Genomic DNA, 72,089 nt, shown 5'->3' on the forward strand with positions numbered 1-72,089 from the left:
TGAAGGAACTTCGGAGGAACACAAACATTCAGCCCATACTACATCTGCTGAAAAGTACATTTTCCCTGAATTTTTTCTGTAGCAACTGCTGGGCAGCAGTAGAGTGAAATAAACAAGCTAAAGAGTTGTTCATCATTTTCTTAAGCTAAGCATGAGGAGTTTACGCAAATGAAATAAAGGTAGATGTGGAGACAAAAAGCAACGCTGAAAAAGGGAGAGGGGAAAAAAACACAGCTAGGAGAGAGACTTTTTGTACATTAAGAAACACAATAGGCTTCAATATGACTTGCTAGGTAAAAGCTCAGACTTAAAAGAGTCTTTTTGGGCTTCCCTGGTGGCGCAGTGGTTGAGAGTCCGCCTGCTGATGTAGGGGACGCAGGTTCATGCCCCGATCCAGGAAAATCCCACATGCTGCGGAGCGGCTGGGCCCATGAGCCATGGCCGCTGAGCCTGTGCATCTGGAGCCTATGCTCCGCAACAGGAGAGGCCACAACAGTGAGAGGCCCCCGTACCGCAAAAAAAATAAAAAGGAGTCCTTTCAGGCAGACACCTCACAGAGTGGGGTGGATAAAATTTGATTTATCCATCGAATAGAGTATCTGAATCCTTTGTTCATTACCTTAGTATCAGATAATCATATTTGGATATCTGTAAAGATACATTTATAACAATTTATAACATTTATAACAATCAAATTAAATACAACGTATCCAAGTCTGACAGATTCCAGAAAGGTTTGCCTTTCCCTTTTCATCAAATCTGATCTGCCTGAAATTCTCTCACATCAGAACTGTTCTACTTAGACAAAGGCTTTAAGCACTGTTAAAGGCACCTTAAGAAATATACTCAAACTCAAGAACCTACTGTATAGCACAGGGAACTCTACTCAATACTCTGTAATGACCTATATGGGAACAGAATCTAAAAAAGAGTGGATATATCTATATGTATAACTGATTCACTTTGCTGTACAGCAAAAACTAACACAACATTGTAAATCAACTACACTCCAATAAAAATTAATTGAAAAAAGAAATATACTCAAACCCAGGTTCTGCCACCTGTTGGCTCTGTGACTGGGGACAGTGCACTGAATTGTTTATGCTATGGTGAACTCACCTGCATAATGAGGTTGTGAATACCTACTTCAAAGGGCTGTGAGAATTTCTCAAAATCCACGCATAGAAGACAATTTGCAAACTCTGAAGGGGCACTGGGTTAAGCACAAATGCCTGTGGAATAGCTGATACTTTTAAACTGTTGCCATTCTCTTATGCAGAGGTGATGCTGTACATGGCAGATTCTTCCATCAGAGCAGTTTTCAATTGAATTTGCCAACTTGAGAGGAGAGCAGGAAGCATTAAAAAGCAGGAGGTTAACAAGGGGGAAACAGGGACAAAAGGTCCCATCATGAAAACAAATTTCACTAGTTCAAGGTTGTGAGCTGGTAGAGTATGCTTTGCTCTCACATGTAAACCTGAAACAAACAAGTTGGTGAATAGAGATAATTTCATATACATTCTCTACATTATGGCTTTGTTTTTTTATTACAGTTTCTAAGGCAAGTTCTCAGTGGGATAGATTAGATTTGAGGATATTTTCCTCTGGGGCTGGATCCTTGTGATAGGTAGAGAAGAAGAAAGAGTGCAGAGAAAAATTAGACTTGGATGAAGTCGAGAGGGGACAAGATGCCATCGAATTTGGAAGGGCACAGAGCTCCTATTAGGGTAATATTTTCAAAATGAATGGCCACCTATTTTTTTTTGTTGTTGTTGTTGTTTCTTTGCTGTACGCGGGCCTCTCACTGTCGTGGCCTCTCCCATTGCAGAGCACAGGCTCCGGACGCGCAGGCTCAGCAGCCATGGCTCACGGGCCCAGCCGCTCCGCGGCACGTGGGATCTTCCTAGACCGGGGCACGAACCCGTGTCCCCTGCATTGGCAGGCGGACTCTCAACCACTGTGCCACCAGGGAAGCCCGGCCACCTATTTTTAACTAACTAAATACATCAGGGGAAATCCATGAGTTGTTTCCATTTTTACTTATCACGAACTCAATCCAGATCTAGTTCAAGCTTTATCTTTTGGAAACCTTAAAAAAAATAATGTGGCCCAGTGTGAATTTTTATGTTATCTTCTCCCAGAACCATAAAACATGATTGATATATTGAAATTCATATGAAGTTTATCAGCCTTGGATTGACTTTGAGTGATTTAATTTTATTATTTTTAATGTATTAATTGAAATTATTATTTTTAAAAATATACTCACAGAAATAATAATAAGTAGAAGGCTCCTGTAGTCTGGGACACAATTATTAAAGTCACTTTGGATCATGATAAAAGTTGTGCGTCTCTCACTACTCCTGGAGTTATTCTTTATTTTCTGTATGTTTTGGAAAATTTAAGCTGCAGAACTAAGTTATTCTTGCATACCATCCTGGACCAGAGAGCATTAGGTCTCCTGCTTACACATTTTCATCAGCTGAGAGGCTTGATTGGAGTAACTGAGATTCAAAAAGCTACGAAATTACATAAAGAATCTGTAGCCCATATGATATATACCACGAAAAGAGGTAAGAGGAGGAACGTGGGGATATAATGGAGATGATGGAATAAAGTCAGGAATTTTAGGCATTTCCAGAAGAATTATCCATGATAGTGGGCAGGCGATATAAAGTACCATTCCCATCCACCAAAGGAACTTGGTAATACAGAAGTTCCTATACATAGTAGCATTCCACTTAAGATTTCAATGTATTATCACAAGCATTTACTAAGAATCTTTCTGGCACAATCCAGGGCACTTCAAGAGAGTGGAACACAGCTTCTCAAAATAGGCATGTTGCTAGTTGAAAATACATACCAATGGAAAGTGTTCATGATCAACCACATCATAGATGTATAGGTAATATAGAGTTAAATTAAAGGACATAATTTTTTTAATTAGCCAAAACTTTCTTTGAACGAACTTGCACTAAGATTTAATGGTAAGAAGAATCTGAGTGTTCTTCTTAGGAAGCTGAATACATAGAGGAATTCCCAGCCATAAAATTGCAGCATATATAGGGAATGTTGTTCTTTGGAAGTGCCTGACAGTTATTCCAACCAAAGCAAAGATATCAGGATAGAATGAGCAGTTATCTCTCTTCTGATGTTAAGTATTTAAGACTATAGCAAGGAATTGAAAAGAAGAATTTAAGGAGAAGAAAGTTTCTATCACTTGGAACACAGAATATTAAGGAACTTAATATTAGTGATGATCAACATATTCATGGAAGAGATTTTTAAAGCCTGGCAAGATGAGTAGAGTCAGACGTTGCATCTCACTGCACAGTTACAGAGAACAGAAGAGGCTGGAGCCTGTGGGAGCCCAAGGCAAAGTGACCATGGCCTCTGTACGAAGGTGCCTTACCTCTTCAGTGGTAGGAGTGGTCAAGAAGCTAAGGGAGCAATGCTATATGGAAGAGGGTGGCTTTTGAGGTGACTAATTCAACTTGGTAGGTGGAGAGTTGCCAGGGATGTATTAATAGAAACAGACTTGGTGCATGGACTTGGAAATGTGTTAGATTGTTACCACTGATTTAATACCTTAAGGTAAAATTATATATTTGATAGTCTTACAAAAAGGGGGAACTTCATTGCACATGATTATATGTTATATAGTGCACTTATCTCTTTGATTTTTAAGATTCTCCATGAGACAGCATGACTGCAAGCATATGATGAAAATGTTTTCTGTGGGATGATACAGTTGTAATATTTCTTGGTCAATTTGGAACAAACATACAAGAAATACTCAACAGCAACTACCTCAAGAAAATAGAGGGTGGAGTGAGAGATGAATTTTACTTTTAATCTTTTAATAGAATTGAGTGTTATTTATCATAAGTATAATTTTATTAAAAATTACTTAATTAGGAAACAATTATTTATACGATATCCTTTCAGTTTTGATGCAATATACAAGCACAAGCAATATTCTAAGACAAAATATTTATGTAAATTGCTGTATTTTCCAAATTCTTTGAAATGAACCTTTACTAATTTTATAATCAGAAAAAAAAAGTTAATTTTAAGTTATAAAAGAAAGTTCTTTTTTTAAAACCACCTTATTGAGGTATGCTTGATATACAAAAAGCTGCACATATTAAATGTATATAATTTCATGAGTTTAGAAATAAGCATACACCTGTGAAACCATTACCACAATGTACGCCATAAATATATCCATCACCTCCAAAAGTTTTCTCTCATCCTTAAAAGAAAGTTATTGTATCATTTATTCTAATTAGCAGCTATTTAAATTTTTTCCATTAATCATTAAAACATACTCCATCTTTGACTTTATTCTGATGTCATACCAATGGAAAGAGTATTTTGATTTTAGATCAATGGCAGAATATTCTATGAAATAAAAGATGGATTTAAACAACCTATCTTATTATCCTAATAGAGTTGAAAGTTATTGGAAATAGGCCTTTGATTCTGTGTTTTAAGTATTCCACACCCACTCTCTTTTTAGACATTAAATCCTATTCAAGTTATTCTGCATAAACACAGCTAGAATCTATATGCCAGATTTCATTACAGCTTCCAAGATAGCAGTGTGGGCATAGTGTAAATTCAAGGAACCAGAGAAAATTTCTCCACTGGTTATATAAATAAGCATTAAGGGACATTATTTGGTTTCATTCTCTAATGGATTTAGTACCTTTACATACATTTTTCATATAAATAAATGCATGCATAATTTAAATAAAGTTAACCTCATCATACACAAAAAGCCAAAACAGTATTTGATATCATATTAATAAATATAATTTGATCCTCCCTGATCTTAACCAAGCCCCTTGCTTTCTTTCCTAACTTTACCCAATCTTGCTGATATGTTCCGCCAAGAAGAAGGAATCATCAGGGTTAAGGACTTTTTCCAAATGTGTTTCTAATGGCTCTGATTACCAACAGAGAACTGGCTAAAATCTTGAGAATGTTTCCAGGAGCCCAAATTCATCCTCTAAGGTGTGGTTCAATTCTTCTTTGCTTTATCACTGCATACCTAGGGAGGATTTAATCCCTTGCTGATGACATAATAACAGCTCCCTGAGCACTATTCTATATACTCTGCTGGGTCAGTAAAATCTCTAAGACTTCACTCCACGGGTCAACATCTGGTTTGTTTGCTGTCACATCTGCACACTGTCCTGAAGTGTAGGACAGCTTACACCCTTCTGAGAAAAACAAAAATTCAAATGTAAACAAAGGTACATCAGTTATACTGTTCTTGGGATCTATGGCCAAGTCCACCTTGCCTTCCCCTTATAAAATGAAATAGGGTCTAGATTAGTCAAGGTCCTCTGAGAAACAGAACCAATAGGAGATAAGTGTATATATATATATATATATATATATATATATATATATATATATATATATATATCCTATTGAAGAGCCAGACGCTTGGCTGAGTAACTAATTGCCTTTTTACTTTTCAACTAAAAGGCTGGATAAGAGTTATATCCACCTACTTGTTTTGTTTCTGAAAGTTAGAGAGACTTGCAAATCTCAAGAAAGGAAAATACCTTGTCAACTGCCTTGTCTTAGAGCATAGTGCCTAACAATATTACCTGGGATTTTGGAGTCTCCCATTATAAAGTTAATTGAATGACTGTCAGTCTTACTCTATAACAGGGCTCTTCATTGCTACTACATCACAATATCCACAAATTAGACTTGGATTCTATAACTGGCATTCTTGTTAGAAAGGTATTTCCATAACGTGCTATAATGGATGTACAAACTGTTCAAATTTAAGATTAGGAAACACAGCAGAAGGAAGTCTCTTTTAATATGGTTATAGTCTAATTTTTAATATGGAAAAACACAATAACCAGAATTCTTTAATAATTGTGGAATTTCCACAAACAATTGCTCAGTTTAAAATTTGGGGGAAAGAGTGATACAGAACTGCCTTTTTTATTTGAAATAACTCAAGTTGCCAAAGATGTTATCAAAGGACTGCATTTGTTGACTGTTCATTTCTCAGATTATAACACTTGCTGTAGGCATAATTAAAATATATTGAATAAGCTACTTTAAATATAGAAAAAATATTAAATATTGCATTCAACAATGTGCTAGATAAATTTTAAAATATTTATCAGTTAGGCCAATCAACCTCCTTCTCTTAAAAAGACCTGTGACTTACAATTTATTGTATTATGTCAAATGGTATACTTTATAGATAGATCCTGATAAAGTAATAATTCTCAGATTAAAATCTGGATTTGCTTGTACAGTGTGAAACTCATTTACTTTTAAAGGTATAATCAGATCTCAGTGGTACTATCCAGATCAAAGAGAAGACAATTTAATCTTAGCCTCAAATATATCCTGTAAATTTCATATCAAATTCTGTCATTACTGTCAAAATTTAGCACAACTGCAGAAAAATTCAGCTTTGTGACTCCCCAGATAAGCACTATATACCTAATACATTACTCTGGCTCTGCAGAACTAAGTGTCAAAGGACATGTGCAGCTGTTATTTCACTAATAAGTCAATAGCCTCAAGATGATGACATTTAAAACACAGTTGAATTATCAAGATGGAGACTTATCCAGAACGAATGAGATGAACCAAAATGGTTATGGGCTTTGGAGTCAGAAAGACTATGGTTCTCATGCTGGTATCACCACCTTTTTAGCTGCAAGACCTCAAAGGAGTTAATAACATTTTCTGACCACAGTTTACCTCTTTAGAAAATGAGGAAGCTAACTCTTCCTTTGTAGGATGTTGGGAGAGTTAAGTGAAACAAGGCAGGTAATTCACCCCGCACAGAAGCTGGAATTTAGAAGTTCTCAATAGATGGTGACTCTTCTATGTGGAAGAGGATGGAGTGGCTGGCGTTAGTGAGCGAGCAGGCAGCTGGCCAGGTGCAGAATTGGGGCTAGCTCTCCTGCCTCCATGCGGGGCTCTGTCCACCACAGTGGGTACTCCACCCACAGTGCAGGTCAGAGCTGCAGAGCAGCAACTTTGTGTTAAGGTCAGGCAGCCCTGCAACCTGGCCCAGCACCAAGCATTGGAGATCTTTTGGATCATGCCACACCAGCCTTGGGGCGTTTCCGTACTGACATGTGCTCTCAGCCATCTGTGGTCAGCCAGGGCATGCCTGTGGAATTCCTATTCCTGTAATAGTTGACTAATGGCAAAGCAGGCTCCATTTGTCAAGCTACAGTGAAAAAAAACGCCAATCATGCTCCAGCTTGTAGGGTAGCCTCAGACTCCGGAGGTGAGCTGCCCCTCAGGGCACAATGGCTTCCATCTCTTCTCCCTTCCAGCCACCTGGCAAATTCTTACCCATCTTCCATAGGTAACACAAATGCTACCTTCTCTCTACAGCCTTCCCTGACCTCTGCGTCAGGGACACTTGTGATAACTCCACCTGTGCGCTCATATGATACTGCAAGCAGCTCTATTATATGGCAATTTTAATGTAGTCTTCTAATTATCTGCTTACATAACTGTCAGCCTCTGCAATCGTTATTAACTTTTTTTTTTTTTTTTTTACATCAACCTCTTTAAGGATTGTTTTAAATCTTGGCTTTTTCTCACCAGTTAAAGTGTACACACACACACACACACACACAACCCCTAGGAGGATTAACAGGCATCTTAAGAGAGTCATTCATTCTTAGGAATCTGTGGAGCCAGTGTTAGGAACCCCCATTCAAGTTCTTGTGCATCTTTGTTTATGTTCTCCTTGTAAATCACAGTGACTAGCACATTGTAGGCACTTGATAAATGAATGAATAAATGAGTGAACAAATAACAGTCTACCTAAGAGAATGGCAAGATTTTTTCCTAAAAATAGATGCAGAGAATCCACAATTATCTCAGAGAAAAACAAATGTTAGAGAGTCTCTGAAGAAGTTTTGATCAACTCTTGCAAGGCTTTCTAGACCCATTGACCTAATCCTGTTTTGATTCTCTTTCTAATGCTGCTGTATGGTAAAGACCATGGGTAGAGAGCAAAATTAGTTACACTCAGATTCTGAAATATAAGCTACAGCAATTTTTCACAGGGGCACAGGTTAAATGAAGGGAGATTACTTCCCCCTTTGGTCCTCTGTTTCTATTACATACCATTCAAAGGCAAATGGAGATTAATGTGTTTTGCCTTTTTGGAAAAATGGTGAAACTTCATCTGCTAGTCTCTCCTTACAGATGTGTCCCATCTGTTGCTGTTACATGGGATTATAGCTACAGACTCCCATTGAAGGTGGCAAGAACCCAGGAGAAGCCTACCCAGGGGTTGCAGTAAAAGGTTGGGGCATGCGGGGATATGGAAGGCATTTAGTTCAGCTTCATAATAACATCCAGTAGCTCACTACCTGTGAACAGAGCTCTTTCTCTCTCACACTGACAGGAGAGGCTCTCAAAGCTTGAGCATGGAACCTGGCTTCCAACTGGAGAAGGGGCTTTTCAACCTAGAAAAAAAAAATCCCTCTTTTGGCATTTCTATGGCATTGCTTTAAGGCACAGAAATTCTTTCTTCTTCAGTTTTTTTTTTTGTCACAACACAGCTGTTTGAATAAGCCTCAATTTGTTTAAGAAAAAAATGAGAAGGAAAGAAAGAGATAATACAGATTTTCCTTTGATGGCGAACTTCCCCTCCTCCCAGGGGCCACTGGCAAACTCTTAACCTCTGCTGCTTCTGCAGGAACGCCCGTTCCTGAGAACGCTCCCCAGCTGTCCTGTGAGCAGCTAGAGGTCTCTAGTGGAAACCCGGAGCAAGCACAGCTTCCATCAGGCAGGGCAGGCTGGGAGGGCTCCGACCCAGCACACGGCCAAGGAGAACTGATCACAGCAGTCACTTTCCAAAGGCAACAATACATGGGTTGGCTCGAGTTCCATCAGCCACAGGTCCCCAACTTCAAGGATTCTTGAGAATTTCGAGAGTTGATTGGGATCAGACTTTGAAAAGGGAACAAGAGATGTAGCCAATCCTTGCTTCTTTCTCCTTCTTGCCTGCCTAGAAACTGTGTTTCTAGCTAGCAAGGTTAGAATTCCGAAGGAGCCCTGAGTATGTTACAATTGTGAGATGTATTCTGCCATAAGTTGGGAGTGGTGTGAGACTATGTAAATTAGCACAAACTTGTCAAGAGCAGGAGGTCTGTAAATATCCAAGCTCCATGACAGCGGCATAAGGATGGGAATCGTTCCTCGCACACAAGATGTCCAAGTGTTAGAGCCCCCTTCTCAGGCACCACAGCATTTTCAGAGCTTTTCCTTTCTTCTTCTTTCACATAGGGGAGAGCTACATGATTCTTTGCACAGCGAAGAGATAATCAAGGATAGAGAAAACCACTATTGGGCTTCATTTTTTTATATGTTTGTATGACCAAGAATTTCATTTCAGTGAGAACGGTGCTCCTAATAAATAGTCAGTGGTAGCTTTTAAACCTAGGCAGGCTGTTTGGAAAGACATGCTGTGCTGTCCAACAATTTAGGAAACTTTCTGTTTTGCATCCTCGGGAATAGAATGTGATTTACCATAGCACAAAATGTAAGCTGGAAACTTTTGCCACACGGGTTTCTGGTAAAGTCACAGTGAGGAAAGCTGGGGTAATTTGGAAAATGGGTGGTTTGATCTTGCCAGTTTTGACTGTGCTCAGCAAATCCAAAACCTGCTCCAGGCAGCTGCCTCTAACAGTGGACGGCTGTGGGCCTCTGAAAGTATGGATGTGGGTTTTTATCACCTCCATTGGCAAGGTTGAGGTGTATCATAACGATGCATACAAAGTCAGCATATTTTAAAGCTTAAAATAGGAAATCAAACAATATGATGAAATAGGTAAAGGGAAACATTAGTGAAATGGGAAGATTTTTATAGTAACAACAACAACAAATACCGCTAAGGATTGTTTCTAAGCCTCAGAAGGTTCAGATTCTTTTAAGCTGTCCCCTTAGCCACCTCTACAATACTGTGGAGCTCTTTACTTCTGCCGCTAAGAAATCTTGCCATTGCTTATTGAACGTCTATATTTCCTGCTGGAATATATACTCTGTTATGTGTGGGAATGGCAGCCCTTTGTCTGGGATTCCTGGTACAGTGTAACACTTATCAAATATTTGCGAATTACATTCATAATTAACAGATGAATGTAACAATGATTTGTTTTCAAAAAGGATACCATTCATTATAATAGATCGGCCCCAAAGAAATCTGACCAGCTTTCTATATACTAGATTGACGTTGTTTTTACACTGGTGGAACATAAGGCTAGAAACAAAAGGGAAATGGGTTAGAGTCAAACTATTTCATGGAAAGAGAAAGAAACTAAAAAGAAAAGCTCCAGGAAATGCCCTCACTCTTTTAACGGTCATATCTCATCTGTCCATCCCAGAGGCCCTCAGAGGGAGATTATCATTATACCCACTTCACAGAAGAGGAAAGGTGAAGGGGTTTTTAAGAAGCAAGGGCAGCTTTCATCCAGCCCCTGTAATCCAAATAACAAACATAATCATCAGGCTTCATTTCAGGAGGGGGAGGGGACAGTCTAAATCTGACAACTGTATTCTTAACAGGGAACAGTTGGGGATGGAAGTGTGGAATAAAGTTGTATGGAATAGTGAGGGAATAGAAGGCCTAGTTCCAAGCAAAGAGAAGCATGGAGTGGACTGTGTAAGAGAAGGCAACTGTCCTAAATTTTTGCTTCAATACAAGATCTCCCTGGCTATATCCCGGAAACCTGTGGGAAACTGCCTCCATATTTAGGAGACTACCTATTGATGGTTCCACCAAATCCCAGTAATCAGCAATTCCAAAACGAATAAAGAAAGACCTGTTAACACATGAAAATAATTACAAATATATCCTGGTGCTGTTTGAAGGCAGACTTGCCCTTCTAAGGAAGATGCTTCCACAGATAGCTCTGGGTCAGAGCCCATGTGCTGGGAATGAAGCAAAGGCTTTACAGCTCTCACACCAGAAGACTTGGCCTGGCCAGGACCTACAGGGCCTCTCAGGAACTGGCTCCCCTCTGCCTCATCTCCTCTACTCTTCTCCACATTTGATCTGCTTTAGCCACACCAGCTTCCCCACTGTTCTTAGAGCTTCCTCATACATCACATCTTCATCCAAATATGCACTTGGCCAACCCCTCTCTTCCAAGAGGTCCCTTCCTGGGGAACCCTATCTAAAATTGCATGCACTCACACATCACGCCGCTTCACTCTCCCTGACCGGAACATTTCATAATCTCTCACCTGCTTTATCGCTTTCTCCTTAGCTCTCATCACTACCTAACGTGAGAAGTTTACTAGTTACATTGATACCGTCTCTCTCCCTTACTGGGGCATAAGCTTATCAGAGCAGGCACTTGTTTCGATTTTATTAGGTGTGTACCTCACACGGTGCCCAGCCCATAGCAAGTACTAAGAGATGCTGGCTGAGCAGGTAGATGGAATGCAGAGGGACTTGTCATCTTTCCTTCTCAAAGTCCAGAGAAGCAGGCATAGAGGCTGAATTATATCATTGTTGTCCTACAGGTTGCAGTAGTCAGGCAGCAATCTTCCCAGGTTCTGAGCCTGGAGGTTTTAAGACAGAGGCTGACACTTCCAGGACAAATGAGAGGGCGCATGAGAAGTGTGTTCTTTGCAGGAACTTCCTTTGTGCAATTCCTCTCTTCAAAGCAGATTCAGGCTCTCTCAGAGAGCTTAGTTATTCTGTCTGGCTGGATTCTTTCTCACAGATGCCACATGTGGCCAGAGAGAGCCCCACAGCTTCTTTCCAGTCCACACCTGCTTCTCAGGAACGGCCACTGCAAGCCCCAGGGTAAGGAGGGTAGGATATGTTCGTGACATCTCCGGTCCCTCTTGGAGGAGGGAAGATATGCAGTGGGCTGGTGCAGTTAGAAGGATGCCTCTCCTGGAAAGGATGGAGTAAGACCACAGACCAGACTGCCTGCTGAGAATGAGAAAACTCTAAGAGTGTGCTCATGTTCTCAGGGAGGCCTCTTCTTTCAGACAAGTCTCAAAAACATAACGTCACTTTTACCTTTGAAAGCATACATTTCACCATCTATGTTACCAGCTCACCTCTTTCGAGGGCTTCTGGTGGATAACAGGATCCCAGAGTGACAGAACTTTGATATTAATTATCAGCCATTTTCCTGTCAATGGATTTCTTTATAGCAGCTTTCGTTTATTTGGAAAAACAAAAAGAAAAAGCCAAAGGTTTTTCAAGGGAAACTGCTATAGTTTAAACAGAGAGACACAGTTATTTATTAGAACACTTTTCCTTAATTCTACTAAATCATACTTAGGCCTAGCCTAGACACTAATTTTTGAAGAAAACAAATGCATGTTTTTCACATTTAAGTCATTCCTTAAATGGCAAGGAACATAAAAGTGATTTTCCTAGCGCCTAGGAATCATTTCCTTCGCAACAAGTGCATGGTAAACATTTGCTTAGTGCATATATTTTTAAATGCCTAAGTTTACCTCAATACTACAAAGCCTTTCAAAGTTTGAACTTCAGAACGTTATTCACCCAGCTTCCCGAAATGTGTCCTGATGTCCAGGGGGAGGCGCAAGCCTGGCCCCCCTCAGGCCTCGGTACATACCTGCATGCGGCAACTGGCACACCTTAATGCTCAGTTCCTCTGTGTTCTACACTAGAAGGCAAGCTCCTCAAGTCTCATTTATCAGTTCTTCCCCTAGCACCTTGCTTGGCGCCTGGCAAACAGCGCATGCTCAGAAAATTCATTGATTTACTCATTCATTCATTCACCACTTAAGGGCCAGGTACAGGTCAGTCACTCTCCAGACACTGGGGATATAGTGATGGACAAGGCTGCTGGCCACTCCTAGGGTCTCCCCTCACAGAGCTCATTGCACAGGGACTGGAGTAGCAATTAAACAATCATTCAAACAATTACCAAAAGGGTGAAGTGAGTTAAGATACACAATTTAGAAGACCAGTGAGGGGAGTGGTATAGTCTAAGGATCTGGCAAGGCTCCCCAGATGAAGTGACATTTATACTAAGACAGAAAGGATGAATCAGAATTAGCCAGAAACAGTGATGGGGAAGAGTGTTTCACACAGAGGAAAAAGCAAATGACAAGATCTGGTGTTTGCAAGTTCCTGACACATACTAGGCTTCAAGATTCAGCAATGAGAAATTCAAATCCCCAGAAATTCTCGGGAATTCCCAAATTATATTTTTAAAACAATACTGAGTGACCACAATACCAAGCAGTGAACAATAAACAGTGAATCATTTTTCAGTGATAGAGTTACAGCTAGTGGTTCCAAAGGCATTCTGTAACTTCATTCCCACAAAGCAGAACAATCTTTGGAGCGCTGTACCAACAGGGCTTAATGAAATTTTCAAAGAATACCTTTAAGACATGAGGTCTGCCTGTTGAGAAACAAAAATAAAGAGCATAAAGAGAGAGAGAGGGACTTGCCAAAGACATCAATACTACAACTGTCACTAGACTTGAGGTTTCAAACGGCTCCTGGCTGTTAAGCCACTGTACACTTCTCTCTTGAAATAACACTGAGGTGCAACAGGGGCTAAGCAGTTCTGCCACTGACATAAAATGTCTAATTGAAGAGCACGAGACGAAAACCACCTTAAGTCCAGGTTTTTATGTCCACTGGTTTGGTGTTTGAAATCATAAAATATTTTGCCAGGTGCTAAAAAAGGACTTCCCAGGAAGCTTCTGGTAATGTTTGTGCTTAGGACATTAAAAAGCTGTCTGAATAATTCACCCACTTAGATACTCTCCCAGATAAATAGAAAATGCCCCCACTTTCAAATACTTTTATACAGATTCAGCAAACTCTCTTGGGAAACAATTCTAACAGTTAACAGCCTTTGCTGTGAAGAAATGTGGTATTTATATTAAGTGATATATATGTCACTGAAATTGCAGTCTAAGCCCATTCCACCTATTTGGGCAGGAAGACTAGGGACAAATAAAAGTCCACATCCTGCCAGTGACAGGTAATGGGTTTAGGCCTCAGGGTTGCCTAGTGTTCACTGAGACCCCTGGTCCCCAGTGGCTTCATTTTAAGAGCTGCAAATGAACGAGCCTGGGTCTTAGCCAATATTAATGCCAGTCTAGCAAAGCCATGAGGAGACACGTTAGGACTGACCACACAGTGCTGGAGAGGAAGGCCTTTCCTGACAGCCACTAGCCTGGAGATTGCAGGTAACTCACCCCAAGTGGGTGTGGAAATGCCAGCAAACCTTTCTTAGAATCATAAGGGAGAGAATAAATAACAGCACTCTGTTCCTTCCCCATATCCCAGAATTTCTTAGGGATGTTAAGAGAAGAGTAGGAAAAAAATTTAAGTAATGAGGCAAAGCGTCTAAGGTGATTCGTATGGGTATGTAGGCATGTGTACACGTGTACATGTGCTTACATAAGTGTGTGTGTGTGTGTTCATGTGTATTCACGTCTGTGTGTGTATGCATTTGCATATATCATGTGTTTGAGTAATTATGTATCTACATATGGGTACCCGTGCTTGTGTGTGTATATCTGTATGTATAAGTGGTGGTAAGTGTATTTGAGTGTATACATGTTTGTTTATGTATGTGCATATGTGTGTTTGTATGTATGCAATCTGTGTATGTGTATGTATGTGTATACGTACGTACGTTTGGCAGGGAAGCCAAAGATCTGGAATCTGAAAAGGCAAACCAAACAGCACTGACAACAGACCGAACTAACTGAAGGGAAGACTGAGTGATGTAGGCCTCCGTGTTCCAATCCTCAGGAAGAAAGTTTGCAGAATTCTTGGAAGGATATGTGGAGTTACACCATGCAAAGTCTATTTCTCTAGGATAAAGAGCTATTGCTTAATCTCCTTGAACTAAGCAATACAGCCTCTGCCTTCCCCACAGTTAATGACATGGCATTAGCACATGTGGGACCCACCCACTAGACCTTTAACTCCATGACAGGCATGAGTCTGATCTGAGATGGAAGAAACTCAGTGCAGGATGCGAAGTCAAAGAATTTCATAAAATTATCCTCACCACCACAATTCTGAGGAATGTGTATGATTATTTTTACTTTTCCAAATTTCCAAGATTAAAAAGGAGACACAGAATATCCAAAGATGTTTCATAGATTTATGATTATATTCACTCTTCAATATCAGTAGTAAATGAATGGACTGACCAAACACATTTTATGTTGAAATTGTATTCCTCTTTGAAGCCAAACATTTTTGGAACTGAGATACACCAAACTGTAATGATACTATATATAATTGCAACTTAACGTTTATCATGGTATCACTGTTAAAATTCAAATTACTCTACGAAGGGACATGTTAATATAATAGTTATTGAGCACCTACCACGTGTTGGGAAGTCCAAGTGTAAACACGGTCCCTGCCCTTAAGGAGACACGGGTCAGGTGAGTACACAGAACAGTGAGTAGAGAATTACTGTGTAACAAGCTGAAGAAGCCTTTTGCTTGTGCAAAGTGCCAGGGGAACAGAAAACAGGAAGTGGGCAAGATTGCTTGGGAGCATGGAGAAGGTGTACAGAAGACGTGCTCTTCCACCCATGTCTTTCTTAAAGAATGGATAAGAAACTTCATAGGCAAAAGGAATGGAGTCTTCTACACAGGGTATCAAAAATATACATATACAATTTCATATATATACGTCTCCAATTACATATATATATCCAGTTTTATATATATAACTGGAACTGTTACTATAGAGACAGAGAGAAGGGAAAATAGCTTGATACTATGCAGAAAATCAGTAGTATATATCACATAGAGAGCAATTGATATATATGATATAAATGTATAAAATATATAATACAACTGACATACACACACACACACACATATATGTATCCAATTATTCTTTATAATGCTATCTTCTCTTCAATTACAGATATTTCTATGTTGAGTTTTTTCAAGGTTTTTAATTATTCCCCATATCTACCCCTACCCCAAGTTGAGGAGAAAAATAAAATATTAATAGGCTCCTTAGTAATGGGAGTATTCTATACCAAAAATGTTTAGCAGGAACCATAAAGCACTTGTAGCTTTTAAGTTGGTACATCTCAGGGTTACCCACCAAAAAGCCAGCCCCTGCATTTATTTCAAATCTACCAATAAATATTAACAAACATTTTGTTGAGAACTCAGGTGAACCATTTGTCATTTCTCTGAGTCCCTAAGTTGATCTACATATGGAGAGGGAAAGTGTCCTTGCCAAATATTTTGATCTACCTGAAATTAAACTGAACTGCAATCTTTGGGAATTTGAGGGCCACTTCAAGCTGTCAGCAAGCAACATCCTCGTTAAGGAGAAAAAAACAACATAAAAATGCAACTCGCATGTTCGTGGAGAAATAGGGGGCTCAGGTTAACAGCAGGGTCTCCCATCTGCCAGATCACATAGAGCACCAAGGAGTCTGGGATGGCTCTGGAGGTAATCAGGTAGCAAGACCGTACGGGTCAAGAAGGGGGGAGATGGGGCGTTTGATGCCTCCACCCTCACACGTTCTTACTCAGTCTTTGCACTTGAAAATGCAGTATCTTTCACAGTTGGAAAGGAAAGCTATGCCAGTGACAAAACTGGAACACTGAGGGGAAATTAATAACACTTGGCACTTCCAGTTTCCTGGGAGAACTTGCCATCCATATTAAGCAAGCATGACACAATTTAACAGCACAGCCTGGATGAGCTCAGGCTGTTCATTTAAAGTTGCAGGTACTGTAGGGAAGAGTCCGTCAGATAGGGAGACCCAGGTAGCCACTGTAAAGGCTGCTGGGAAGAGGGGAGACGGAGGAAGGTGCTCTTTTAAGGAACTCACAGCCTAAAACCAGGAAGGCTTACAAAGATTCTCCCACCATACACTCATGGGAATTTCGAGTGTTATTTTTTTTATAGGTCTTTATTGGAGTATAACTGCTTTACAATACTGTGTTAGTTTCTGTCGTACAACAAAGTGAATCAGCCATATGCATACATATATCCCCGCATCCCCTCCCTCTTGAGCCTCCCTCCCACTCTCCCTATCCCACCCCTCTAGGTGTTATTTTATGCCAGGAAATTTTTGCAGAATTGAAATCACATTAGAGGTAGAGCCGTGCTGGAATTAACAGGCCCAGAAAGCACTAAAGTAGGTGATGCTGCTTTGTATAACCTGGGCACTGAGCAAATACACGAGAAGAGCCTTAGGACTCCACGGTGCAACGTGGTTGCTACTCACACAAGCTTTGATGCGAGGCAGACAGACCTAGGTTTTCCATTTCGGCTCTGTCCCTTGTTAGCTGTGGGAACTTGGGTAAGTTACTTCTTCTCTTTGAACCTCAGTTTCCTCAACCATCAAAAAGAAATTATTACACTTACCTCATAGGGAGGTTGGGAGAATTAAATTGTGCAGCATATATAGAGAACCTGGTCTAGCGGCTGGCAGGTGGCAGTGAATGAAAAGTCAAACTAGATGTGTAGCAACAGTCTTCCATTTTGCTGCGTTCAGATTATTTTACTTCTGACGTGATAGCAGAAGTACCAGTACTAGAAGTGGTCATAGGAGCAGTACTTACTATTCATAGTATTAACAATCTAACTGTTACATTACGTACTTACCCATCATATTGAGTACTGACCACATTGAGACGTTGTACACTGCTTTATATAAATGATTATTTATACAACCACAAATAATAAGAGGTTACTTTCCCTTTGTGTGTTCAGATGAACTCACAGAGCTGAAGGGACTTGTCTGAGGTCACACAGAGCTAGTAAGATGCTGAGCTCAAATTTAAACCCAGGTCTGTCTTACTCTAAAGCCTAGAATTTTCATTATGTGATCCCTAAATAGTAGGTAAACACAGCTTGGATTAGTATTGCTCCTGACCAAGGGAGCTCAGAAATGTTGTACGAAAGAGACGGTATTTGAGCAGAATCTTAGAGGATGGAGACCTTTGCAAGGTGGGGAAGGGCATCCCAGGCAGAAAGAACTATCTAAGCAACTACCAAAGGCCTGACCGTATTTAGCAGAGGCCAGCCGTGGAGGTCTGGGCCCATCAGAGGGAGGCGAAACACGGGCCTTCAAAAGAAGTGCCACAGCCAAATGACCATAAAAAAGAATAAAATAATGCCATTTGCAACAACATGAATGGATCTAGAGATTATCATACTGAGTGAAGTAATTCAGACAGAGAAAGACAAGTATCATTGATATCACTTATACGTGGAATCTAAAATATAATACAAATGAATCTATACACAAAACAGAAACAGATTCACAGACATAGAAAACAAACTTATGGTTACCAAAGGGGAAAGGGGGGGGGGGGTGTGTGGAAGGAGAGATAAATTAGGAATTTGGGATTAACAGATACACGCTACTATATATAAAATAGATAAATATCAATAACAAGGACCTACTGTATAGCACAGGGAACTATATTCAATATCTTTTAATAACATATAATGGAAAAGAATCTTAAAAGGAATATACATATATATATATAACTGAAGCACTTTGCTGTACACTTGAAACATTGTGAATCAACTATACTTCAATAAGAAAAAAAAAACCAAAAAACTTCCACAGCTACCACCAGAGAGTCATGGGATGTTGAACGTTGAATGTAACTCTTTCTATTGCCCTGGAATTTTGGCAGAGATGCAAAAGCCAAGAACGAAATAGCAGATACCACATTATCTGCAAAGTCTAAAGTAGGGTGCTAAACTATCTCAAAAAGATTAGAAGAGAACTGGCTCCAAGCCAGTGCTACCAGGATCAGGTGATCACTTCCTCCAGCTATATAAAAATTGAGGTTGAAAAAAATCAAAAGAGAAAATTTCTTTGGAAAAAGATGCTGAGTATTTTACTTCTCCTTAGATGAAGGTAGGGAAGAGCTGCAGCCTCACTTCAGACTTAGCTTAACAGGTTGACAAGTGACTAAAGGGAGAGCTTGACATTCATCTCCAGGATTCTGGGGGACATAGGGACTGGTGTTTGGGGTTTAGAAAACATTTAAAGGTGAAAGACTGGACAGTGAAAAAGAGGGAAGAAAGACTTTGCTCTTTCATAACAAAGAAAAGGAGAGCTGTGTGGGATGGCCGTGTTTCTTCATCTATGACTTGGAAAAGGGGTTTACTTCCCTGTTTCTAGATGTGAATCCCATGGGGGGAAAAAAAAAACCATTCTGACTCAATCCAAAACAGACCCTCTCCAAGAGGACATTGTGCTCCCTGTGGTGAGGTGGCCCTTGAGAAGCCCAAGGGATGCGGTAGACAATTGAAAGTGACCAGCAACTGATAATTATTACTCATAAAACTTACTGCAGCCTGAGATCATGAGCAAAGGAACTCCAAGGATCCCACAAATGTATCCCCCAAAGAAAAATTCAACAGTCATGAGTCCCTCATCCACAGGGTAGAAACACAGGTGACGACTAGACTAGCCTCGCTTACCTTCTCTCTACTTGCTAACTGCCCTTTCTGATAACTCCATGGCCAAGACCTCCTTTAAAACTGGACTGAACTCTTTAATTCTTGAAACTAACTGGAGTCTTTTTATTATTTAAGAGTGACTGGGAAAGCTATTTCATCCAGGCATGGGGTACAAGGGCTTTACGCAGTCTACATTAAGGAGTGGGTAAGAAAGTGTAAAGTTGCTTTCAGGCTTGTATTCTACTGAGACCAGCTAATAGAATAAAAAATCAATTAGAATTGTGGCAGTAACAATAATAACAATGATCATAAGTCCATGCAAATTCTTAACCTGCCATGTATTCTTCCTCCTCTTTTGGCCTAGTCTCTTCATCAAGCCATGTGGGCTCTGGGTTTGATTTTTGTCCTCAGTCTCTTTCTTGTTATGTGCTAGAACCTGGTGTGCCACACAGACTTTTCTCTTTCATCACCTCTCAAAGTGGTTTGGTTTTGCCACATCAATACTAATGTTGACTGCTTGAATGGCATGAAGTAGAAAGTGTTTTTAGGCGGGGGGATAATCTGTGATCAAATCTGAAAACTAGGTTGGGTGCTTATTTTGAAGGGATATGAATGCCATGGTAATAAGTTCAAACTTTTTTTTTCCTTTGCAGATCTAAGGAGATTCCGAAGGCTTTTAATTTGAGCAATGATATCAGCATATTCTGGGATTTTCATCTTTGATCATTTTGGGCAGCAATTGTGATGAATAGATTGAATAAGGAAGAAACTAGAAATAGGAAAACCAATGAAGAGGTAACCCTGAAATAAATAATCTATAGAATTAGTGAGAGAAGAATTAAAATTCTCCAATGACCCATCTAAAGGCAGGTACTGAAGTGCGGTAAGCATGTAAATAGTGAAGGGACAGAATGATAAATCAGGTGGGATAATCATCTGAAAATGAATAAAGATTTTGGTGTGAGCTGCAGACTATGTATTGATTGATAGATTAGTATTCTAGTGCTTGCAACTATCACAAATTTCATTTTCATGCATTATTCTGGAATCCTGGATTATAAATTTCAATGAGATTTTCTGTCTCGTGGACTTAATTCAGACTGTATGGATCTTCCTGCAAGGTTAGGAAAAGAGAAAATGGCTTCATGTCTCCTATCTGCTGTCCTTAGACCAAAAGGAAAGCATCTTCCCCTCTCCTTCCCAAGCACTTTTATATCTAAATGGCAAATATGTATTTAATGAATCAGTCTTTTTTTTTTATTAAGCGAAGAGCTATTTGTATTTCACTCCCAGCCCCACCTGGAATGATTCTTTATTTTACATTAGCTTTAACTTTGGTCTTATTATTTTCACAAACATTTTCAAAACTTCTTTGAAAATAACGTTAAATGCTTGAGCCAAGTGCAATTCCCTAGGAAATATCAAAGGAAAAGCTGGACTTACTGAGAACAATTTTCCATTGTAATACCCCAAAGTAACAATAACATTTTTGTGAGAGAAAGAGCACGATAATATTCTGTGCCAATTTATATACCCTGCCTTCTCCTGTAATTAATGTGCCATCCGCTCCTGCTTCAGTCTCTAAGAGCCGTCTGGTCACACACTCAACACCTTTTCACCTTGTTTCTCCAGACACAAATGCCGGAGGGTTCAGCTTAGCACCTATTTTATTTTGGACTTACTCTGTCTTTTTATTCTTTCCAAATCTCCATATATAACATCAGTCTTTGTTAGGATCATTTCCTTGTAAATTCAGGGAGTAATTAAAAGACTAGTATTAATATTAACACCATTTACTGATTGCCTATCATATGCCAGGTATCACGTTCAGGATTTTCCTACACTATCTCAATTTATCTGCACAATAAACCCAGGATATAGAAATAGTATTTCCATTTTACAAATGATAAAACAAGCTCAAAGAGATTTAGTAATCTGCCCAATGTCCTACAACTAGTAAGAAACCTAGCCGGGATTAAATCCAAACTAGGACTCTGAAGTACTGAGCTATTTTGCCTCGCTTGCCTACAGAAATCACCGGGATTTTCTGTACTTGTGGTGCCGAGCTGACCACAGGGATAAATTCAAGTGTCTGGGCTGAAACTGTTCACTCCTAATAAGGATTTTATTAAATGATTCCATAAATTAGACAAGAAAAGTTTTAGAAACTTATTCGTGAGAAGAAAAATGTTGCTACACTTTGAAGAAAAAGTCATTTGAGTTAGAATCTTCAAAACAACCCCAAAGTAGCCTGGAGAGGCAGTTCTGAGGTGAGACTGACCCACCCAAACTGAGAAACAGGTGTGACCTAGCTAAGGTTACGGACTGCAGTCTACCCCAACTCTCTGAGTCAGTTCATAGGATATATAGGTTATTAATGCTAGGTAGTCAATTTCTAATTCTTATGATTTAAAGCAAATTAAATCAACACTCCATATTATTCTTTCCCTAGTGATAAAAATGCTACTTAGTGTACTAAACCTTTCTGCTACAGCACTGCATGGGGCACAGCAGGATAAGAAAATCAACAGGTAATTCACCCCATCAGGTTAGTACTAACTTTCAACATTCGTTCCCACTAGATATTTTTGCTAGGCTAAAGATATTGTAACATTAACTAATTTGAGCTTAATAGCCTATGCCAAGCTCTATTTTGTTCACTGATGCTTGAGTTTGAGAAGCCAGAAAACCTTCCAAAAGTTAAGAACAGAAATCAATGGGAGAACGAAGGCACCAGATAACCTAAGCACTGACATGCCACTCCTGAATCCCGGGAGTCAGTCATACCTTCCATCTTTGAAATCAGAGCAATAATTAGCTCATTGACTGGGCGCTGGAAACACTAAATCCCCTTCCTGACACTGACTCATTTTGTGTCCTGCACTAGTCACATAACCTTGTTGAACCTCAGTTTCTTCACGTGCAAAATGGAAATAGTAATATGTATGGTACAGGGGGTGTTGTGGAGTTTAATTAGTGTTTCTAAAATACTTTGAGATGATCAGATGAAAGGTGTACTTGAAATTTACAACATTAATTATTATTTTTATTGTACATAACCATTTCAAAATACAAGAAGCTGGGCTTCCCTGGTGGCGCAGTGGTTGAGGGTCCGCCTGCCAATGCAGGGGACACGGGTTCGTGCCCTGGTCCGGGAAGATCCCACATGCCGCGGAGCGGCTGGGCCCATGAGCCATGGCCGTTGAGCCTGCGCGTCCGGAGCCTGTGCTCTGCAACGGGAGAGGCCGCAGTGGTGAGAGGCCCGCGTATCGCAAAAAAAAAAAAAAAAAAAATACAAGAAGCTATTGGATGTTGTTTTACCATCACTTAACAAATATTATAGCGCAAGCCTGTTTCTGAAAACCATGCTCTTATGGTCGATATGACTTGCTCATTCATAGATTATTCCCAAAGAAATTGAATTGGGAATAATATGCAAAATAGGATAAGTAACAGGAATAGAGAAAGGCATAACAGGTAAGTATTGGCTTGACCAGTTATAGTAGACACACCTGACAGTTGAAGTAAACACAATAGTAGAAGGGATGTTTGAAGGAAACAAAGATATAGCTTGATTTCAAAACAACATAATGGTGCTTTATCTGAAGTGTGCTTTTCTTCTTAGAAATTCAAAACAATTTACCAATATTATCTCCTTAATCCACATAAAGAAGACAGCAAAGAGGAGTCCAGCTTAAAGATGAATAGATGGAGACTTAGTGACTATGTGGCTTGCCCAAAGTCACCGAGTCCATTGCTAGCAGGAGGATTTAGGCTGTCCTTTTCCTGGACCAGGTCAGAGTTTGCTAGAGATGGGGGCTGAGACTAGAAATCAGATGTTTTGTATCTAATAATTGTCTGATATTACCACTCCTCAAATAAATGGGTATAGTCTGAGGATAAAGGCATCTTACAAAAGAATCCTCTACAATATCTAAATAAAAGCTCCATTAATGCTTAGAGGTTCTTGGCGAGGTTGAGTAGGTCTCTCCTAGTTTAACAGTACCTTGTAAAGCATACTTCTTATTCCACTGTTTAATTACTGCAATTTCTATTTCCACCAGGGATGGTGCATATTTCAAAGGAGTTTTATTTTTTAAGGTGCATTTCAGGACACTGGGGAAAAATTAGTCTCCTGCAGAGGGTGACTGAACTTTAGAACATGTTTAGTAAGTCATTGATTTCATACCAGGAAATTTTCAAAACGTTTGGTTCCAGCCTAAGTCTCAGGAAGCATCACTATGTACTCCCCTCAGATAATTCAGACCTTAAAACTCTCTTTCCACATATGTCTACTTTTTGGCTTCATAAACATCCTAAATACAATTTTCACCCAAACTTACAAGATATAGAATGTGGGAGAAATACCATTGATATTAGACTTGAGCATCTTAGAATATCTGAGACCACTCAACTGTCAAAAATGCCATTATCAGTTTTTATTTTATGTTAACTTGACTGGGGGTTGTTAGCAGAAGTCTTTTATGTAATTAGGATCCATCACTTTGCTTATTAATAACACTTTGATGATATTTCTGCATATTGGGCAAGTATTTCTCACTGATGTGATATTTTTAAGTTTAAGGCATTCCACCCTGCTCTTTCTTTTAATAAAGGCATACTGTAAATTGTTTCCTGTAGAGACTCAGAAAATAAACTATAAAGACAATGGATGAAAAAAGAGGGGAAGCATAAAGTGCCAACTTATTGAAAACCGACCAGAAAAACAGTATATGAAAAACTTCTCTAATAGGATCAAACACGCTTGTTTGAGAAAAAAATTAATTGATGAGGGATTTGATAAGGTCTAAGAAATTGTCACATTAAGGATGTGTTTACACACTTGCAAGTTGATGCAAATAATAACTCTTATAATTCCTTCTATTTAATTCATTATGATTTAATTGGCATTTATTATTGAATAAACCTGTGAATAAAATTGTGTTGAGTGGCAATGTCTTTCACCAGGAATCAGTTACAAACTTTTGAATCTTCTTTTTTCGTTTCTTTTCCTTTCTTTGTTTAGCAACTAGATCCAAAATTGTTGTTGTCTTTGATCTAGAACAGTCTTACAGTCCTATTTTACCTGGTTGGCTGTCTGTGACTCACTCCACTTGGATTCACAAGATTCTGATTAAGTAGTGGGGCAAGTTTCTACCCTGCATTATTTATCTCACAACCTCCAGCTTCAAGACTTGCATCGACTCTCTGGGCCAAACAATACAACACACAGAAGCTTGTAAAGAGTTCTTTTCAAATAAACTCAGCTTCAAAGTAAACCAGCACCTATGCTAGTCTGCAACAGTCCTTCCTCTAATGCCCAGACACATCATCAAACAGTATAGTTATGATATAACCCAGAGTTAATAATCCAATAGCTTGATTTCCCTGGAGACAAGTAAAAAGTATCTTCATGTGACTTGGATTTTCCCAGCAATATTCAGGAACCTAGGAAAAGTATAGCACTGTAGGCTTTTAAAACAATGTTTCCGTGGATAAATTTTCTTGGCCAAAAGGATAAGACTTAATTGTCAAACACTAAGAATCTTCCTTCCCTCTGCCAATTGGCATTGCTTTGGGTTTTTGTGTAACAATGTCCATGCCAGTTAGATTTCCTTCCCACTCATAATTCCATCTTGGGGTGAGGGAAGAGAGAATGGCAATGCTTATATCTGCAGAGGAAAAATATTATACTTGTGGAGAGACCCAATTTAAAAACACAACTTGTAGGAGAAAAACTAGATGACATTGGGTATGGTGGTGATTTTTTTAGATATTACATCACAGTCATGATTCATGAAAGAAATAATAAGCTGGATTCATTAAAATCAAAAACTTCTACTCTGCAAAAACAGTGAGAAAATAAGCCACACACTGGGAGAAAATATTTGCAATAGACACATCTGAAAACTGTTATCCAAAATATACAAAGAACTTTTAAAACTCAACAATAAGAAAACAGAGAACCCAATTGAAAATGGCCCAAATACATCAACAGACATCTCACCAGAGAAAATATACAGATGGCAAATAAGCATATGAAAAGATGCTCTGCATCATATGTCATCAGGGAAATGCAAATTAAAACAATGAGATACCACTAACACTTATTAGGACAGCCAAAATCCGGAACACTGACAACACCAAATGATAGTGAGGATGTGGAGCAACAGGAATGCTCATTCACTGCTCATGGGAATAAAAGATGGTACAGCCACTTTGGAAGACAGTTTTGCAGTTTCTTGTAAAACTAAATATATCTCACCAGACAAGCCAGCAATTATGGCTCCTTGGTATTTACCAAAGGAGTTGAAAACTCATATCTACACAAAAACCTACACACACGTTTATAGCAGTTTTATTCATAATTGCCAAAACTTGGAAGCAATTAATATGTCCTTCAATAGGTAAATGGATAAATTAACTGTGGTACATTTCATTCTAGACAAAGGAATATTATTCAGTGCTAAAAAGAAATAAGCTATAAAGCCATGAAAAAGAGGGAACTGAAACGCACATTACTAAACAGAAGAATCCAATTTTAAAAGGCTATCTACTGTATGATTCCAACCATATGACATCCTGGAAAAGGTAAAACTATGGAGACAGTGAAAAGGTCAGTGGTTTCCAGGGCTTGTGGGCGAAGGAAGGGATGACTAGGCAGAGCACAGAGGATCTTTAGGGCAGCAAAAATACTCTCTATGCTATTATAATGAAGAATACATGTCAATACACATTCTGTTTAAACCCCTAAAATGTACACCACTAATACTGAACCCTAAGGTAAACTACAGACTTCAGGTGCTTAGGATGTGTCAACATAGGTTCATCAGTTGCATTGCTGTATTTGTATGCGCTGCTCTGGTGAGGGATATTGATGATAGGGGAGGCGGTGCACGTGTGGAGGAATGGAGTACATGGAAAATCTCCGTACCTTCCTCTCAATTTTGCTGTGAACCTAAAACTGTTCTGAAGAAAACAAAAGTTTTTAAAAACATACACATCACACACACTCATGTGCATGCACACTTATCTAGTTTAAAGTTAGAGAATCCAGTGGTTGAGAGCAGCATATATAAAAGCCAGAACTCGGGCTTCCCTGGTGGCGCAGTGGTTGGGAGTCAGCCTGCCGATGCAGGGGACACGGGTTTGTGCCCCGGTCCGGGAAGATCCCACATGCCGCGGAGCGGCTGGGGCCATGAGCCGTGGCCGCTGAGCCTGCGTGTCTGGAGCCTGTGCTCCGCAACGGGAGAGGCCACAACGGTGAGAGGCCCGCGTACCGCAAAAAAAAAAAAAAAAAGCCAGAACTCAGTCCACAGTTATGATGGTAAGAAACCAAAAAGTGCCATGCTAGATAAAATCAGCACAAGCATGCTGCTGTGTTGGTAAAATCCTATGTGAAACACGATGTTCTGTTTTATTTATCTGCCTGAAAAAGTTCCCCAATATAACTTTAAGGGCCCTCATGTAAAGTCTTAAACGTGATCTGTTCTACCCGCAAAATGTTGCATGGACTGCTTCTGGGAGCTACAGCTAAGATATTTAAAAGTTATAAGTCAAGATATCTCTCCTTGCAGGTGATGAAACCTACCATACCGTAGCGTAAGGAGCCAGGGGCACAGCTGGAATGTGTTTCCATTAAAGAACAATGGTGGATTCCGTCCTGGTGGGACCTCAGCATGCCCTACAGAGGGGCATCCTTGGCGCCAGCCCTTGTAGAGTCAATATGGCCTCTCCAGGTCTCTTGGATAAAGTTACATAAAGCTTCATTCTTAGTGTTTCTCTCATTTCTTTAGTTTTCAAACATGAATAGGGCCAGAGTCACAGCATGACTGCCTCTTTAGTTACAAACGTCCCCTTCCTGTTGAGGAGACTGCTTAGTGGTGCAGGCTGGGGATCACACCCAGGTCTACACTAACTCAGCAACTCAAAAGCCAAGCAGAAGGAATCACAGGCTAACCTCTCCTCACTCCCTGTAAATCTGCTTCTTGGGCTCAGCTGGGTATCTGGTGGACTGAGTCATGTAATTACCCCATGGGAAACAGCCCCATGAAGGTGGTATTACATTTAAATACCATGAATCGATCCTGTAAGCTCCACTATTCATTTTAATAAAACATGGCTGTGCTTATTTAGTGTTTGTATTTGTTTTAACAGTAATCAAAATTATATGGACTCTTATTTTCAATGAATGCATCTTAATCATACAGAAAGGTATAATTAATTGGTTAGTTAGTCAAGGAAGCCCTCAGTTCTCACACACATTCTGCACATTTCCTCCCACTCTGCTATTTTAGGCCATGAAGGCATTTAAATTATTTTAGGCTTTTTTTTTTCTCTCAGCAAATATCAGCTGGGACTTTTATGGTCCTCCTACAAAGGGAGAACAAAGGATTGACCGTTCTATCATTTGTACTCAATTAAATACCCTAATATAAAGCCCTCTTGTAAATGTCCGTTTAGGTTTATCAAATATAAAATGACAAAGCTTATAGCTCATTCCATCCAAACGCTGCAGAGGCTTCTTCTAAGACCCGTTGCTGCATGTGTTCATGATTTACTGTTACGTGGGTAGGAGCTTTCACTCTCTGAGGACTTCTTGGCTTAGATATTAAATCATGATCAGACACACACCCTGAGTGACATTTTTCTCTTCTTAATTCCCACATAAAACTCCCACTGAAGTGATGAAGAAGACTCATGTGTGTGGGAGACTGACTCGGTATTTGCAAAGGTTCTTAACCAACAAGGAGGAATTGCATTTTGTCTGCTCACAATGCATCAATGCGTGTAATAATCTCCCCTCCTGGCATTGACAGCCCAATTTCAGTTCAGAAACTAGAATGATAAGTATTGCACATGCTCCAGAATATAGGCCTTCAGCCTCTATTAAAAGCATTTGGTTCTTCTAGAATTTAACAGCACAACTCTATTAACATAGAGTTAATATGTTAAGCTCAATATGGCAAAATCCTAAGCAGCTTGAAAACTCAGTGGTAGGAGTTGAAGTCAGCCTGCCCAGCTGACAAGTGACTCAATACTGAAGTTTCATTGTCTTTGCTGTTTGCCAGTAACTGGAAGCAGGTACTTATCTGGGCCTCACCACGCTGGTTCACCAGCATTTTTCAGTTGGGAAAGTAACTTCGTGAACTACAGTGGCTGTGCTAGATGAAAATAGGTGTATTATCATTGGCATTTTGAACAAGCCTTTGGCATTTTATTGCCCTGGTGGCACTCAAGAGCATTATACAGAAAGATCAGCCAAGATGATGAAATGTTGGCCTTCCTCCAAAATTTCAAGTGGTTTACACCCAGTATCGGCTAGGAAGGCATTTGTTCACACGTAGGTTCACATTCTCAGCTTAGAAAAGCCTGGGAACTTACCTTCTTTCACTCACTCACACTCCTATACGCATTTACAAATGCAAAACTTAACGTCTAAAACACTGTTTCCAACAGGAGTATAAATCATGAACTAAACTCAGACTAAAACTTAGTGATTTATGTGGTTGAATAAGATTCAACATTTAAATTTTTAGTCATGAAACACTGGAGGTTTTGCAACATGAGTACCAATGTATTTTTAGTTGAACTCTCAATTTTTCTGTTCTGTCATTAATATTTTAGAACAAATAAAATCCACAGGTAATCACCACAAATTATTATTATTATTTTTTTCTTTTTGCGGTACGCGGGCCTCTCACTGTTGTGGCTTCTCCCGTTGCGGAGCACAGGCTCCGGATGCGCAGGCTCAGCGGCCATGGCTCACGGGCCCAGCTGCTCCACGGCATGTGGGATCTTCCCAGACCGGGTCACGAACCCGTGTCCCCTGCATCGGCAGGCGGACTCTCAACCACTGCGCCACCAGGGAAGCCCCACAAATTATTTTAATCTTTCCACCAACGCTCTCTCCCCACAAGCTGCCTACCAAACCACTAATAGGCAGAAGAATGACTATGTGTTTTACCCCCTTTATTTTTCTCTCCTCCCAAGAACTGACTACAAACAGGGAAAGAAACCAGCAGTGAATGGGAGGAGCCATGAGATAACTGATCACCTGAATAAGTCAAGACTAAGCAGTAGGCCTCAGAAGGAAACAGCTTTCCTGTGGTGAATGAGGAAGATGCTTTGTTCTACACAACCCTCTTGATTAGAAGGACCTCTGTTCTATGAAACAATCAGCCTGGCAACCCATTAAGTGTTACGGTATTGGGGACCACTTCAGGCCATCAGTAGCTTCGGGCAAACCACTTGACATTTTGGAGCTTCAATTTCTTCACCAGCAAGGGACTCAGTTTATTTATTTTTAAGTACCCTAACATACCTGAATTCTTTATCACAACCTTTGGACTGCCATTTATACAATGACTTTGCTATTGAACTTCACTGGAAGAGTTGGGGAATTAAATTCTCATATTTTCCTCTTTGATTATCTACTTTGGGGAAAATGTCTTATTTGCAAATCCATTGGTGAAGCAAAGATGGTGCTTATGCCTCCCCATGCCCTTTTCAGAAGGAGAAGTGCACTTTCCTTCCAGTCTTTCCACACTACTGAGTTCTCTTATGGCTTTTAGAATTAGCACAGAATATCTGTAATATCAGAAATACGTAGAAATGTATTTACCACCACCAATAAATGACTGGATAGCACTGTCATTCCCTACCATTCCAGCTCTTTGCAGCTTTTTAAGATGGCATGGCCCTATAGAAACAACCATATATTATGTTTTGAAGTGTTTTTTGGTGTGAAGGAAGATAATTCTTAGTCTTTATCAACCTAGAAATGCCTTGATGTTCCTTGCTGTGTTCAAGGCTCACAAAGGGAAAAACTGCTTCTATACTAACGGACAAGGAAAGAACCTCTCTACCTACTCTACCTCAGCCTCATTCACAAACAATTCATGACCATCTAACTACTTTTCAAAGCAGTCTTCTTCTTTAACCTGACATTACATTTATCGTACCGTTAAACAATGGCCGTCTGGATCCTTTGAAGTCCTGATAAGACATTCTTATCTCCTATCACCAAAGTCTTAACATTCTCAGAATAAATCATATTTCCAGTAAGGAAAGAAAATTCATTGCAGGAGACTATTACCATAACGGAGTTGGTCCCCCAGCACCAAGGATAAGGTACTAATTGGAGCAGATCAGAGGATCTCAGAACTTAATAGCTGCTATTTATTTACACAAACCCTATGCCTTTAACTCTGGCCAGCTTATTCTGTGGCCAAATAAAAACAAGTTCTAGACAACACAGGTCGATTCATGTTCAGTGTTCTGGGAGCCTTGGCTTCATTTCTACCTTGACCCTCACACTGGTCTTGCACTGGTCTTGCATTCACCTGACTTGAGGACCCTGGATTTATTACAGAATTTTGGCCCCATACACGTACATATCTCTTGGATACATTCTCTGCTGTTAACCCTCACCTCTGGACACAACTGGACACTCAAACTCAAGTTTTATTCTACCTCAGATCACAGAGGAAGTGCCTTTCCTGATCTAATTCCAGCCCCAGAGCCAATGCCAGTGGCATGTCCTTTGTTTTATGCTTTGACAATATCTGACTGGGCCTATTGCAGGGGGATTGGCCCCTGTTCAACAGTCAACAGGCTATGAGGCTGATCAGCCCAGAAAGGCTATGGCTGGACATTGGGCTAGACCTATGGAATCAATACAACAGGACCGAAAAAAATGCAGTCTGCCCAGGGATTTATGAACCAGTTCTGTCAATTCACCTAGTGTGCATTTGGCATATTGTTAAAAAGAAGAGAGAAGGAAGGGAAGGGAAGGGAAGGGAAGGGAAGGGAAGAAGAAAAAAAGAGAAAAGAAAAGGAAAGGAAAGAGAAGCTATCCCAAAGATAAACAGATTCATATCTGCTCCTTTACTCAATATTTACCAATCCAGAAATCATCTCATATTAGTGGTTTTCAACTTTTGTTACACATTGGAATCACCTGAAAAGCTTGAAAAAATACTTAGGCCTGGTCCCCTCCTGCAGATTCTCATTTAATTTTAGGGAGGGGCCCACATACAGGAATATTTAAATGTTCAGCTTTAGAATTCAGTGCTTCTCGAAATTTAGTGTACATAAGAATTACCTGGTTATTTTGTGAAAATGCAGATTCTGGTACAGCAGGTCTCTGGTGGAGCCTGAGACTCTGTGGGTGTAACAAGCTCCCAGGTGTTGCTGATGCTGTTGGTTCATGAACAACACTGAGCAGGAAGATGGAAACTAATCGCTAACACTTGAGAAGCAACTTACCACATTTGCTAAGTTGATTTTTCTACCTGCATTTGGTTAGTGCACAACAAGAAAAGCCAGTGGAGACCTACCTTCTCCATTTCTCATTGCAGTTCTACGAGTTCACTTCAAAGGACGTGCAAGTTGCAATGTTTAGACTCAACCCATCCATAATTACCGATACCTCCCTTCTTCCCGAGAGCCATCCTAAGTGCTCCCCATATCACTAGGCTGAGAAAATCCACAGCAGCAAACCCTCTCACAGTTTCTCTACACACAGAAAGTCCATCAAAGCCAAATGGAAACAAACCACACATATTGTGCAAAAGACTATGCGAAAATGCAAAGAAATACAAGGCATTGCCCCATCCTTCCTCCTCACCTGTTGACAAGGTCTGTATAGAAAAACAGAGCCTACAATTCAGAGCAGAAGTGCTCAGGGTCAAGTAAGTGGTACTGGAAGGGAGTGCTATACGAGAAGAGAGGTGAAAAAGATGTCCCCGTAGGCTGGGCAATTAGGGATAGGGTGGGGGAGTGTAGGGGTGTCTCATACAGGAGAATTTATACCACTCAAGACAGATGGGGAGGGTGCAAGAGGGGAGGGTTCCAGAACCATTTCAGGGAGAGTTAACTTGGTTCTACCATAGGACAGAGGGAGGAGAACCAAGGTGGGGACCAAGGACAGTGAGAAAACCACTTCAACTAGGACAGAAAGAAAAATCAGAAATTACTAAATTCTAATCATTTGAGGCCAATGAATTCTTTAGGCCGGAACTTTGAAACATGATGTCAAGTTGAAGGATAATGGTTGGACCACGAATACTCACAGCTTTTAAGACTATACATATCAGAGTTACATATAAAATAGCAATACCTAATAGTCATTATGCACTTCCTATGTGCCAGGTATGCATGGTTCCAAGTCCTTTACATATAAAGATCTATTTAATTCTCACAACAAATCTACAAAATAGGTACTATTAGCATCATCACTGGAACATAACCTACATAAATACAGTTTTGTATATTTTGTTCACACTTGTAACTCTCAGTGTCAAAATAGCAACTGAATCAACAAATCCTGGTTCTGCAGATGAGAATTCGGAGCACAGGGAGATTAAATAACGTGTATAAAGTGATAGAGTCAACAGGCAGCAGAGTGGGGACTCAACCTCAGGTGCCTTAGCTTTGGTACCCATGGCTCTACCATCATACAACAGGCCTCCAGTTTGAAAGACCTCTCAGATTCCATTATCTTTACCATGTCAAGTCTAGTTCTTGCCTCCATTGGTTAAGCTACAACCAATTTTTTAAAAATGTGATGAGAATTTGAGTGTGGAGGATATCCTCTCCGGGTCTAGCATAGAAAAAGCAGTGTCCTTGAGCACACATAAGTTGTCTCATTCTTGCAATGACATTGAATGCCAAGTGTAATTGATCCCCTGAAGCTTTAGCAAGGTTCTCCATGGATCCAAATCACACAGCTAGTACCTCACTTTGAGAACATGAATTCAAGTCCACAGATTCTACTTCTGGTAATTTTTTACCCTAAACTTGTCTCTTTAAGATATAAAGTCTTCTCTCTTTAGTTCCTGATGACTTGCTTATTTACTTAAAACTAAGATACTACATCTTTTCATCCCTCTCTCAGTATACATGTATTGTGTGCCTATTACCATTATGAGACATGAGGGAACAGAAAATCCCTAGCCGTAAAGGGCCCAAAGTCTAGGCTGAAGGACAGATATAAAAACAAACAACAACAAATGAGATGGGGGCCCCATAGACCTATACCTGAGGCCCATGGAATAAAAGCAAGAATTCTTCTTGAAGGATCTGGGAAGGTTTTTCAGAAGAAGATCTCATATATAGCATGTCCAATGATGCCTTCATGACAACAATTCGGGGGCCACATGTGGCTGCCTTCTTTTTCTCTGCTCCCTCTACCCTGTGTTCTGCTCATACACTTTAGAGTCCTCCAGCTGTCTTACTCCTCAGTGCCTCTGCTCATCCTGGATGCCCTCCAGTTCCTTGCCAGCCTGGATCAGATCTACTCCCTCTTTTACAGACTCATCTTTTACAAACTTCATCTCTTTAATGGAGGCTCTTCTGACCATCACCCATCACTCCTTCCTTTGCATCTGAACTATATTCCATCTCATACTTATAGCTGCAAAATACTTACAATATTTGATTTCTCCTAAATTGCTACATGTTGGCCTCCCTCTAGCAGACTATTAGTTTCCTACAGTCAGAGACCGCATCTTCAGAGACGGTATCTTAATTATCTTTTTAGCCTCTGTGGCTAGACTGTGACTATCCCAGACTGTTCTTTTAGAGGTGATAATTTTCAGTGGCTCATTTGTTCACCAGTTTCCAAATACACATGTGGATCAGTTATACTTGACTGAAGAGTATGTCATAACAACAGTAAAGAATCTGTGTCTGTGATTAACTACAGGGTTGTAATAGTAAATGAAACATTTATAGGCAGTGAGGTCAGAGGTGAACATAGAGTGATAAAGAGATAAACAGTAATCATTCTTGACATTTGTATAGCCATTTTATTACCCAAAATTCTTTCACATATCTTTTATCTTCCTTTATCTTTATAATAATGATATAAAGTAAAAAGGAAAGCTCTACAGTTTATGGAAGGTGAAACTGAGATACAGGAGATTGACATCTATTATCTGTTTATGACCAAATAAAGACTCGAACTGGATATCTTGACTCTAGATCTATGGCCTTATACTATGACATGAATGATGGTCTGATGCATTTGTGCATTTTTGATGCATTCATTCATTTAATACCTATGACATATGAAAGGTACCATACTGGTTCTGGTCCTTGAGTACAAACAAATAAAATAAAAAGTTATAACAGTGCAAGTAAAAATATAAGCAGGTAACTACACAATTACACCTCAGTGTGATGAATGTTAATGTCATGGACTGAATGTTTGTACTCCTCTTGCCACAAAAATTCACATGCTGAAACCTAATCCCCAATGTGATGGTATTTGGAGATGGGGACTTTGGGGGGGAGAACTAGGTCATAAGAGTGGAACCCTCAAGAATGGGATTAGTGCCCTTATAAAAAATGACGAAGAGAGCTCCCTTTCCCCTTCAGCTATGTGAAGACACAGCGAGAAGACAACTGTCTATGAACCAGGAAGAGGGCCCTCACCAGACATCGAATCAGCTGGCACCTTGATCTTAGCCTTCCCAACCTACAGAACTGTGAGAAATAAATTTCTGTTGTTTATAAGCCACACAGTCTATGGTATTAATATTATAGCAGTCAAAATGGACTAAGATAGCTACATAAAGGCTTGTTTAAAGTGTCGTAGGGACTCACTGAAGCATTTAATGAGCCAGGGAGTTAGGCAAGGAGACTTGGGATTGGGGGTGGTAAAAGAGGGAATTTGGTCAGCAAAGTCTTCCTTGGGGAAAAAATGCTTGAAGAACATGCCTTAGTTAGCTAAGAAAGGAATTAGGAGTAGGGGAAAGATCATTTGGGACAGAAACAGGAGAATGTGTAAAGGTACAGAGTCATAACAAAGAATGGCATAATCTTTCTGTAAGTTACCTCCATAGCTACTGAAATTGCTACTTCCCCCAAAAGATTAACTCTAGTGTCCATATCCTTCTTCACTGGAAGACTTATTTTTCCTGCTGTTTGGAAGGTTGTCAGCAGCCAGCTTTTACCTGTGAGCCCCTTCAAGAACTGTCTCAGCGGCAGAGCCCTCTCATCCAAAGTCATGCCATTTTTCCGTGAATACCCACATCCAATACTGAATCAACGCAGGAACACACAGTCCTGAACATCATGGCCCAACTCAAGATACCTATGAATGACCATTTTAGCTCCAAGGGTCTCTGTGTTTCTGGCTGAGGCTATAGTTATGCTTGCGTTTCAGCTCAACTTTTCATTTTGCCCAATCCTGTTTCCTTCCCCATCCCTTCTATAGGTGTCAGTCCATGAGCTCTCGTTAATAAATATAGCAAGTTCTAATCTCCATCTCAGAGACTGCTTCCTGGGAAACCTCACCCTGTGATAGTTGGTACCAGGTGTGTTCTAAGAATGTAGGAAGAAAGACAGGGTTTGGGAGCTCGATCACTTACTGCTTTACTTGGCAATGAGAACTTCTTCCCTGATGGCACAGGAAGCACAGACAGCCCTGGTACTAGGTGAAGGAACAACTGTTCATGTTTTCACTGGTGAACTGAGATGGTATAAAGGTGGATGAGATGCACTAGCCAGTGCTATATATTGCATTTGTATAAAAAGGTAATAGAAACTATAAAAACAATGGAATTGTATTGTTATATTCTAAGCTTCTTTTCCGGAAGAAAGATAACAAAAGCTGAGAGAAGTTAACAAGTGATAAAAAGCAACTGTGAACATTCACAGAAAGATAGACAAGATGACAAGGCAGAGGGCTATGTACCAGATGAAGGAACAAGATAAAACCCCAGAAAAACAATTAAATGAAGTGGAGATAGGCAACCTTCCAGAAAAAGAATTCAGAATAATGACAGCGAAGATGATCCAGGACCTCAGAAAAAGAATGGAGGCAAAGATTGAGAAGATGCAAGAAATGTTTAACAAAGATCTAGAAGAATTAAAGAACAAACAAACAGAGATGAACAATACAATAATTGAAATGAAAACTACACTAGAAGGAGTCAATAGCAGAATAACTGAGGCAGAAGAACAGATAAGTGACCTGGAAGACAGAAAGGTGGAATTCACTGCTGCGGAACAGAATAAAGAAAAAATGAAAAGAAATGAAGACAGCCTAAGAGACCACTGGGACAACATTAAATGCAACAACATTCACATTATAGGGGTCCCAGAAGGAGAAGAGAGAGAGAAAGGACCCGAGAAAATATCTGAAGAGATTATAGTTGAAAAATTCCCTAACATAGGAAAGGAAATAGCCACCCAAGCCCAGGAAGTACAGAGAGTCCCAAACAGGATAAACCCAAGGAGAAACATGCCAAGACACATAGTAATCAAATTGGCAAAAATTAAAGACAAAGAAAAATTATTGAAAGCAGCAAGGGAAAAATGACAAATAACATACAAGGGAATTTCCATAAGGTTAACAGCTCATTTCTCAGCAGAAACTCTACAAGCCAGAAGGGAGTGGCATGATATACTTAAAGTGATGAAAGGGAAGAACTTACAACCAAAATTACTCTACCCTGCAAGGATCTCATTCAGATTCAATGGAGAAATCAAAACCTTTACAGACAAGCAAAAGCTAAGAGAATTCAGCACCACCAAACCAGCTCTACAACAAATGCTAAAGGAACTTCTCTAAGTGGGAAACACAAGAGAAGAAAAGGACCTACAAAAACAAACCCAAAACAATTAAGAAAATGGTAATAGGAACATACATATAGATAATTACCTTAAACGTGAATGGATTAAATGCTCCAACCAAGAGACACAAGCTTCCTGAATGGATACAGAAAAACACCCATATATATGCTGTATACAAGAGACCCACTTCACACCTAGAGACACATTCAGACTGAAAGTGAGGGGATGGAAAAAGATATTCCATGCAAATGGAAATCAAAAGAAAGCTGGAGTAGCAATACTCATATCAAATAAAATAGACTTTAAAATAAAGAATGTTACAAGAGACAAGGAAGGACACTACATAATGATCAAAGGATCAGTCCAAGAAGAAGATACAACAATTATAAATATATATGCACCCATAGGAGCACCTCAATACATAAGGCAATTGCTAACAGCTTTAAAACAGGAAATCGACAATAACACAATAAGAGTGGGGGACTTTAACACCTCACTTACACCAATGGACAGATCATCCAAAATGAAAATAAAGAAGGAAACAGAAGCTTTAAATGACACAACAGACCGGATAGAGAAAATTGATATTTATAGGACATTCCATCCAAAAACAGCAGATTACACTTTCTTCTCAAGCGCGCATGGAACATTCTCCAGGAGAGATCACATCTTGGGTCACAAATCAGGCCTCAGTAAATTTAAGAAAATTGAAATCATATCAAGCATCTTTTCTGACCACAATTCCATGAGATTAGAAATCAATTACAGGGAAAAAAACGTAAAAAAAACACAAACACATGGAAGCTAAACAATAAGTTACAAAATAACCAAGAGATCACTGAAGAAATCAAAGAGGAAATCAAAAAATACCTGGAGACAAATGATAATGAAAACACAACGATCCAAAACCTATGGGATGCAGCAAAAGCAGTTCTAAGAGGGAAGTTGATAGTTATGCAAGCCTACCTCAAGAAACAAGAAACATCTCAAATAAACAATCTAACCTTACACCTAAAGGAACTAGAGAAAGAAGAACAAACAAAACCCAAGTTAGCAGAAGGAAAGAAATCATAGAGATCAGAGAAGAAATAAATGAAACAGAAACAGAGAAAACAACAGCAAAGATCAATAAAACTAAAAGCTGATTCTTCAAGAAGATAAACAAAATTGATAAACCATTAGCCAGATTCATCACAAAGAAGAGGGAGAGGACTAAAATCAATAAAATTAGAAATGAAAAAGGAGAAGTTACAATAGACACCGCAGAAATACAAAGCATCCTAAGAGACTACTACAAGAAACTCTAGGCCAATAAAACGGACAACCTGGAAGAAATGGACAATTTCTTAGAAAGGAATAACCTTCCAGGACTGAACCAGGAAGAAATAGAAAATATGAACAGACAAACCACAAGGAATGAAATTGAAACTGTTATTAAAAATCTTCCAACAAACAAAAGTCCAGGACCAGATGGCTTCACAGGTGAACTCTATCAAACATTCAGAGAAGAACTAACACCCATCCTTCTCAAACTCTTCCAAAAAATTGCAGAGGAAGGAACACTCCCAAACTCATTCTACAAGGCCACCATCACCCTGATACCAAAACCAGGCAAAGATACTACAAAAAAAGAAAATACAGACCAATATCACTGATGAATATAGATGCAAAAATCCTCAACAAAATACTAGCAAACAGAATCCAACAATACATTAAAAGGATCATACACCATGATCAAGTGGGATTTATCCCAGAGATGCAAGGATTCTTCAATATATGCAAATCAATCAATGTGATACACGATATTAACAAACTGAAGAAGAAAAACCACATGATCATCTCAATAGATGCAGAAATAGCTTTTGATAAAATTCAACACCTATTTATGATAAAAAATCTCCAGAAAGTGGGCACAGAGGGAACCTATCTCAACATAATAAAGGCCAAATATGACAAACCCACAGCAAACATCATTCTCAATGGTGAAAAACTGAAAGCATTTCCTCTAAGATCAGGAACAAAACAAGGATGCCCACTCTCGCCACTATTATTCAACATAGTTTTAGAGGTCCTAGCCAAGGCAATCAGAGAAGAACAATAAATAAAAGCAATACAAATTGGAAAAGAAGAAGTAAAACTGTCACTGTTTGCAGATAACATGATACTATACATAGAGAATCCTAAAGATGCCACCAGAAAACTACTAGAGCTAATCAATGAATTTGGTAAAGTTGCAGGATACAAAATTAATGCACAGAAATCTCTTGCATTCCTATACACTAATGATGAAAAATCTGAAAGAGAAATTAAGGAAACACTCCCATTCACCATTGCAACAAAAAGAATAAAATACCTAGGAATAAACCTACCTAGGGAGACAAAAGACCTGTATGCAGAAAACTATAAGGCACTGATGAAAGAAATTAAAGATGATACAAATAGATGGATACATATACCATGTTCTTGCATTGGAAGAATCAATATTGTGAAAATGACTATACTACACAAAGCAATCTACAGATTCAATGCAATCCCTATCAAATTACCAATGGCATGTTTTTACAGAACTAGAACAAAAAATCTTAAAATTTGTATGAATACGTAAATGACTCCGAATAGCCAAAGCAGTCTTGAGGGAAAAAAACGGAGCTGGAGGAATCAGACTCCCTGACTTCAGATGATACTACAAAGCTAGTAATCAAGACAATATGGTACTGGAACAAAAACAGAAATATAGATCAATGGAACAGGATAGAAAGCCCAGAGATAAACCCATGCACCTATGTTCAACTAATCTATGACAAAGGAGGCAAGGATATACAATGGAGAAAAGACAGTCTCTTCAATAAGTGGTGCTGGGAAAACTGGACAGCTACACGTAAAAGAATGAAATTAGAACACTCCCTAACACCGTACACAAAAATAAACTCAAAATGGATTAGAGACCTAAATTAAGAGTGGACACCATAAAACGCTTAGAAGAAAACATAGGGAGAACACTCTTTGACATAAATCTCAGCAAGATGTTTTTTGATCCACCTCCTAGAGTAATGAAATTTAAAACAAAAATAAACAAATGGGACCTAATGAAACTTAAAAGCTTTTGCAAAGCAAAGGAAACTACAAATAAGACGAAACGACAACCTTCAGGATGGGAAACAATATTTGCAAATGAATCAACAAAGGATTAATCTTCAAAATCTTCAAAAACAGCTCATGCAGCTCAATATTAAAAAAACAGACAACCCAATCCAGAAATGGGTAGAAGACCTAAATAGACATTTCTCCAAAGAGGACATACAGATGGGCAGGAAGCACATGAAAAGCTGCTCAACATCAGTAATTATTAGAGAAATGCAAATCAAAACTACAATGAGGTATCACCTCACACCAGTTAGAATGGGCATCATCAGAAAATCTACAAACAACAAATGCCGGAGAGGGTGTGGAGAAAAGGGAACCCTCTTGCACTGCTGGTGGGAATGTAAATTGATACAGCCACTATGGGGAACAGTATGGAGGTTCCTTTAAAAAACTAAAAATAGAATTACCATATGACCCAGCAATCCCACTACTGGGCATATACCCAGAGGAAGCCATAATTCAAAAAGACACATGCCCCCCAATGTTCATTGCAGCACTATTTACAATAGCCAGGTCATGGAAGCAACCTAAATGCCCATTGACAGACGAATGGATAAAGAAGATGTGGTACATATATACAATGGAATATTACTCAGCCATAAAAAAGAACAAAATTGGGTCATTTGTAGAGACGTGGGTGAATCTAGAGACTGTCATACAGAGTGAAGTAAGTCAGAAAGAGAAAAATAAATATTGCATATTAATGCATATATGTGGAACCTAGAAAAATGGTACAAATGAACCATTTTGCAGGGCAGAAATTGAGACACAGATGTAGAGAACAAACGTATGGACACCAAGCAGGGAAAACAGCGGGGGCCTGGGGTGGTGGTGTGATGAACTGGGAGATTGGGATTGACACGTATACACTGATGTGTATAAAATGGATGACTAATAAGAACCTGCTGTATAAAAAAAATAATAAAATTTTAAAAAAAGTGTAATTGTGAAAGTAGAGAGCCTTCTTGGTAGCAGACAAAAAGGATCTCATTTTCTGCTGCAGGAAGGCACAGAAATCCGAGGACCAGGTCTAGAATATAATCATCAAAGGAGCCAAACTCTGAACAAGGTTAAACTCCTAATCAAGACAGATCTTCTATGTTAAGATTAGGGCCCTGGCTAGGAAAAATAGGACACTGACACATTGAATAGTTATCTAAGTGGATGCCCACAAAAATCCAAAATCCTTAGATTCCCCAAAACCCCATAGACTGCAGAAGTGCCTGTTCCCCACCCACCATCAAAAGCTAACATCCCTCTCCTCTTGCAAGAGGAAAATGCAGAGGCCTTCCCTCTGCAAGACAATGTATGCCTCCCTCAGGATACACACCTGCCTCCCATTCTGGTCAGTTGACTAATAGCTAAGATATTTTTTTTAATTGCCACTTTTATTTGTTTTTCAAGGGAAGTATATTTGATTTACAATATTATATTCATTTCAGGTATACAGTATTTTCATGGATTATACTCCATGAAAAGCTGTTACAAGATAATGGCTATCATTCTCTGTGCTGTACAATATATCCCTGAGGCTTATCAATTTTATACATAGTAGTTTGTATCTGTTAATCCCATACCCTTAACTTGTCCCTCTTCCTTTCCCTCTCCCCACCGGTAACCACTGGTCTGTTTTCTATATCTGTGAGTCTGTTTCTATTTTGCTATATACATTTGTGTGCATTATTTTTTAGATCCCACATATAAGTGATATCATACAGTAATTATCTTTCTCTGTCTGACTAACTTCACTAAGCATAATATTTTCTAGGTCCATTTACGTTGCTGCAAATGGCAGTTTCATTCTCTTTTGTGGTTAATATTCCATTATATAAATAGACCACATCATCTTTAAGGTTAAGTTGCAGCATAAGCAAGCAGGAGACATATCGAGCCTAATAAGGGAAGAAGGAAACTATACATTCCCAGCATACAGGATGTAGAATCCTGGCAAGGACTCCAAGAGATAGTGCAGTCCCTCTTCTCTGTACCTGGCCACCTACTTAGTGTAGAAAGAGAAGTGGCCCAAAGTTGGAATACATATATGAACTCATGGGCAGTAGCAACTTGCTTGGCTATTAGGGCCTGGAAAGAGAAAAATAGGAAGATCAGAGACAAGGAAATCTAGGGTAGAAGTATGTGAATTAATATGAGGGCATGCACAAATTATAAAAATCTATATCACATGATCACACCCACCAGCAGCATCCAACACAGAGAAAGTACTAAAGAACCATGTAGCCAAAATGACTCAGCCTGTTAACATCAGCCAGGCTTCGTCATTGTCCATCCCAAAGCTCTGTTCATTCTGGGTGTATGAATCGAGTAGCTGAGGTGGTAAGAATGAAGGCTATACATATGTCCAAGAGTATGGGTTTCCCCTTACCAAGGCTAATTTAGCTATGGCTGCCACTGAAGGTCCAACCTGCCAGAAACAGAAGACCAATACTGACTCCCGGTTGTGACGTCATCCTTTGAGGAAGCCAACTTGCCACTAGGTTTGCCTTTCTTGCTAGTAGGGGCTTAACCAGCATCACTATCCAAGGGTTTATGGAGCGTCTGATCCACTGGTGTGGGATTTCGTATAACATTGCATCAGGGGAGCTCATGATAGAGAAAACAGATGTGAAAGTTGGCCCATAATCATAGGATCCTCTGGGTGTATCATATACCTCACTACACAGAAGCTAGTAGCCTGAGAGAGCACTGGAATATCTCTCTGAAGGCACAGCTGAAGTTCCAGCTCAGTGCCAATGATTTATCAGGATGGAGTGTCATCCTCTAGGACTAGTATGCTCTTTGAATCAAAGGGCTTCATATGGTACTATATCCCCAAAAGGAAAAACACACGGTTATAAGAAAAAAAAAATAGCTATAAGAAAAATGCATGGTTATAAGAAAAAAAGTGGTCCCACCTCTCATCTTTCCCAGTGACCTGCTTGAATAATTTGTTCATCCCTTCTCTGCAGCTCTGGATTCTGTGGGTTTACAGATCCTGAGTCTTAAAAAGAGAACATTTTTGCTAATGGTAATAAACCCTCTGACTACAGCTTGGGCATTCAGGCTCCTTGTGGCAAGGAACCATTAAGGTTCCTTGCCACAAGGAGCTGGCAAGAAAAGGAGTCATTGTTTTGGCAGGGCAGCTGGCCAGTCATCAGGTAGTAGGGCTGCCATTACACAATGGGGCATGGAGGAATAAGTCTGGCACCCAGGTGATCCAGTTGGGCATCTCTTGGTCCTTCCTTCCCAACCACAATGGCAAATGGACAAGCACAGCAATCCTGATTTGAGAAGGGCATGGTGACTGGGACTGAGACTACTCAAGGCTGAGGGTATCAGTTATGCCATCAGGTAAGCAACTGAGACAGACAGAGATGGAAGATGAGAGAGGAAACTCTAGAATCAATAGTGGAGGAGGGAGGCAATGAGTATAAGTCGTGACCTTGAGACCAGCTGTAGCATTGGGCTATAGTCAGCCCACTAACTTCCTGTCCTCAGTTTACCCCAAGAAAAGTTTAAAAGCATCCTGAAGAGCTGCTTCCTAAACGTATATTGAGAAGTAATCTGAATGGAGCAAAGAGTAGACTGTGGTAGACACCACCCAGATCCATCCAGATATTCCTTCAATAAGAGATTCTTGTCCCAGCCATTTGGAATGCTGCCAGCAGACAGCCATCAGCTGTCAGCCCCTTCAGGGTTGCCTTAACTGCAGAGAGAGCTCTCACTCGAGGTTGTTCCCATGCGAGGTTGCCCACATCTGATGACTGATTGATACAGGAATACAAAGGCCTGGTCATCTCAGTCAGACTCAGGACAAATCTGAAGGGCCATTCTAGTTCCAGAGATCCCTGTGGAGTTGACCAAGGCTTTCGTTGGGTCTGTGTCTCAGCTTAACATCTTCTTCTTCCCAATCCTCTTCCCTTTCCCAGCCTTCCAGGCGTCTTGGTCCCAAGGACATTCCATAATAAATATTCCGTACTCTAAACTCCATCTCAGAGTTTCTCAATGTACCCTAACCTGCAACAGATGAGAATGACTGTAGAGAGAAATAACAAATTCTGAGTCATCTGCCTACTGGAGAAAGAAAATACTTTTTATTTCTAAAAGCAATATGACAGTAGGGTGTTAAGGAGCCAAGAATAGCTTTTTTTTTTTTTTTTTTTTTTTTTGCGGTACGCGGGCCTCTTACTGTTGTGGCCTCTCCCGTTGCAGAGCACAGGCTCCGGACACGCAGACTCAGCGGCCATGGCTCACGGGCCCAGCTGCTCCGCGGCTGTGGGATCTTCCCGGACCGGGGCACGAACCCACGTCCCCTGCATTGGCAGGCGGACTCTCAACCACTGTGCCACCAGGGAAACCCTAAGAATAGCTTTTTTTTTTTTTTTTTTTTTAAACATCTTTATTGGGGTATAATTGCTTCACAATGGTGTGTTAGTTTCTGCTTTACAACAAAGTGAATCAGCTATACATATACATATGTTCCCATATGTCTTCCCTCTTGCGTCTCCCTCCCTCCCACTCTCCCCATCCCACCCTTCCAGGCTGTCACAAAGCACCGAGCTAATATCCCTGTGCCTTGCGGCTGCTTCCCCCCAGCTATCTACCTTACTACGTTTGTTAGTGTGTATATGTCCATGACTCTCTCTCGCCCTGTCAAAACTCACCCTTCCCCCTCCCCATATCCTTAAGTCCGTTCTCCAGTAGGTCTGCGTCTTTATTCCTATCTTACCCCTAGGTTCTTCATGACATTTTTTTCCCTTAAATTCCATATATATGTGTTAGCATACGGTATTTGTCTTTTTCTTTCTGACTTACTTCACTCTGTATGACAGATTCTAGGTCTATCCATCTCATTACAAATAGCTCAATTTCATTTCTTTTTAAGGCTGAGTAATATTCCATTGTGTATATGTGCCACATCTTCTTTATCCATTCATCCGATGATGGGCGCTTAGGTTGTTTCCATGTCCTGGCTATTGTAAATAGAGCTGCAATGAACATTTTGGTACATGACTCTCTTTGAATTTTGGTTTTCTCAGGGTATATGCCAAGTAGTGGGATTGCTGGGTCATATGGTAATTCTATTTGTAGTTTTTTAAGGAACCTCCATACTGTTCTCCACAGTGGCTGAACCAATTCACATTCCCACCAGCAGTGCAAGAGTGTCCCCTTTTCTCCACACCCTCTCCAGCATTTATTGTTTCTTGATTTTTTGATGATGGCCATTCTGACTGGTGTGAGATGATATCTCATTGTAGTTTTGATTTGCATTTCTCTAATGATTAATGATGTTGAGCATTCTTTCATGTGTTTGTTGGCATTCTGTATATCTTCTTTGGAGAAATGTCTATTTAGGTCTTCTGCCCATTTTTGGATGGGGTTGTTTGTTTTTTTGTTATTGAGCTGCATGAGCTGCTTGTAAATTTTGGAGATTAATCCTTTGTCAGTTGCTTCATTTGCAAATGTTTTCTCCCATTCTGAGGGTTGTCTTTTGGTCTTGGTTATGGTTTCCTTTGCTGTGCAAAAGCTTTGAAGTTTCATTAGGTCCCATTTGTTTATTTTTGTTTTTATTTCCATTACTCTAGGAGGTGGGTCAGAAAGGATCTTGCTGTGATTTATGTCATAGAGTGTTCTTCCTATGTTTTCTTCTAAGAGTTTGATAGTTTCTGGCCTTACATTTAGGTCTTTAATCCATTTTGAGCTTATTTTTGTGTATGGTGTTAGGGAGTGATCTAATCTCATACTTTTACATGTACCTGTCCAGTTTTCCCAGCACCATTTATTGAAGAGGCTGTCCTTTCTCCACTGTACATTCCTGCCTCCTTTATCAAAGATAAGGTGTCCATATGTGCGTGGGTTTATCTCTGGGCTTTCTATCCTGTTCCACTGATCTGTCTTTCTGTTTTTGTGCCAGTACCATACTGTCTTGATTACTGTTGCTTTGTAATATAGTCTGAAGTCAGGGAGCCTTATTCCTCCAGCTCCTTTTTTCGTTCTAAAGATTGCTTTGGCTATTCGGGGTCTTTTGTGTTTCCATACAAATTGCGAAATTTTTTGTTCTAGTTCTGTGAAAAATGCCAGTGGTAGTTTGATAGGGATTGCATTGAATCTGTAGATTGCTTTGGGTAGTAGAGTCATTTTCACAATGTTGATTCTTCCCATCCAAGAACATGGTATATCTCTCCATCTATTTGTATCATCTTTAATTTCTTTCATCAGTGTCTTATAATTTTCTGCATACAGGTCTTTCGTATCCTTAGGTAGGTTTATTCCTAGATATTTTATTCTTTTTGTTGCAATGGTAAATGGGAGTGTTTTCTTGATTTCACTTTCAGATTTTTCATCATTAGTATATAGGAATGCCAGAGATTTCTGTGCATTAATTTTGTATCCTGCTACTTTACCAAATTCATTGATTAGCTCTAGTAGTTTTCTGGTAGCATCTTTAGGATTCTCTATGTATAGTATCATGTCATCTGCAAACAGTGACAGCTTTACTTCTTCTTTTCCCATTTGGATTCCTTTTATTTCCTTTTCTTCTCTGATTGCTGTGGCTAAAACTTCCAAAACTATGTTGAATAAGAGTGGTGAGAGTGGGCAACCTTGTCTTGTTCCTGATCTTAGTGGAAATGCTTTCAGTTTTTCACCATTGAGGATGATGTTTGCTGTGGGCTTGTCATATATGGCTTTTATTATGTTTAGGAAAGTTCCCTCTATGCCTACTTTCTGGAGGGCTTTTATCATAAATGGGTGTTGAATTTTGTCGAAAGCTTTCTCTGCATCTATTGAGATGATCATATGGTTTTTCTCCTTCAATTTGTTAATATAGTTTATCACATTGATAGATTTGTGTATATTGAAGAATCCTTGCATTCCTGGAATAAACCCCACTTGATCATGGTGTATGATCCTTTTAATGTGCTGTTGGATTCTGTTTGCTAGTATTTTGTTGAGGATTTTTGCATCTATGTTCATCAGTGATATTGGCCTGTAGTTTTCTTTCTTTGTGACATCCTTGTCTGGTTTTGGTATCAAGGTGATGGTGGCTTCGTAGAAGGAATTTGGGAGTGTTCCTCCCTCTGCTATATTTTGGAAGAGTTTGAGAAGGATAGGTGTTAGCTCTTCTCTAAACGTTTGATAGAATTCACCTGTGAAGCCATCTGGTCCTGGGCTTTTGTTTGTTGGAAGGTTTTTAATCACAGTTTCAATTTCAGTGCTTGTGATTGGTCTGTTCATATTTTCTATTTCTTCCTGATTCAGTCTTGGCAGGTTGTGCATTTCTAAGAATTTGTCCATTTCTTCCAGATTGTCCATTTTATTGGCATAGAGTTGCTTGTAGTAATCTCTCATGATTTTTTTTATTTCTGCAGTGTCAGTTGTTACTTCTCCTTTTTCATTTCTAATTCTATTGATTTGAGTCTTCTCCCTTTTTTTCTTGATGAGTCTGGCTAGTGGTTTATCTATTTTGTTTATCTTCTCAAAGAACCAGCTTTTAGTTTTATTGATCTTTGCTATTGTTTCCTTCATTTCTTTTTCATTTATTTCTGATCTGATTTTTATGATTTCTTTCCTTCTGCTAGCTTTGGGGTTTTTTTGTTCTTCTTTCTCTAATTGCTTGAGGTGCAAGGTTAGGTTGTTTATTCGAGATGTTTCCTGCTTCTTAAGGTGGGCTTGTATTGCTATAAACTTCCCCCTTAGAACTGCTTTTGCTGCATCCCATAGGTTTTGGGTCGTTGTGTCTCCATTGTCATTTGTTTCTAGGTATTTTTTTATTTCCTCTTTGATTTCTTCAGTGATCACTTCATTATTAAGTAGTGTATTGTTTAGCCTCCATGTGTTTGTATTTTTTACAGATCTTTTCCTGTAATTGATATCTAGTCTCATGGCGTTGTGGTCGGAAAAGATACTTGATACAATTTCAGTTTTCTTAAATTTACCAAGGCTTGATTTGTGACCCAAGATATGATCTATCCTGGAGAATGTTCCATGAGCACTTGAGAAAAATGTGTATTCTGTTGTTTTTGGATGGAGTGTCCTACAAACATCAATTAAGTCCATCTTGTTTAATGTATCATTTAAAGCTTGTGTTTCCTTATTTATTTTCATTTTGGATGATCTGTCCATGGGTGAAAGTGGGGTGTTAAAGTCCCCTACTATGAATGTGTTACTGTTGATCTCCCCTTTTATGGTTGTTAGTATTTGCCTTATGTATTGAGGTGCTCCTATGTTGGGTGCATAAATATTTACAATTGTTATATCTTCTTCTTGGATCGATCCCTTGATCATTATGTAGTGTCCTTCTTTGTCCCTTTTAATAGTCCTTATTTTAAAGTCTATTTTGTCTGATATGAGAATTGCTACTCCAGCTTTAAGAATAGCTTTTTAATGGAAGTGAGGAGGGAGTGAAGCTGTCCAAGCTTTGCATTCCTCTCCACTAGAAGTTCTGTCAAGATGTAAGGAATGAGGAGGGGCACGTGGGGTAGCAGGAAAGAGAAGAACCGGCCATGTGACCAGCCCTGTATATGGTGCAGACCTATTTATTGGTTGTCATGAAGAAAGATGCCCTATAATGGTTTCTGGGTTTCTGCTCAACCAAGATCTACATGAAGCTTTTACTTGAGATGGAGGAGAGGCTCAGGGAGGCTACCCTGGGTCAATTCCAGAGCAACCCTGCCATTTAGATAGAAAAGACATAGGCATATCCTTTCCTCCATGCTGACAGCTCTCAGAGGCAGCACGTGACCCCAAAGACCCCAGAGACCCAGAGAATCACAGGATCATGAATAAGCAAACACAGGAAAGAGTGCAGCCACCAATGCCTTAATAGAGATTGTAACTGGCCAAATTTCCAGCTCAAATGACCATAATCTTGGCAGACAAGTGGACAGAAGGAAACCTTCAAATGTTTATGTAATTTTCTACAAGGGAAGAGTTTGCTGATTCTAGGAAGGGCGGGCCCCCCCAAGGCTAGCTGTCCAGCTCCGGTGATTACTCTGAGCCTTAACGCTTTGGAAATTCACCTCTAAAATTTCTTGTCTGAGATTTAATGCACAATGGGCAATTCATTCATTTCCTCCCAGAGGACCTAGCACATGTGAGCGTCTCCTGAGAAAGGCAGTTATCACCTCAAGGTGGTCTGCCTGAAATGCTTCTCTAACACTGATTTAGAGGAAATCAGCCCACGTGACTGTCTCAGGAGGCTAAGCACAAGATGGAGAAACGAGCATCGTGAGGAATTTGCACAATATACTTCTCAGTGAAGCACACACAACTTCAAAACCCAGAAAATGACTGCCTACATTCTCTGGTTTTCATTTCTTTCCAGTTGCAATTTCCAGACTACCAGAATTTCTATCATTTTGTTATTATCATCTTTAAACTCATTTCTTTGAGGCCTGAACTCTTGTTTATTTATATCATAAATGCACAGAGCTATCCATACTCAGATGGCTCCTAGAAAAGGCATATTCATGATTTGTAAGATGGGATCTTTGGAAGCTATATTTATACTGAAAAGGGACACTGAAATGTTGGGTGAGGGATGGAGAGAATATGGCTCCCAGTGTTTTCCTCTCTGGAGGCAGTGATCCTATTGTTGTGTATCCCCTTTCTGCAGGATGTAAGCAATTGGCCTTTACTATAATTTTCCATATCAAAATTGAATGCTTGCTTTCCAGCTATGTTTTGCAATAGAAACAATATGAAAGATGAAAGTGGTAATGTTTGAGAGATGTTCTAAGGTCATTTTTTAAGTCTTCAGATATTGTTTCTTTATTGAGACTAAAGTCAGTTTCTCCTGAAGGACATTTCACATCCATAGAAGCAAATGGAAAGGTGAAGTCACGGGGGAGTTGATATATTGGCGATAAATCAAATAAGGCTGGACTACACATGTTAGGGAAATATCAAAAGCCAGGAGCTTAGCTACAGAAGCTTGTTACATACCTATGTAGGCAGGAAGCACACCAATAGCAAAGGGCATCCTGGCAGAAAGCAGGAGTGCAGTATTGAATGTCGTGTTATAGAACAAAGGGAAGCACTCAAGTTAAGAAATATAATAATCGTGGAAATGAAAACTGAACAAGGTGAGCCAAGAGCAGTTCTGAGGAAGTTGAGCTGTAGGTGAAAGCATCCAGGTTGGGAAAACAAGAAAAACAAATCTCAGAGAGGAGGAAGAGGTAGAGAGCAGTTTAGGTAAATATTAGTCAAGTCAGGCGAATGAGCTCTGCCTGGGAACAAGGGCTGCTGTTCATCTACCCACGTGCTGAGTTCACGCCAATGAGGATATAATGTGGAAACCTGCCTTTCATGCAAGTCAGCTGCCCACGGCCATTGCAAACAATGCTAAGTCCCAGTGAGGGGCAAAGAAATACCATTCAGCTGTCTTTGGGAAAAAGAGTGGTTATTTTTATAAAAAAACAAACTCTATAGTGTGAAGTGGTAGAGATGGAAAAAATATGCCTTAACCTGAATTTGACTCCTAGCCAATTATATGAGAGGCAAAAAACCCATGTGATGCTGACACTTCCTGCAAGATGTTATTCAATTGTTTTGTAATTTTCACCTGATGGTATGAATTCTTTCTTTCCCACTGCATCTCACTGCAGCTCATATTTCCTCTTATCTATCTTGCTGCCACAACCAGAAATAAGGCTCAGAAAACAGGGGCCCTCATGGTTTCTCCAAATCCTATCTTGTTGCTGTTCTCTTGGGCATCAGAGGCGGCCGACCCGGAAGAAGGCAGCTAAGGACAGGAAAGAGATGCAGTGTTAGAACCTCAAAGGCTCAAACAAAATTCTTCCCATTTTATTTTATTTTATTTTTTATTTTTTATTTTTTTTGCAGTACATGGGCCTCTCACTGTTGAGGCCTCTACCGTTGTGGAGTACAGGCTCCGGACGCGCAGGCTCAGTGGCCACGGCTCACGGGTCTAGCCGCTCCGCGGCATGTGGGATCTTCCCGAGCTGGGGCACGAACCTGTATCCCCTGCATCGGCAGGCGGACTCTCAACCACTGCACCACCAGGGAAGCCCAATTCTTCCCATTTTAAATGACTGAGATGTATAAAGACATAATAATTTTTCATTGCACCAAAGCTCATGGTAATAAATTGGTGATTACAGAGAGGAACAAAATTAATGATTTTCAACTTTGGGTTCTATATTCTCCTTAGTTAACCCCTGGGCTTGACCTAACTGGAATATCTCTTATGGAAATGAAAGCATGACGAGACTAATGTCAGAGAATACTTGGTATCCACTAAACTAAATCCATTAATGACACATTAGTGTTATAGGTTCAAGGACCCTAAGAAAGATATGTTTTTGTTCCAAAACAGTAGTGTCATTGTGCCTTTATATTTTTGTCCAGATTTTTGTTCCATCGTTACCTGGAACAAAGATCATGGTAGGTAAGGTGATTCACAGACGTATAATGATATTTTGATATGCCTGGGTCAGGAATTTACAAATTAAGTGCTTAAGCTGATTGGTGTAAAGTTTAAAAAAAACAAAAAGTTGAAAACAAAGAATGGCCAAGTCTGGACTCTGAGATTTGTTATTTCATGTCCTACACGGCATATAAAAGTGATTTTACTTCCTCTTCCTAGATATGGCACCCAGCTGGTCCTGTGTTAAGACTCTTAAGCATGTTAACCACTCCACACATCAAAGAAATAATTATTCAGTATTACAGAGCTCCTTCCCACTGACTCAGCAAACTAATCCCACCTCTTATCTCACTACCCAGTTACTACCGTGTTAACGGCAAAGAGATTAAAGAGCAAAGCATCCCAAAAGTTGACCACCAATGATTCCACTCTCTGGAAATATGCCACATAAAAATATGTCAAATGTCACAAGCTTTCTGATCCAATTTCAACAGTTTTCGATGAAGTTATGCTCCTTAGTTTTCCAAAATATCTCACAACAGAGTGTCTCATTAGTTTTGTAGATTTTTCAAAGATGTATTTTAGTTTTCTGACTGCTTGAAATTAGAATGGAGTTCTCTCTTAAAAGTCATATCCTTCTTTCTTTATTAAGAAAGCCTAATTATTGCTCAAATCCTTGGATTGAGGATTCACCAGGAATTAATGAAATACAAAATCCTTCCGCTTAAACCTAAAACCTGATTCTAACTGGGCACCACAATTGCATTCAAAACAATAATCATTCGCGCGTAAAATAAAAGCTTAGTTTTAATCAAGGGATCAGTTTAATGGAGAGTAATTAATTAAACTACCACAAGTAGAAGAAAAGGAAAGAATTACTCGGGGTATTGATTTAACCTCAGACCTTACTCTCTACAGCAAAAGGATGGAAAACCAATTGCCAAGGGGAAAACAGAATCATTGTATCTTCAAAACCAATTCTCACTGGCTGAAGTAATCAGCATTACAAGAGAAGTATGTTTGGCTTTACCAATGTATTTCAGCTCCTAAATAGTAAATGCTCCACATATTTTGGAAGTCTGTATATCATTCTAGATGCTCCCTTTGTCAGGATACCAGTTGTATTTATGTTGTAAGTGGTGATATTTCCAAATAATTTATTCATGACTATATATATGTATATATACACACTATATATATAAATATATAATATACACACATAATATGTATAATACATTAATATATATTTATAATATATTTATATATATAAATCTAAAATGACCAAAAGGACTATTATTAGCCTACTGAATTAAATAACAATGAATTATATATATAATATGAATGATCCACTTATTCAACAAATATTATGTAATATCAGATGTTAGAATCTCTCTATCTTCAGTGATAGATTATACACCCGCCAAAAGCAAAATACATGCAGCTTACAAGGCTGAAGTTAGCACATGTTTTTTTAGTCTTCTGAGATTGAATTTAAAGCAGTTTAACTGTGTTTGAAATTAGACATCTCTGAACAAGGTTTGATCTCCTCCATGGACCAATGGTTATTAGCAAATTTGTAAATTGAACATTCGGAGTAAACATTGTAAAGAACGTCATCAGAAGGAAAGCTAATGGATTGTGACTCCATTCTCCCAGGAAAGTAGTAAAGAGTCCTGAAAATAACTGTAACCCTCACATTGGGCAAAAATATCTTCCTGGCAGAGACTCAAAGTTTTTCCAATTGGGTCATTAAGAAAATACTTAGATCAAAAGTTGCCACTGAAACTGTTCTTCAGAAGAGTTCTGATGTCAAGCGGAAGAAATGGACCCTGTAATGTTTGATGCTTTGGGACTTAAAAATAGCAAGACTAAAGTACAAGAGCATGTTGCAGGGGAAGAATTCTATAATACGTTTGAACCAGGTGACCTGCTATGTCTTCACCGTCTCTCATTGCTGTGATTCAACTCTACTGCAGTTAAGAACACCATCAAAATAAAGCCATGTGGGAACATGACCAACAGTAACAACAAAAATAATACTACTCTGAGCTCCTTCCTTAGATGAAAGGCTCCACGTTTTTACAAAGCACTTTGCAAACATTATCTTTTTCATTCTCACAACACTCAAGGTGTGTGGAAGGTAAGTATTATTATCCCATTTTGCAAATGGAGAAGCTGAGGTTAAAGGAGTTTGACTTGCCCATGGCCACAAAACAAAAACAAACCAGCAAGGGAATCTAATCCACTGACACTCATAAGTAAGCTGCTAGAAAACCAAACGCCCTGATGAAATATTGGGGATCCAGATAAAGTTTGCTCCCTGTATGTAGCAATGATAGAAACAAGAAAAATGGAATAAAATTACAATTCTATGTAAAGGAATTAGAGCAAGATGATATGAGGTTTAACAAAGGTTAAAACACGTGGAAAGAAAATGAATTAGGGCACCCTCCTGAGTGATGGCTTTACAGACGATAAAAAGAAGAGGCAGGAAAGAGTCAGCCTTCTGAATTACGTGACATTATTTAGAGAAAGTTAAGAAGAAAATAAACAGAAGGAAAGCCAACTGCCTGCTATTTCATTATGATAATAATCAGACTAACTGGAATTCTATCACTCTAAATATCCGTCTCTATATTTTCAAACAGTAGTCGCCTTGCGTGATACCAGTTCTGCACTTCAGCCTTACAGCAAATACCTGCACTATCTAACCACAAAACAAAACAGTTCCTGAACTATAAATGAATGAGCAAATGAATGAATGAACGGATAGATAAAATAATTTTTAAAAGAAAGAACCTATATGGCTCATCCACATCTTTGGGGCATGATTAAGACTTGCTGATATAGATAATAGCTAAATCAGACTTAATTCATTGTTCAAAAGGACAGGAAAGGACTAATGGAAGAAAAATGTCAAGAATGAAGGGGACTGTCATTGTAGGAGGGCCAACGTTTTCTAGATTGCCTCAGGCAGCAGTATTTCTTAACTCAGAGCGCAGCTAAGCTCATGCTAGGCATGCACTCCACACTGCAGCTCCCCCTGAACAAACTGAAGGCACTTGTCCTTTCAATCATTGTGAGCACGTTATCCGTACCCTTTGGGCACCAACTATCAGGGCCTGTGCTTCAAGGAACCAGGGAGAGCCTTAGTCTCTGGATTTAGACTGTTGAGTCAGAAGCGGGGATGGGCGGAAGGAAGAGATAGCCTGGCAGAGTCTCGTAAGCATCTGTGCACCATCTGTGCACTAAAAGGGACAGCTACATTAGCCTCTCCTTCTTTTCCCCTTGGATGTATGGGGATTTACTGTCTGTGGTTAGATATCTGCCTTCTCAGATGGGAATGGCTAAAATAGGAAAAAGTTGACTAAGTAAACAGAGGAAGGGCCATTGCAATTTCTGAGGAATTAATGTTTATTTTTCTTACAAAAAGTTTTTACCACATGTTGATTTTATATTTTTTTCTGTTTCCACTCATAATGTATTAGTCTTTTTTTTTTTTTTTTTTTTTTTTTTTTTTTGTGATACGCGGGCCTCTCACTGTTGCGGCCTCTCCCATTGTGGAGCACAGGCTCCGGACTCGCAGGCTCAGCAGCCATGGCTCACGGGCCCAGCCGCTCCGTGGCATGTGGGATCTTCCCGGACCGGGGCACGAACCCGTGTCCCCTGCATCGGCAGGTGGACTCTCAACCACTGTGCCACCAGGGAAGCCCTGTATTAGTCTTTAGAATCAGCAAACGTGTAAAAACAAAGACAATAAGCCTAATACCATTCTGTGTACATAGGACACCATCACTCAACAGACCAATGCATTCTTATTATTGGCACAGCAACAGTACATCCTACAGTGGTAAGAAGCGTGAGAGCTTCAGGAAGTCCTGAACCTCTGCTCCCTCTTGGACTCCACACTTTCAATCTGTAGACACTACATTGCCTAATTTATTAATTCTTTTAAGTCCAGCTTTCATCCTGATCCAGGTAGTTATTGCCTTTACCACTTGTCTATACAATAAATATATATTTTATAATTATATAAACATTTGTTTCTATATTGTATATATTTAGATATTTTACCATGTGTTGTATATCAGCACATACATACATTTATTGTATACAAACAGATTTATTAAGAACTACATTTGTCATTGTGGTGAATGCTGTGGTAAATTCTGTTTCTTCGCCCTCTCTTCCGCAGGGCTGATTCCCAAGAGCACTACCTAATGGATGCCCTAAACACTTACCTCCCTCTCAGAACCTGCTTTCCAATGATTTCTCCCAACATGCAACAACGATATTAATCAGTGTTTCACACTGAAAACTCAAAGTGATAAGATAATAAATATATTAGTTCAAAGGCTGGACATATCAAGGATGTTATCGTAATGCCTGGATTTTGAGAGATGCAGGGTGGTCTTTATAATTCGATAGGAAAATAAACCTTCAAAATGAATTCCATATTTTTCAGAAATCTGCACATAGGATTTTAGGGATCCTATTTGGAAATAAACCCAGATGTTATTTTCGTGTTCTTGGTGAGAAAACTGAATTCAGTACTAAGTTACTCTTACCTGCACTCCATCATGAGGGTTGCTTACTAACAGATAAAAATGTGGGGTAGTAGAAGAAGACCTAGGCTTAAATACCAATGCCTCTACTTGTGACACAACCTTGGGCAAATCATTTAACCTCTCTGAGTCTCATTTCCCTCATCTGTCACACAAAAATTTATAACAAAATTAAATACGTTATGTAATCTGTCCAGCTCAATGCTTGGCACATTTATGTTAGCTAAACAAATGTTTGGTTTCTTTTGACGTTGAAGAGTAGCGTTACCTTTTAACTTCACAATAAGGGAGGTTCACATTACAGTAAGACTATAGGGGAATACAAAGAAGATTGATATATATGTATGGTGTCACAAGATATTTCTAAAAATCTAGAAGGTATGGAAACTTCATTGAAACTTTGTCAGATGTCCCAGACTCACGCTTTCTACCTTCTATTTGTCCTCACCATATCTTCTAAAACTTGATTATTCCCTAAGAGACTCATGGATGTTAATTTCCTTCTTCATTTTAATCAAGGCCCAATGACAGATAACTAGCTTCTAGTGCCTACCAGAAGTGAGTCCCTCATAGTCATTCATTCTGCTAGAGATCTTTTGACTTATGGAATAATTTTAGTAACAATGCTCTGAGAAACATATTTGGACATTGAACTTTATTCTCCTTCAAACATAATCTCAGTTTCTTCAAACTTAACCAACTTGATGGATTTCATTATTAAGCACTCAAATCTCACTGACCCATGCCCCCATTCGCTGATATCCCTTCAAGGCCCTTCCATTTCTCCTCCTCTCTGTCTCCCAGGAGCATCTATAGAGAGTCTTACGTGCTCTCACAGGCTCTCTCTACAAGTCCTCTCCTATTCTCCAGGACCCCTCATGGTGGCCCTAGAAGCCTCTTGAGAGTGCCACCTATGACTGCCGTTCCCGCCATCCCCCCATGATAACCTTGACACCTGGGCCAGGGAGCCTCTTCTGAGATCCACAAAGCAAACACTTAGGTAGCCCACACCACCCTGCATCCCCTGGAGCCTTCAGTGCACTGAAGCTGTGCCATACTGGGAGTTGTGGAAGATGAGGCTAGAGAGGCGGGCAGGAGAGAGGTCCTGTTTACTCTGCTAAGAAGCTTGGGACGAGCCTGTAGTCAGCAGGGAGTCAGCTAAGGGTTTAGACAGGAGCTTAACGCATATATTTGTATTTTAGCAACATCACTACCTGACATGTAGAGGATGAAACGGAGGGAAACCGCAGTGGCTGAGTCAAGAGAATGATTACGAGGATTCTGTAATGGTACAAGGAAGAGAGAGTGGAGGCCTCAGCCTAGGCAGTGGCAGTGTCCCTGTGCTGTGCAGAAGGAGGGCTAACCTCTCCAGGCTGCGCTTACTAGCCTTCCATGTCGGCTGCTTTCCAATTAGCTTAGACCACTGGTAGTTACTGTCAGGAGATCGGGAAGCAGGAGGAAAGGAAAATCCGGCGTATTTCACCCTCCCTCTGTGGGTCTCAGGTGACACCTCCAGGCTGCTGCATCTCCTCCTTGGCATGTGCACAGGCCCTAATTCTGGCTTCTGCCCAAGGATCCCGCCCTGGGCTCTGGGAACCCCACTTCCTCCTTTTGTCCCTCCAGCCCAGGGTTGATTGTGGCTTCCTGCTGTGGCTAACATCCGAGTTGCTGCTTTGTCTCCTGTTTGGCTTCTCATCTCTTCCACCATCTGTATAACTGATTTGCTGTATAAAACCTCTCTTTTAAAATATCTGGAAAGGTTTTTCTTCTGGTTGGACTCTGACTGATACAGGAGGAGATGCATTTGAGAAATATTTTGGTGGCAGAATCATTGGGACTTTATGAAGATTTCTCGTATCACTTAACTCAAAACTGTTCTCACTCTTTTGCACATCACTGAACTGAAGCTTATTGTATTGATTCCTTAGCTAGCTGGCTATTTGCGGTATGGCAGAGATGGGAAGTTGCCAAACTCCATGTGACAAGAATAAAAGATCAAAAACAACAGGTGCTGCATGGGTAGGGCAGACAAGTCTTCTCAGGGGGCTCACCTTCCACAGGAATCATCCACTGTCTGGTCCCCCAGGCTTCAGACTGCCAGCCTCTACAAATGGGAATGTGAACCCGACCCAACTGGATGCCCCGGACATCAGTACTTGATTTAGAACATGCTACATGAAGACCTAACAGAACAAAGTTAAGGTACTATTTTGTTGGATGGAATCAGGACAAGGAATAGAAGGCACAAATGGCCAGGAAGGAAAAGGGCAAGGAGATGATGGTGAACACAAAGATACCCAGGCTACAGAGGACGGCACACCTCGAATGAAGACAGTGTCTGGCCTGGCCAGAAAGAGGCCTGGAAACAAGTGGGCACAGATGCCCTGTGTGATGCTGAAGGTGCCGCATTGCCTACATAGTACAGGAAGGACACCAGAGAGGAGCCACCTCTCTCCTACAGAACTGGTCAGTTTGCAGCTAATAAAGGCTTGCTGGGGGTTGGCCAGACTGACAGGCATTCTATTTTATTTTTTCATTAAGTAAACTTTTTTATTTCAGAATATTTTCAGGTTTAGAGAGAAGTTGCAAAGAGAGTACAGAGTCCCCATATATCCCTCACCCATTTTCCCCTACTGTCACTGTCTTACGTTACTATGGTACATTTGTCACCAACATTGAAACCGACATTAGTACATGACCACTACCGAACTCTGCAGTTTACCTGAATTTCACTATTCTTTCCTAATATCTGGCCCCCTGCCCCCGAAGATCCTACTATATTACATCTAGGGGCATTTTATTTTTATTTCCAATCTATCTTAATACTTACAGAGAAAAATACTTGCCCTCATTTATTTTATTAAAGGGGTACTCTAATAAACAAACGAACAACAACAGCAACAAATCATTAAAACGTTTCCAAACTTCAGTACACTTCCTCAAAGAGGACTAGGGTCAATTCTCTTCCTTAGGAACGTGTACTTGGGCATAGAACACAGGAGCCAAACTACATGGGTTCAAACTCCAGTCCACCCCTTTCTTTCTGGGCAACCTCTGAAAAGTACATAAGCGATTAATCCTTTTTGGCTCTAGTTTCGTCATCTATAAAATGGAAATAGTGATAATAGAGGTGGGATATGGGAATTGAAGTTAATAGTACCTACACTCACAACAGTGCCCGGGTACATACAGAGTAAGCGCTGACTTGATCTTGGTTGTTATTACTATTACTATTGCTATATGATTCCAGAGTATTCTATATATCTCTTTTCTTGACACTCATCTTGCTTTTAATTACATGTTTCACATCTGCCTTTACTTGTAGACTATGATCTTCATGAGTTCAAAGACATTCCTGTCTAACTCAAAGTAGATGCTCAGGAAATAATCACTTAATTGTTTTACATGCTGAATGCAGAGCCATCAACCAACCACATGACATGTAACAGCTTGAAGGAAGAGAGAGTGAACAAGATGAAGTTAGATAATGGAGAGACACATACACACACACACACATACACACACACACACACACACACATGTCAAACGGGGGCAAAATACTAACATTTTGTTTCTTGGCCATTGGTATATAATACCGTGTCCTTGCTCATATTTAAACCCAATTTTTCCTCATGTGCTACAATATACTAAAAGAGAATGTATTTTTCTGAGGTTAACAGTTAAGTCCAGAAGGACACCAGCCTTTCGAGCATTGGTAATAAAGAATGGCAGAGGGAATTCTGGATGTAATTCCCAGCTATTGCTTTCTGGTGAAATTGGCATTAGGAATACACAAGAAATGAACCAGTGTGCTACTCAAATGACTTCAATATTCAAGTTTCTTGACAAATGCCCTGAAAAACTGAGTGTGCTTCATGTATAGATGCACACTTGGGCTCTGGGAACCCCAGACACAGATATCTGTAAAGTTGTGTATATTTCTGCCATAAATGCAGCTTTAAAATGTGCTCCACCCCTATCTAGACCTCCAGACAAGGAAGTTGTTAAATGCATTTTTTTTCTTTCCTGTAAGTTGCCTTCGCCTTTGAAATATTGCAAAGTGGCTGTCCCACAGGGTGGAGGTGGAATCAGCAGCTGCAGTGCCTCTTACTCCGTCATCTCTTTGGTATGTTGCTTCCTTTCACTCTCATGTTGGGAAAGATCCCACCCATCCTTTGCATTCCTCCTGAGCAAGTTATGTCAAGGAAAGGCAAGAGAGGAAGCTATTCCCATCCTCCAGGGTGTAATCAAAAAGGAAGGTTTTAATTAGTTTCTCAGGATGTTCTCAGTTTCTGCACAGAACAGCCCTTCCCTTTTTTGCATCAGAGCTCTTCTTGGATTATTCAAGAAACACACACAGACTCACACACATGGAGAACAGGCTTGTGGTTGCCAAAGGGGTGGGGGAGGGGGAGGGATGAATTGGGAGTTTGAGATTAGCAGATGTAAAGTATTAGACAGAGAATGGATAAACAACAAGGTCCTACTGTATGGCACAGGGAAATATATTCAATATCCTGTGATAAACCATAATGGAAAAGAATATGAAAAAAATGTATATGTATAATTGAATTATAATTGAATCATTTTGCTGTACAGCAGAAATTAACACAACATTGTAAAGCAACTATACTTCAATAAAAATAAATTTTAAGAAAGGAAACACACAGTTTTGCTCTCTCAGGGTTAAACTCTGCGTATAAAAATGTAACAAAGAGCCATGTAGCCTGTCTTTCCTAGCACTTATCAAGTTGTAATTTGTATAATTAGTTGATTTGTGACCATCTCTCCCATTATGCTGAGGATTCCATGAAAGCAGTAGCATGTCTGATTTTGGTCTCCCTTATATCCTGAGCACAAAGCAGTGTGTCTAGCACATATTAGGCACTCAACAAATGGTTGAACAATAGAGAAAAAACCTATGATCACCTCAATAGATGCAGAGAAAGCTTTCGACAAAATTCAACACCCATTTATGATAAAAACTCCCCAGAAAGTAGGCACAGAGGGAACTTTCCTCAACATAATAAAGGCCATATACGACAAACCCACAGCCAACATCATCCTCAATGGTGAAAAACTGAAACCACTTCCACTAAGAACAGGAACAAGACAAGGTTGTCCACTCTCACCACTATTATTCAACATAGTTTTGGAAGTTTTAGCCACAGCAATCAGAGAAGAAAAGAAACAAAAGGAATCCAAATTGGAAAAGAAGAAGTAAAGCTGTCACTGTTTGCAGATGACATGATACTATACATAGAGAATCCTAAAGATGCTACCAGAAAAGTACTAGAGCTAATCAATGAATCTGGTAAAGTTGCAGGATACAAAATTAATGCACAGAAATCTCTTGCATTCCTATACATTAATGATGAAAAATCTGAAAGTGAAATTAAGAAAACACTCCCATCTACCACTGCAACAAAAAGAATACAATATCTAGGAATAAACCTACCTAAGGAGACAAAAGACCTATATGCAGAAAATTATAAGACACTGATGAAAGAAATTAAAGATGATACAAAAAGATGGAGAGATATACCATGTTCTTGAATTGGAAGAATCAACATTGTGAAAATGACTCTACTATCCAAAGCAATCTACAGATTCAATGCAATCCCTATCAAACTACCACTAGCATTTTTCACAGAACTAGAACAAAAAATTTCACAATTTGTATGGAAACACAAAAGACCCCGAATAGCCAAAGGAATCTTGAGAAAGAAAAATGGAGCTGGAGGAATCAGGCTCCCTGACTTCAGACTATACTACAAAGCTACAGCATGGCACTGGCACAGAAACAGAAATATAGATCAGTGGAACAGGATAGAAAACTCAGAGATAAACCCACACACATATGGTCACCTTATCTTTGATAAAGGAGGCAAGAATATACAGTGGAGAAAAGACAGCCTCTTCAATAAGTGGTGCTGGGAAAACTGGACAGCTACATGTAAAAGAATGAAATTAGAACACTCCCTAATACCATACACAAAAATAAACTCAAAATGGGTTAAAGACCTAAATGTAAGGCCAGACACCATCAAACTCTCAGAGGAAAACATAGGCAGAGCACTCTATGATATAAATCACAGCAAGGTCCTTTTTGACCCACCTCCTAGAGAAATGGAAACAAAAACAAAAATAAACAGATGGGACCTACTGAAACTTAAAAGCTTTTGCACAGCAAAGGAAACCATAAACAAGACCAAAAGACAATCCTCAGAATGGGAGAAAATATTTGCAAATGAAGCAACTGACAAAGGATTAATCTCCAAAATTTACAAGCAGCTCAACATTAAAAAAACAAACAACCCAATCCAAAAATGGGTAGAAGACCTCAATAGACATTTCTCCAAAGAAGATATACAGATTGACAACAGACACATGAAAGAATGCTCAACATCATTAATCATTAGAGAAATGCAAATCAAAACTACAATGAGATATCATCTCACACCAGTCAGAATGGCCATTATCAAGAAATCTACAAACAATAAATTCTGGAGAGGGTGTGGAGAAAAGGGAACACTCTTGCACTGCTGGTGGGAATGTAAATCGATACAGCCACTATGGAGAACAGTATGGAGGTTCCTTAAAAAACTACAAATAGAACTACCATATGACCCAGCAATCCCACTACTGGGCATATACCCTAAGAAAACCATAATTCAAAAAGAGTCATGTACCAAAATATTCATTGCAGCTCTATTTACAATAGCAAGGAGATGGAAGCAACCTAAGTGTCCATCATCAGATGAATGGATAAAGAAGATGTGGCACATATACACAATGGAATATTACTCAGCCATAAAAAGAAACGAAATTGAGTTATTTGTAGTGATGTGGATGGACCTAGAATCTGTCATACAGAGTGAAGTAAGTCAGAAAGAGAAAAACAAATACCATATGCTAACACATATATATGGAATCTAAGAAAAAAAAAATAAAAAGGTCATGAAGAACCTAGGGGTAAGATGGGAATAAAAACACAGACCTACTAGAGAATGGACTTGAGGTTATGGGGAGGGGGAAGGGTAAGCTGTGACAAAGTGAGAGAGTGGCATGGACATATATACACTACCAAACATAAAATAGCTAGTGGGAAGCAGCCGCATAGCACAGGGAGGTCAGCTCCATGCTTTGTGACCACCTGAGGGGTGGGATAGGGAGGGTGGAAGGGAGATGCAAGAGGGAGGAGATGTGGGGATATATATATATGTATAACTGATTCACTTTGTTATAAAGCAGAAACTAACACACCATTGTAAAGCAATTATACTCCAATAAAGATGTTAAAAAAAAAAGGTTGAAAAATAAAATAATAAACATGTGATTGAAGAAGCTTCCATTAGCGCAAACAAAACAGCCCTGAAGCATACGTTGCTCTCAGAGACTGCTTCCTCACAAGGATCCTAGAAGGAGAATGGTTGATGATATAGTCTTTTCCATGTACCAGATACTTTTGTAAGTGCATCACATTTGTTGTATCCAATAAGGTCAAATAATTCTCCTAACAATACTATGAGCTAGATTCTGTCATTATCCCCATTTTACAGATGAGAAATCTGATACAGAGAGAGAGAGAGAGCAGGTGAGTGAAATTTCTCAAGGTCAAACAGCAGCTAGTGCAGAGCCTGGAAGAAAACACAGCCCAGTTGGCTCCAGAAACTATGCACCAACTCTCTATGGGATCTTGCCTCCTGGGACACTCTGTAGACAGTGCTTTGGAGCCACAGAGCACAAGTGGCATAAAGTGATCATAGTTCAAACTGGCAAAAAAAAATCAATTCAGGTCTGGACAGATGTGGATAAATTTATAACCCATCTTCTTCATTTAGAGCTGTCCACACACTTCAGATTTAACAGGGTGAAAGATTGTATTATATACCTTTTACCACAATAAAAAATACATTTTAAGAATGGATCATAGACATAAAACCTAAATCTATAAAACTCAAAGAAGAAAACAAAGAAAGCTTAAAAGAAAAAAAGGATTGTGCAACATCAATGGCAAAAATAAATAGATGCAAAAATTCTCTCTTGAATGCCTTTAATATCAAGTGCACTCACAGATATTTAGTGAGTCAAAAATCTGCCTCTTCTTCCTAAAACATCATCTTAAGAATAGTTATTACGTGAAGATACAAATTAACTGTCTACTTCACTCCGAAGACTCCATGGAATCCCAAATGACCAAAGAATAGAGGTTAAATCCCATCGAATTAAGATTTCTGTATGAGGAAATGTCCATACAGTACTACAAAACATATATTCCAATTCCAAATGGGGTTTCAGACACAAAGAAATGGGCAGGAAAACATTTCTCTCACCTCTGAATTTCCACCGCACACCATGCCATTTTTCTTGTTCTTGACATTTCATGCATTGTATTTTAATGGCCATGCACTTGTCTTATCTCCCCGCAAAAACTGTAAAGTCCTTACAACAGGAACTGTGTCTCACAGTAAAAGGCAATGTGCTGGAAAGAAAAGAACAAGATTTTTATTAGTAAGTGAAATTACCATTTACTATTTGTACAACCTTGAGCAAATTATTTAACTTCTCCCATCCTTGTTTTATTCATCTATAAAATGAGGTTAATAATCACATAGAGAATTATTAGCTAGACTTTTAAAAGGGTATTTGAAGCTTTAGTTAAACATAGCAGATTGAAACATATATGGTTTATTCCAGAAACACATTAAAATTTCAGTGATAAACAAAAACTTCTTAAACTGATAAGGGTAAAGAAAGCAAGGGAAAAGAGATAAGAGGGAGAGAGAAAAAAAAGAACATATGTATAGAAAGCAATGGACTGATTTGTGGTAACTGATTAGCCAGACCAGCAAACAGGGAAACTCTTCAGCAAATAAAGTCACTACGAAGGTTCATTTGCACTTCAGGATCTCAGAAGGCTCAGGCTTTGGAGGCAGGAGGAACTTTGCAAGTGAGTGTTGGTGGGGTGAAAACAACACTGATTGAAAGTCTTTGCAAGGAGAGCGAAACCCTGGAAACATTCTGTTCCCCACATACCCAGGTGTCTACCTGGCTTAAGTATGAATAATGTTTATGTAAACCTAGCAATGTATACACTGAATATTAATCTGACCAAAAATTATAATTTAGATTATAAAAACAGAGAAAGTAGAAGTATGTGTTTGGGGTGAGAGGAGGTATTTAAGGAAATTAAATCATTGTCTCCCATTGTAGAATGTTCATAGGTAATATCTAAATGTGACAAATAAATAAATAGCAGTACAGTGTATAGCATTATGCAAAACTATGGAGGCAAATACCAGAAGATTAAAGGATTAAAAGTGGTTTCCTGCAGGAGATGAGAACTGAGGTGGGCTAGGTGAGACAGGGGCTGGTGTTATGCATTATAAGCCTTGAGGAATGATTTGACTGTTATATCTATGCACATTTTTGTTTTGTTTTAACATTTATTTTTCTTCTATTTTTTTATTAACTTTTATTGGAGTATGGTTGCTTTACAATGTTGTGTTAGCCTCCACTGTACAACAAAATGAGTTAGCCATATACATACAGATATCCCCTCCCTTTTGGACTTCCCTCTCATTTAGGTTACCGCAGTGCCGTAGGTAGAGCTCCCTGTGCTATACAGTATGTTCCCATCAGTTGTCTATTTTATCTATGTACATTTTCTAATCATAAAAAGTATTTTTCAAAAAATGAGCGCTGGGGGACTTCCCTGGTGGCTCAGTGGTTAAACATCCACCTGCCAATGCAGGGGACACGGGTTCGAGCCCTGGTCCAGGAAGATCCCACATGCCGCAGAGCAACTAAGCCCGTGCGCCACAACTACTGAGGCTGCACTCTAGAGCCCACGAGCCACAGCTACTAAAACCCGTACGCCTAGAGCCCATGCTCCGCAGCAAGAGAAGCCACTTCAATGAGAAGCCCGCGCACCGCAACGAAGAGCAGCCCCGGCTTGTCGCAACTGGAGAAAGCCCACGTGCAGCAACAAAGACCCAATGTAGCCAAAAATAAATAAATTAATTAGTTTTTTTTAAAAGTTATATATATATTAAAAAAAGTGAGTGCTGGGCTACAGAAGGCAGTCAATAAACATCAGTGGCAGCTCTCTTAATCTCTGTTCATTTTTCTTTTCCCCACATATTTATTTACTTTCATATTTATTGCCCTGTAGGTTCTCATTCAATGTTTACTAAGGAACTAAGCAAGTACCAAATCACCAACGTACCAAATCACCAAAAAAATCTTCGGAAGGGAATAAAGGATGGCATGCATTTACTGCCTTAGATTTTACAATATACCGTCCCCCAGGAACCAAGTGTTCAACAGTTAACGATTAGTCTTCTTACGGGAGGGACAGAGAAAGAAGCTGCTATGTATAAGAAATCAGGTACCTGTTCCAAAGGCGTGGCCTGTGAAATATGAGAATTATGTTCAACTTGAAAAAACTCCTTTTAAATATTATCAGCTACCTAAAACTGACAGGTAGATTAACCTGACAGCGTCAATCCTTAAAACAACCTTCGCTATCACCGCGGTTACTTGGGTCCACATTTCCCCGCACCCATCCCCACCACCCCCCCATAAGCATGGTGCTGATTGGTTTATCACTGGTATTGATCAGGTGACATAATCCCTGAGTCTGGGCCTATTTACTCTTGGGGAGCCTGATACACAATAGCATTTTCACAGAGGTACTCAGAATTTATGCAACACAAACAAGCAACTATCACTTTCCAGAACCAGTTTCACATTTTGGCTTTGTATTTAGTACTGTCTTCTCTCAGGGGTTTTCCATCCCTGTAGTTCTCTTCTCCAGCATCCTTTCATTAGGATGAATGAGGACAAAGAGATGGGGTAGAAAGAAAAGCAGAGATCCACATGGGCAAGTCGTTTATTCCCACGGTCCACTCAACTGTTTCATTTATTTCAGGACTCCTGCCTGCCACTGTCACAACTTCTTCACTGAAGCACAGATCAGTGAGGGTCAACGGTCTGGACCTCAACCAAGGAGAAACACCATGGTACCATTACTTTGTTTGCATGTTTGCTTATTTGTTGAAATGCATGAAAGAAAAATAGCATGAGGAGACCATACAGCAGATCTTTTCTTTTCCAAAAGAATTACTTCTGAAAAATCCAGATGACGTGCACTTTTGAAGAATTTTTCAAGTTTTATTTCCAGTAGTAACAATACATTAAACTCTCACTCCCAACAGCCTCACATGCTGCTTAGCAGAGCTGGTGATTTATGATTAAAAAAAAAAAAAAATTCCCTCAGAAATACAAAACCCAGTCAAACAACAAAGATTCAGATTAAACTCAAGCCAAAACAACAGATGCCTGGCACCATGTACTAAACACCACCAAACAGAGGCTCCCATGGAATGCATGAAGGAGGGAATTCCAGAGACACTGAGTCAGCCAGAGACATGGGAGCCAATTTGCCACTGTTGGGCATGGCAAGGGATATGGGAAAATCCCAGGTGAAGAGTTCAAGTTTTGCCAAATCTATTTTCTTATTGAAAATCTTCAATAATAGAGTGTTTCTAATATTGGCATAATTATCTAAACACTGGGTTATATTGTTTAATAAGAATTAAATGTCCACTTGAAACTAGTATTGTAAATCTACATACTTAAAAAAAATTTTTGAAAAAGAGGGTAAGAATGGCAGTCCAAAAGAGACTAGAGGATCTTCAATTATAGAAAAATGTTGGTGGATATGAGCTGTGAATTAACCTAAGCCAATTTTGCTGTTCATAACTATGAGGTTCTTTTGGGGAGGTATGTCCTATAGTAACAGGTACGTGAGTGTCCTTGGTCTCCTTCCTTCAACCTTGCTACCATGTATGATAGCAAGTCTCAAGCTGAATTCTGCTATACAAACATTAATCATCAAGCAGTCACAAAAAGAATCATACGACCGGTACTATAAGCATTATATAGTTCCAGCTTTCTAAACTTTTAGGTGCTTGGACCACATCCTGTATGAAAAGTTCCCTAAAACAGATGCAACAGTATTTTAGAGGCAGGATTTAGCTAAATTCAGGCAAATAAGCACTCTGAATCAGCAAGGTAACTGGAGACTGTCAGAGATAAGCCTTGGTACCATGCTGAAGGGCACAGACTGCATGGCTCTCTACATTTTTATGTCTCATCCATGCAAGAATGAGGATTGTTTCTTTAATATTTCTAGCCAGTCCACATATCCAAAGACTACTAATTTCATGAATGGAAACCTACTTCTAATATTTGTTATGCCACTTTACAAACTGACACTCGTTGGGCAGCTGAATTTCTTACGATAGCTAACCATGGAGCAGAATCTTCTAATTACATGCTAACTGATAAACCATGTACTGGGTTGAAGAGTGTCCCTTCAAAATTCATGTCCACCAGAAATTTGTGAATGTGACTTTATTTGGAAATAGGATCTTTGCAGATATAATCAAGTTAAGATGGGGTCATATTGGATTAGAGCCAACTTATAAGGACCGGTACCCTTATAAGAAGAGGGAAATTTGGAGACAACCACATACAGAGACAAGAACATTTTGTGAAGACTGAGGCAGAAACTAGACTGATGCATCTAGAAGCCAAACAATATCAAGGATTGTGGGCAACCACTAGAAGCCAGTAGGGAGGAATGGAGTATATTCTCTCTCAGAGCCTCCAGAAGGAATCAGCCTTGCTGACACCTCAGTTTTGGTCTTCTAGCTTCCGGGACTGTAAGAGAATAATTTTCTGCTGTTTTAAGCCTGTGTGTGGCAATTTGTTACAATAGTCTTAGGAAACTAATATACCGTGAAATATGCATTTCCAACAAGGGGTACTAACCACACCAGGGAGCAGATTGAAACTAGCTATTATATATATCACATTATATATATCACATTATATATATCACAATGTCAATCATGAAGTATTTCAAAGTAGATTATAGGCAACATCAAATATGCTAGTAGCATTGATATATATTTATATATTTTTATATATAAATATATATATATATTTTAAACACTTATATTTTGAACAGCTCTATTAAGCAGCTAAGGGTACATGGAAGATGTGGATCATCTTTACATCCTTAAGCCTCAGATGCATCCCATGTTTTCTTAGACTTAGAAGACAGAATGGTTTCTATCTCTTCTTTTCCAAAAAGTGTTGGAGCCTTCATAGGGCACAGCTCATTCACAGGTATAGTTTGCCATTGATCAACAGACACCATTTGCACTGCTAAAAGAAGCCAAACCCAATATACAAAACATCACCAGAAGTTCTATTTTTTGAGATGATAAGATGAAGATTTATTTGAAAAAAATCCTTTGTGATATCTTTTTTCTACTGCAGGAACACCATAGAATGAAATAAACAGCATCAATCCGCGGATAGAAAATGAGGAATACAATTTATTGTAACTTATCTGCATTATTTATAGTTTCTCAGCACATACACATTTTCATTTAAATCCTCATATTTTTGGGCCAATTCAATCTTTGCTCTTACATCATCCTAAGTATAAGACCCAGTTCTGAAATTTGTTGTCTGTGTGACCTGGAGAAAGCTGTTGGATGTCATACAAACAATGATAATGTGCACCTCCCAAGCTTATCGTGAGGATTCAACGAGACCACGTATGTCATATGTGAATTTCATGTAGCGCACAACGTGAGATAAATATTTGCTTCTTTTCTCCACTGACAGATATCTTAAATTTCTGGTCAGATCTCATTTGTTTCCATATGGAGCCCACTGTTTTCTGTTATGGGATCTAAGACAAATGAAGGCATGAGTGAAAGGCACGGAGGCTCACTCTCTCCTTCAGATTTGCCTACAGACTCCACAGCGCTGTGGAGTAAGAATGGGCGAGCCCCCAGCCCTGGAACAGGCAGGGCCCTGCAGGGTGGGAGGGCAGTGCACTGCTTGCTCCCTCGCCTTCCTCTGCAGAGGGACAATGGCTAGAAGAATATTCGGTTGGAATCGCTTCAGGACAAGCTCAGTTCCAACCCTACACCACCACCACAACAGCATGCCCGCACCTCCACTCTTAGGACTAAAACTAGAATGAGCTGAATGTGCCGCGAAAGTGGGGCTCCACAGTGAAAGTTAATGATCACGGCACTGCCCTGCTTCAGTGGAGCACTTAGGAACCTGAGAGAATGGGTTGCAATCCAGGAGCTACCTTTTACCACCTGTGTCATCTTAAGAAACATATTTGAAGTTCCTCAGATTCAACTTCTCACCTGAAAAAATGGAGCACTTATTTCCCCTGTTGTCGACTTGCAGAGAAGATTAAAGATAATATGCACAAAGTACTTTGCCCAGTACCTGACTCATATTTGGCTCTCAACAAGCAATAAATTTCCCCCCTCTCTGGCCCGGTACATACTCTAATGCGTGTGCCTTTCCTCCTCTTCTACTCTCATAGAAATATCATCCTTCACTCAAAGGCTGGCTTCCTACAACTTCTCTGTTTCTTTATCCCTCCTGCTCAGTGAACCCCTCCTACACCACTTCTTCTGGTCTCATCTGTGATGGTATTTAGAGATCCCAGGCTTTTGAGCCTTACTATCTCTAAGATCTCTGTAAATGCTCTTAGATTCTCACTGCCACCCTCCAATATACATCTTACTTTCCTTAGCTTACATAAAAAAAATCAGGCTAGGAGAGATTAAACTTGCCAAGTTAATAAGTGAGTGAATCAAAATTCAAACCCAGTGTGTCTAACTCCATAGTCCCTACACTGCATTGTCTACGAGACTTACTTTGTCCATACTACCTTTCATGTTACGTCACATTTTAGGTACGTGATCCATATGCCAACTGATAATATGCATGAGGACAGGCTCGGCACAATGTTTAATCCACAGTAGATGCCAAATAAACGTTAATGATAGTTATATATAGTCACTAATTAACTAGTTGATGATGATTAAATAATAGTGAATGTATTTATTATCCTACCGACATTTCCAGGCCAAAGAAAGTCCTGAAACAAGGAAAGGCTGACTTCCTATTTCTTCAGGAAAGAAGAATTTTTAAAGATTATAGATTAAACCAGAATTGTTATAAAACCAGATGTTTGAAAGAAAACTAGGAAAACATGGGTCCATTCCAGAAGTGTAACAAGGCTCTTTCTCAGCATAGCCTTCAGGAATGTTTCTAAAGGTGGTACGTTGATGTGTTGATATGAGAGTTGTTAAGGCTGTGATGAAAAGACATTAAAGGAAGAAGGGTGAAAGCAAGACCATGAGCCGTGTAGAGATGGCAGCCCATGTAATCAAGGGGTGGACCGTTTTTATACACTTGCTCACCTCTCCAATCAACAGTGAAGGTCCCGTCCCATCCTCACTAACCCTATGTTAGAATCCAGCTACTGAGTTAGAGTGACACAAGAGTAATTCTGTAGTGATGAGAATCAGATTCCTTCAATCCTGGTTATAATGAAAGATTTCTTATTATCCATCAATTTCAGCAAGACTGTTCTGAGCTGACTTTGTTATCTGTATCCTGACAATGTGGCTTCATCTCTGAATGCAAGTAGAGATTGCTAATTTTTCCCCATCGGTTTTAAAGACCAAGTGACCAGCAATGGAGGAAAGTAAGATCTCTGCCTCAGATCTTACAGAGGAGCCCCACTGGGTCAGTGCCCAGGACTCCTGCCATCTCAATTAAGAAAAGCCCGAAGTAGTGTCTATGCTCATGTGAGGGAGGAGCTAGTTACTCTGATAAAAATCGTACCGCTGATCTCCTGAGGATGGAAAAGTAAGATGTAATGTGGCTGGCAGAGCTACTGATGCTGAGTGCTCGTAGGTGGCTGTTATTGTTTTGTTTCTGCACTGGAGGAGGTAAACGCATGCTTGCCTTTACATCTGGCACTCAGCCCTCTCCCAGGGGAGGACTTATGACTCCTGCCAGCACTGGACTTGCTTCTGACCATATT

This window comes from Phocoena sinus, chromosome 3, assembly GCF_008692025.1.
Source record: "Phocoena sinus isolate mPhoSin1 chromosome 3, mPhoSin1.pri, whole genome shotgun sequence".
Classification (NCBI taxonomy): domain Eukaryota; kingdom Metazoa; phylum Chordata; class Mammalia; order Artiodactyla; family Phocoenidae; genus Phocoena; species Phocoena sinus.